This window comes from Silene latifolia, chromosome 1, assembly GCF_048544455.1.
Source record: "Silene latifolia isolate original U9 population chromosome 1, ASM4854445v1, whole genome shotgun sequence".
Lineage (NCBI taxonomy): Eukaryota > Viridiplantae > Streptophyta > Magnoliopsida > Caryophyllales > Caryophyllaceae > Silene > Silene latifolia.
The window spans coordinates 10,275,666-10,347,754 of record NC_133526.1 but is presented as its reverse complement, the minus strand read 5'-3'; the positions used below and the strand labels follow the sequence as shown (position 1 = coordinate 10,347,754).

At 37.2% G+C, this 72,089-nt stretch overlaps 4 protein-coding genes across 6 annotated transcripts in view; 1 reads left to right on the top strand and 3 right to left on the bottom strand.

Moving 5' to 3' along the window:
* The window catches only part of LOC141598087 (protein HUA2-LIKE 2), a 22,235-nt gene extending 12,426 nt beyond the window's left edge, over positions 1-9,809 (bottom strand). The window contains exons 1-3 of one of the 3 annotated variants that reach the window (XR_012523263.1): positions 9,096-9,605; positions 7,693-7,769; positions 197-2,278 (exon numbers count right to left, since the gene is read on the bottom strand). Coding sequence is in view for 2 of the 3 variants with exons in the window: in XM_074418064.1 (XP_074274165.1) it covers positions 197-2,278; positions 7,693-7,769; positions 9,096-9,215 (2,279 nt within the window). In the remaining variant the exon portion in view is untranslated. Of the gene's footprint in view, positions 1-196; positions 2,279-7,692; positions 7,770-9,095 lie in introns of all 3 variants that reach the window. The other 2 variants (XM_074418065.1, XM_074418064.1) reach the window with 2 other exon arrangements.
* Positions 9,810-30,490: 20,681 nt separating this feature from the next.
* On the bottom strand, positions 30,491-42,501 carry LOC141635852 (uncharacterized). Its single transcript, XM_074446726.1, has 6 exons — positions 41,665-42,501; positions 41,459-41,563; positions 41,111-41,347; positions 32,192-32,350; positions 31,133-32,080; positions 30,491-31,024 (listed from the first exon to the last, which is right to left on the bottom strand). The coding sequence occupies exons 1-6, from the start codon at positions 42,499-42,501 to the stop codon at positions 30,491-30,493; spliced, it is 2,820 nt and encodes a 939-aa protein (XP_074302827.1).
* Positions 42,502-43,790: 1,289 nt separating this feature from the next.
* LOC141649831 (EID1-like F-box protein 3) lies at positions 43,791-44,923 on the bottom strand. The gene has a single exon (XM_074458527.1). It carries the CDS (start codon positions 44,668-44,670, stop codon positions 43,825-43,827), a length of 846 nt encoding a protein of 281 aa, XP_074314628.1. The 5' UTR covers positions 44,671-44,923; the 3' UTR covers positions 43,791-43,824.
* Positions 44,924-50,319: 5,396 nt separating this feature from the next.
* Positions 50,320-59,865, top strand: LOC141598070 (CSC1-like protein At4g02900). Its single transcript, XM_074418063.1, has 12 exons — positions 50,320-50,516; positions 53,163-53,498; positions 54,151-54,300; positions 54,496-54,631; positions 55,396-55,497; positions 55,625-55,744; positions 56,054-56,134; positions 56,480-56,820; positions 57,568-57,813; positions 58,476-58,800; positions 58,897-59,130; positions 59,486-59,865. The coding sequence occupies exons 2-12, from the start codon at positions 53,185-53,187 to the stop codon at positions 59,702-59,704; spliced, it is 2,268 nt and encodes a 755-aa protein (XP_074274164.1). The 5' UTR covers positions 50,320-50,516; positions 53,163-53,184; the 3' UTR covers positions 59,705-59,865.
* The last annotated feature ends 12,224 nt before the right edge of the window (positions 59,866-72,089 follow it).

The window sequence follows — 72,089 nt, the reverse complement described above, 5'->3', positions numbered from 1 at the left end:
TAATAATAAGTAGTACTACTTGTGAAAAATTAAATATGATAATTAAATGTGCAAGACAAAGTAGCAACAGTAAAAATAACTATCCTATCCCACTTGTATCTTCCCATTTAGATCAAAGTGTCGTCTTGGACATTGCATAAAGTCAAATAGGAAGATACAAATGGGATAAAGGGAGTACAATAATAGCAATACTTACAAGCAACTAGCATTTATACATCCCTCCACCAAAGCACTTGGGGCATCATTAGCTGCACCACAAAGAAGCGTGGTACTATCATCGCGACAACCATCATTTACAGTAGCCGTTGGAGATACCTGGTCTGTGCCTCCCACAGAATGCAACTCAATCAGAGACTTGTCATTTTCCACAGCACCATCAACTAAATCATCATCTGCTTTGCCACATTCCTCTGAAGGTGACTCGATTATTTCAGCGGTCGATAATTCCAACATGGGCATGGACTCAACAACACTGGTCACTGGGTCCTGCAAAGCCAGAACCTTGGGAGCATCATGTGATATACCAATGGTGTCTGAGACACAGTGAACTTCGCTGTTTATACTAACAGCCATTTCCACAATATTATCTTCTGTACATGCCACGTCTCCAGAAGCCCTAATTACCACATTGGGTGTTGGTGAGCTACAAACGTTTGAAGCTTCAAGTTGTGAAGCATTATTACAATTAGACAAATCATTTTGCAACTCCAAGTTATTGCATGGTTCATCTTCTACAGCCACGTTGGAGCCAGACTCTATAGAAGGAAGATGGCATTTTTTATTAAAAGTTTTGGTGCAAGAATCTTCTACCACTGACGTTTTGGTCTCTTCCGCAGCATTAGCTGACATCGCCTCCAAGGCCCTATGAAGACGCTTTGATGGGGGCAATGCAGACTCGCAGTCAAATGTACAGCCTAATGGTTGGCTAGTCATAGCTTTTGAAGTTTGAGGCTTTGACTCTGAAGCCTGTGCACCACTGTCAGTGGGTGAGCATACCATAACCTCTGGGTAAGTGTTCTGAGGCTGAGACTTATTCTCTAGCTCCTGACTGTACTTACCTATAGGTGAAGATACAATTAGTTCATTTGATATTAACACACTCCCGTTAAGTTGAATATCTTTACATCTTAGGGTAGAGTCCTCCTCCCTTGCTACACAAATTGATGCAGACTCGGAAGATGTTTCCTCACTCCTTACAAGAGAATCAAGCTGTTGTTTCTCCTCGGAGAGCAATTTACCCATTCGAACCCTAGCACGTTTAACCAAAGGTAAGTGTTCGTCCCCTTCATTTTTAGTCTGATTATCAGACATAAGTACACATGACTCAGGCAATGGTATTGTGTCTTGCATAATCCCTATGTCTGTTTTAACTAGTCTATCACATCTTAATCCTAGACAATCACTTTGGACTCTTTTTCTTCCCGGATTCCTTTTTTTCCTTACAATAGAAGCCTTTGTTCTGAAATCGCTAGTACTCACCTCATGGTCCCCTTCACAACTACCATTGGCAATCTCTAATTGTTCACACTTATTTTCAGATTCAATGGCACTATCTTCATTATAGCTGAGGCCCTCAGAGTCCATAGCAACTCCAGACCCATTATCATCAAGTGTTCCATTTGAGTTGCACACTGGTGAACAGCCAACATTGGGGATAGAACCCTCGGGGGATCTTTTGCTTCTCTTAGCTTTTCTCAGAGGACCGTCCAAAAATCCATTTATACCACTATCAACAGAGTTTTTGCCACCATTACAATCTGAAACATCATTCCGAAGTCCATGTGACTCAAACTTTGATCCACTCCTAGACCTTTGAACTGGTCCTATCATTTGAATGGTACACCGCTGTGGCTGAAAGCTTCTAGCCTTTTTCCTTAAAGTGTAAGTGGTGGGTATGACCAACATGGATTCAACAGCATTATCAGCTGGCTCTTCCGAAGCCCTCCTTTGATCCAGAGACTCGACTTCAGTCACAGTCCTTGCCTCTTGCACAGCTAGACTTGGCTCATCTTTTGGTATAGGAGAATTTGAAGATCTGACTATGCAATCACGTATCATATCAGATTCTGTAGGATCAGATGCTCTTAGATCTCCAATAGCATTTTCATCAGGGAGTTCACCAGAGCTAACTTGATTCTTCTCCTTCAACTTATCATAACAATCAACGATCTCCTGCAAAGCACGAACAAAATCAGCACCCCTTCCCTTACGTTTGCCCAACAGAGAAACTTTTTTCTCTTCAGTGAATTCTTCAACATCAGCAGGATTGCAGAAGCCTCTGCATGTAACGAAGAACATAACTATTAATAATTTATCACTATGAGACACTAGCCTCGGGAACAGTATCAAAATAAGAGCTTAACCCTACAATACTACTGGTCAAAAACAGATCTCAACTTATTTATTTGAAAAAAGCAGTAACATAAAACTAACATAGCAGGAAAGGACAATCAATCAAAATAGATTATGTAAGGACCTTTTCTTACAAAGTGATCATATAGTCATATACATCTAATAGGATCTAGGGCAACAGACTCTTCAATGTCTCTCTCACGTGAACATGTTAACATCAAGACTTAAGATAGTGATTTGGACACTTGAAATTACGCATCAAAATTAGAAGTAAAAAAGCAAAAGCAGGCTCTGAACAGATATAGAAGACCACCCACTGGCATAGTTGACTTTTTACAAATGCTGTTAATTACATCAGACGAGTCTGGAAATCAGCCTAAGGGAGAATAGTATGGTGATTGATAACATGTGATACAATGATCGGGCGTTACAGAAAACATGAATATGGTGGTATTAGACAGGGATAAATCAGTATAAAAACTCAACAGAATGAGGTGAGCAAAACGAGTCTGACTGTATGATGCATTGGCTGGACATCGTAACCCTCACATAACAAGGTTCAAAGGCTAACTATCAAGGGCTCCCACATGACCCAGCGAATTACAATACATGTGAATACAAGTATACAACACACATTGCATACCCAATAGTGCATGCAAAACATAACTCCCATAGGCATGAACAAGGTTCAAAGGCTAACTATCAAGGGCTCCCACATGAGCCAGCGAATTACAATACATGTGAATACAAGTATACAACACACATTGCATACCCAATAGTGCATGCAAAACATAGCTCCCATAGGCATGAACAATATCAACACAAAAGATACAGCTATTCCAATTAGGGAAATTAGTTAAAATCACCTAGCCATTCCAACTTAGAAACAGTAAAAGGGATTTGGAATTGAAAAAGAGAAGTGCAAAGATATGTAATTATCTGTTAGAGAGAAATACAACGGTGAATGAAAAAATCTGTAACTTCAGTGTAGATATAGAAGTTCATCCTATCACGACTTAGAAATTTTATGGTTGTGCTTTTCGTAAGAGTTTTAATTATTGTGCCAAAAGCTCCTTCTCACCAGCAAAGGATAGACTCGTAAAAACACAGAAATCAGATTAGAGACATGAACTATATACAATTTTATCCGGAAAAACAAGAGAAGATGAAAGTGGTTCAACACGAGCTAGACTAAGCAAGAGATTAAGGCCTTGTTTGGATGTGGAAATTGGAGGCAGAGGGAGGGATGGAGACAATTTCCTCCTTCCCCACCCCTTCCCCTCCCCTCCCCTTCCCTCCCTTTCCATTCATTTTTGGCATACAAACAAGGCCTAAGGTATGAATGGATACAAAAATAGGAGGGAAGGAAGAATGGAGCATGGTGTTTTCCTTCCAAATCTTTTATAACTTAGAAAAAATTTAATCTGCCTGAAGTGCTGAACAAAGGGAAATTGGATTCATCCATCTCCCTCCACACAACTTACTATCCAAAAAGAAGAAAAACTCTAACGCATTTTCTTCCTTCCAACATGAGCCTAAGTGCCTAGCCAACAAACAGACAGGTGCTAAGCAACAATCACAATTTGTGGTAAAAAGGTTATTACAGTGTCTGTACAGCAGTAAGGACAGGAAAACAATCTCATGTATGTGAAATATACTCAAAGAGCGAGACAAAGAAAGAATCGTACAGCCAATAAACATTGGCTGTGTCAAATATATGTCCATGAAATCCCAAGTCCAAATAGGTGGAAGGTGCCATAATGGCCTGAACAAAATAAAATGATCTTTGGTTCAACTGCTATATTTTAAAGATACTTGAGCTGGAATCAAACTTATCGCAAGACCATAAAGCCATACAGAACTTCTATACATATCAGACTTATTGTGGGATCATATATTTAAATAGATGCCCACTGAGCACCCAAATGCAGGGTTCAAAATCTCGGCCGAGTTGTATCGTATTGGCTGAGTTGTATCGGATTTTCACTCTACCGATACGAGATATCGCCCGAGAAATCACCGAGATTCTCCGCGATCCGTCCGTGACGACCGATTAAGGACCGATTATACCGATACCGCGACTACGACCGATACCGAGATTTAAAACCATGCCCAAATGCTCAAATATTTTTACGAAGACTACTTCAAAACATCTAGGCTATCCCAATGCTCAAAATATAACTTAAAGCCATAAACACAAAAGTTGTGGAGTAAATATGGGTTTTTGAGAGGCAAATGGTATAATCTGGATAGTTAATGAATAAATTCCTGGTGGTTAAGTGTAGAAGATTACTTAGAGACACAAACTGAGTTAAATCCAAGTTCGAAATCTCCGTTAAAACACACACAAGACTAAAGTTCACATCAAGTGATGAAAAAAAATTTAGGATGGGAGAGCAAGGGTCACAATCTATTGAACCAAAGCCACAAACGATCTGAAACTGAAACAGTTACTTCACTCTTATATTTTAATTAAATCTTGAGAGCCCAGGCCTAGAACAGCACCTACAGCAAAATACTTGAGATAAAAGGCGCAATATTTTACTTAAAATCGAAGAATTATTTGTTCTTATTATTTCCACAGAATCATTCTGCGGGCCTTCAAAGTTCAAATACACCAGAGGAATAATTATATCGACAACAGTTTTAAGAATTCCCCTTGTTCACAGAATCACAGCTGTAACAAAAAACTTTCTACAAACCACAGGCTGCAGGTAGCCAGCGACACAATCTACAATCCACAACACATATCAGCTAGGTTCTTAAAATAATGGTCACTTGAATATGTGCTTCAGGAAATGAAGCTTAACTTTCATAACTCTTAGTATTATTAATGGAAGAACTGACACAGAGAGAAAATAGAGAAGCAAGAGACAGTAAAGTGCTAACCCAAAAAAGCCACTGAAAGAAAGAAAACAGGAAGTTTTAACTAAAAACTAAAAAGACAGTCACCTAACAAGGTCATAATATTACTATTTATGGATCATATGAGTCCTTGGTCATCAATTTTGCATGTGGTACAAATTTAAAACGACCCCTGAAAAAAACAAACAAGGTCCAATCTTCCGGGTCTATTGTCCAAACTTGATCTTAGAAAGACTTTGAACAATGTGTCTTGGGTTTTCCGAAACACTGGAAAGGATGGCTTTTCCTAGTATGGAGAATAAATTTTGTGTGTTTCCACTTTCCACCAGGTAGCTGCTAAAAGGGAACCTACTGGTATCTTTGCTAGTTCTAAAGGCCTTCATCAAGGTGACCCACTGTCGCCACTTCAGTTCATATTGGTTAGAGACTCCCTTAGTATTTGATAAGAAAGGCAGTGGGAATGGGGGTCTTAAGATGGTGTTAACACTGTCTATTTCCAGATTCTATCCTATCCTAATATCTTAAACTCGACAAAAGAAAATGGGGTGGTTAAATACGTGTTTTGGCCTTATTTGAAGCAATGTATAAGCGGTGTAAGATATTAATCTTATGAAGAACGATTATTCCAGCACGGACAGTTTAAGGTATTAACCAGTAAGCTGATTTATTTGGTTATGGACTCAATTATCTCTGTTCTTCGAATTCAACTGTCGTCTTGGTGCTTCCTATAGGAACAACATTTGTTTGGAATTCCGTCATTGTGAGGTACACGAAACTACTCTTGGAAGTGGATTGTCTAAGTGTGTCACTCTTCTAAAAAGCACTTTTGCAATCTGTACACTTTGTCTCTTTTCACTATCCCTTGAATTGGTACTTCAAAACACAAGAACTTAACGGAGATTTCGCGTAGGGTGAAAAAATCGCTCAAGGATTTCCATTAATTTACATTGTCCTAATTCCTAAGGCAATAGTCTTGGTATATGACATCTTTTAACATAATAATCCCACGCTTAAGGTTGAGTCAAAGTGGAGGTTCACCATTGAAGATGAGGCACTTGGAAACATGGAAGAATATCATTGATAATATGGGGTGCATATTCTAGGTTTATAGAGGAGCCTAATAGTTCTCAAGGAATTGGCCTTTAAATATCTACAACCTCTTCATGTTCCTCTGTGAGCTTTCAGCTAAAAGATGGAGCCAGAGAACTTCGACAAAGTAGCTTCTAGATCTTGTGTTATCCGAATTGTATGAAAACTTAACGCTTGATAGATACTGACAAATATGCTTTTAGTTGAATTTGCTCAATAGGTTTATTAGCCCTATCCAGCATATTTTCATAACTTACTTATAACCCTAAAAACATACTATATGTCATGAACCATTACAACTCCCATTTATTTTCATCAATGTACAATTTTTCCACAAATTACTAACACTGCCTCCTTCCCGAACAAATTGACGACTTTTAAATTTTATTTTGTCCTAAGATGATTGACTTCACTTCTTTGTTAATTTGATATTGAAACAATCTAAAAACTACTCTCAATCAAAAGAGGAAATTTGAATGGGGTCAAAAATGAATAAAAACATACAGGTCAAATACGTACATCTTGTATATTTTCATAAAATAGAACCTTGATTGAGATAATCAAAGGGATAAGGCTGTAAAGCAATGTTGTATCACTCTATGGCACTGAATGTTAGGCTAAAACGGTATTGGTGGAAATGGTACACTATGGTCAGGGGCGGCCCAAAGGGCGTGCAATTTGATTCTTGAATCGGGGCCCAAGAAGACAAAGGGCCCTAAATTTTCAATATCCACTATGTTCCATTTCATCAGAGACCAAAGAAAGCTACAAATCCACTAAGCAGTTTACTAATTAATGCGGCCCATCCACACAGCACAAGACTAACAATATGTAATTCCATTTAGATTTCAAATACATTGCATTAACTGTCAGTCAAAAACCTTTTCATTTTCTTCAAACTTTCATATATTCATCACGCCTGCTTTTGAAAATATGAATCAATTCCAGATTTCTCACACAATACAATCTTCGGTCAATTAGTTTAGAAGTAATTGCATATAAATTTTTGTCTTCTTGTATTAATTTTTTGCCGACCCCAAATCATTTTGGGATTAAGGCTCTGATGTTGATGTTGTTGTTGTTGTTGCTTGTATTAATTTTTTATTTAATTTTTCATTTTTATTTTTATGTAAATTTAGTCTTGCATCACCCTAATCCCCCAAATCAATTCATTTGAGAAAATTAGAGGTTGATTTTGGATGTGAAGGAATTTCTGAACCTTACTGTTATGTGGGTTGAAAATTTCAATTTTGGATGCGACTAGGTTCTCATGGGCGCACATCATTCAATTGCGATTTAAAACGCACATTAAAGAGGTTTATTTTCCACCGAAAGAAAAGCAGCAAACACCAATAAGCATTAGACCTTGTAATGAAAATAACTTACATTTGTTGAGTTCCGAAGAAATGAACAAATACTTTCTTCCAATCTGTCGAATAACCCCATTTTTCTGGTTCACTTACCTAAAATCAAGAAGGAAAACAAATGGTCAGGATTGAAAAACAGGTGGAAAGAGAGCAACAAGAGTGAAACTGCAGTGTCTATGCTGAGGCAAGCAAAAGAGAATAGCAAAAAGAAAGGTGGGGGTTGAAGAGTTTATGAAGAACATAAGGAGGTGAACCCATATCCATAATAACATAATAAAGAAGAACACAAATACTCACGGATGGTCACAAATACTAAAAGGTAATGCCGGGAACATCAACCCTCATATCAGATACTACACCCATTCTTACGGCTATATCCCCACCTACTTCGATTAAGTAGCCTTACAAAAGTGACACGCGTGCATCACCAAGTGTATAAACAAGTGCTATTCATATGAAAAAAAGTTTTTTATTTTGCTTACAATGAACTATGCAAGTGTCATACCAATCTCCGATTGTGCAAGACATCTCTACGTGAGGTTACATGTAAGAGTTAGGATAATATAGCCCCCGCTCACACATTGCCTCTTCATGAATAAAAACAATCTAAAAGCGATCCATTCAAAATATTACTCCGTGGGCATTGTATTTTCCCTCCGTTTCTTTTCTAGCCTCTTTGCTACCCAATGAAGGGATTTTGTGTCAATCCCCTCCCTTTACATCCTACCCCCTATCCAAAGAAGGACTAAGTTCTTTTTTCTAAACAACACACAAACATCCGCAATCAAATATGAAAACAGCATTACCTCCGCGCCTCAATGGCTCCCGCAAAGCACGGGGTAAGAGTAAGAGGGATAGGATGTACACAGCCTTACACCTTCACCCTTGTATAGTTGTGTTAAGTGTTAACAACACAAATAGGCTGTTGGCAAAGCCCGGTTTTGTCCCACCAGCTTGCAAATTCATGTCTACGACTCTTAACTTCAACAAATCCATAGCAATAATCTTATCTACCACTATAGAATATGCTCAGTAAATCCGGTAATACAACCCATCACAACTAGAGTCTTTTAAAATCCGATGAAAACCTCAACCTTTACCCCACGATGCCGAACCCCTATAACCTTTATAGCTTTACCCACTCTATTAAACTATATGCCTCTACATATATGCACATACATAACCTTTCACGAAACAAAAGCGATACCAAAAATACATTTTACAGTAAAATCTGTTCATCTAAAGGTACTACAGCAGATCCATAGACAAACAAATATCATACAAAAACACTCAAAACAAACCCTTAACAAACAAGACAAGACAAGAGTAATAGTTCGTCCTTTTGCCCAAATCATCTGTTTCCGTTTGATTAAAAAAGGTAAACAAATGATTGAGACGAGACGAGGGGAGTAAAGAACATACCGTAGCGGGCCAGGCCGGAAAACCTTTGACCTTAGCAAGAACAAGATCACCGACTTTCCACTGCCGTCGCGCAGCGGCGGCGGCAGCTGCTTTACTACCCTTCCTTTTACTGGACCCCATCAAACACCACCGCACCAATCACCACCCCCTCTTTATTACCGTTATCCGAACCAAAAAGACACGAAAAAATAAACAAACCCTAAATCGTGAAAACCCCCAAATTGAAAAGTGAGCGCAAACACAAAAATCGACGAATCCCTAATTTGTGACCATCAAGAGATACGCTAGGGTTTGGAATCGAAATCAGAAACATTGAAATTGGAGAGAGAAAGAGTGAAATTTGAAATTGAGAGGGTTAAAGTGTGATAATATTAACCCTAAAAAGAGGAGAGAGAAAGGAGGAAGGAGGAAAGGGGGGAAGAAGAGGGTGGGGGAATGCTAACGTGCGCTCTCAAAGGGTGGAGTTGGGTTGTTTTATTTTTTATTTTTTTATTTTTGGTTTTTAATTTTGAATTTTAATGCGGTGAATGGATGGGAATTGGGATTCATGAGGGGCATTATGGACTTTTACAACAAGGTTAACTAAGGTAACATACAGTAGTACCACTCTACCTGTCTTACTGGACTCCGGAGTTTCAACACTTTGCGTGTGTTTTTTTTCGTGTTTAGGAGGACGGTGAGAGTAGATAGCGATTAGTTGAGAAAATGGGTTTTGAGTTTGTGTTTCTGAAAAATCGGATTTATTTTTTGGTTTTATTAAATGTAGAAAATCAAATTTAACAACTTTTTAGTGACAAATTCAGAAATCTCCTATTCTACCAATTATTGGTGCTGTTTGACCAAGCTTAAAAAGTACTTTTGTAATTGAAAAAGTAGTAGCTTGGTCAAACATGTAAATTAAAAAGTTTTAAAAGTGCTTCTGAGAAGTCAAAAAATGATTATTTACCCCCAAAAGGAGAAGTAGATATTTACTACTTCTACTTCTACTTTTTACATAAAGAACCAAATAAGCAAACAAAAGTTGTATTAAAGTAGTTAGGCCAAACATATAAATTTTGTGAAAAACCACTTTTACAAAAGTATGGCCAAACAACTAAATTTTTTCCGAAAAGTAACTTGTGAATAAACTCCTTTTAAAAAGGAAAAGTCATTTTGCATAAGCAAGGCCAAACAGCACCATTGTGTACTACCATTCATTCATTTTATATGTGATGTATTGTATTATATACGGACAACTACTACGGAGTATACATTTAATTAATACTCCATATTATCAAATTTTAACCATAAATGTATTTAATATTTAAGAATCGTAGACTACGACATTAAATTTAAAAAGTTACTCTAATTTTTAACTCTTAATAGAATCATTAATTTTTACCTCTCTTTTTACCTCTTAATACAACACAAAAATGGAAATTAATGTAATTTTTATCTCTTAATACTAACCATTTATAATGTAAACTATTATAATAATTAGTGTGTACTTAAAATAAAAAGAATATATATTTTAGTGAATATAATAACTAATAAAAAAATTACACATGTAAATTTTTTTCGATCTACTTATACTCAGGGGCGGACCCACATGCAACTGAGGTGTAGCAGTTGCTACACCAAACGTGAAAAACTCCTTGAGAAAAGCTTTGATTGCTTCACCGTTAATTGTTAATTGTGTCATTAATACAAACTTCTTTCCTATCTTCAAATGGCGATACAACATACCATGCACTTTTTTTGATTTTGTATTAGATGAGGCATTTCTTTTCATTGTCTTTTTTTAATTCCCAAGTTGCACCATTTAATGAATTAAAATGAAGTTATGGAAGAGTCTTTAATTCTTAAAAGTAAAATAAAAAAAAAATAACCGGAAGTATTAAGACTTACTCCTCCGTCCCGGTCATTTGTTGTTCTTTTCCATTTTCGGGTGTCATAGTCAATTATTGTTCTTTTTATTTTAGGATTGCATTTGATGAGCAATTTGTTCCTTCACACTCAATTTGGTCCACTAGTCATCTTATAATTGGTCATCTCCCCTTTCCTTGTTCTTTGTGCCAAAACTAAAGGACGGCAAATGACCGGAACGAAGTGAGTATTATTTCTCCTTAGTATTTTTTTTCTCATGTCAAAAACCTCTCTTTTGAATTCCAAAAGTATAAAACTTTGGGATAAATTGATGAATAAGTATTCACATTATTTAGCAAAAAAAATTGATGAATTTGGGATAAATTATCATGATAACTTCTAAAACATTGAAAATAATTTCCTATAAAAAAAACTTTGGGAATAAGTGAGGTAAAAACTAACGCAAACATAAGTATGAATGTTTTAAACATACTTTTTATAGTTTGTAATTTTTACAAGCGGTGTTATTTTTACCGACCTATATATACATACATATATGTATTTGTATGTGGAATATCGGAAAAAACAGTGTATTAATTTGCTAAACCATACAAAAACTTATGGGTTCGCCCCTGCTTATACTAACAAATAATCTAACAATGGAACGTAATTAAATGAGCAGAAGGCGGAATTGAAGACAACGTAACATGATGGTCAAAACAAAGGGAGTAATTTTATTAAAATTTTAGCTATATTTGTTGTAAATTAGTGTGAATTTATTATAAATATTTGTCAAGACATTCAATATTACTCTCGTAAGTTTAAGGATCCAAATACCAATACAACATTATTACGAAGTATACTGGATTAAACTCCACAAAAACAACACTTGCTTTTAAAGATAAAAGTGTGTTTCTCTCATGGTGAGACGTTGAGATTGAATACAAAAATCTCGAAAATTAAACATGAATTGCCAATACTTAATAGTTGTTTTATGTATTTATAACTTATTATGTACATGGCAATTGATTATGCGGTGAGTATTATGTTGTGTAAAGGGTTGACAAGGTCCGCCGTGTCATTTGAAAACGCTCAATAATGCCCAAATCAACTACGATACAAGCGAGAATGAGCTAATAGCTATCGTGTATGTGTTAGAGAAATTTGGGATTTATGTCATTGGGTCCAAACTCCAAAGTTATCAACTTACCATATACAAGGATCATGCTGTTTTGACTACTTATTGGCTAAGCAGGAAGCGCTAAGGTTGATTAAATTAAATAGATATTATTGCTCCAAGAATTCAATTAGGAAATTCGAGACAAGAAAGGTCGGGCAAAAAAAATAGTAGATGACTACTTATTTAGACTGAGGTTTAATGATGAATGGATTATTCTTTCTAACAATTAATTCACTTTAAATTAAACTGCATTCAGCCGAATTATTTATAGAGTAAATTATAAATTACTCCCTTTTAAGTTGCACTTTTCTAAACTTACTCCCTTATATGTTTTTTTTTTTTAAAATTACTCCCTTAAGTTGACCTCAGACCAAATATTGCTACCATTTTCCAAGTCCGATGAGTATTTCCGTCCCTTTTTGAATTTTCCCTCCATTTCTCTAAATTCATGACAAAAATACCCCTGCCAGCTTATGTTAAAATCGGTCATCGTCCTCCTTTATCTCCCCAAGACCCCGACTACCCCACCAGCCGCCATCCCCTCCTTCCTCTCCAACACCCCATCATCTGTTGTGCTCCTTCCTCAAGAGAACCTCTTCAACTGCACTTATCTCTTCTTTCTCGCCCCATTTGTGTTTTTTGCCGATATCGACCACCTCCGGCAAACGACGTTCCCGGTGACCACCACCACGAAAAATGTCGACGGAACCAGTACTGGGCTCTAATTTTGCCGATAGCGTAGCCAGAAATATTATCTTTTTGAATTTTTGCATCGGTTTTTGTACATCTAGCTTTTTCGATTTATGTCGACGGACGGTGGGGCCAGTTGAAATAGTTGTCGGTGTGTTAGGTGGGGAAGGGAGTGAGGTGTTGGTTGTCGTCGGCAAATTCAGATGGTTGTGTGGTGGCGCGTGTGGTGGGGCATTGCCATACATCAGGTAGTGGGAAAGAGGTTGGGGCGACATTGGTGGAGGTTGTGTGGTGGGCCTGGTGGCTGGCAGCAGAAGGGTGGATCTAAGAGATGAGGAAGAAGAGAGTAATTTGGTTGAAGGGCAATTTCGCCAATTTACTTATTTTTTCACCTGAGAACTAGCTTTGGTAGTAACTTTTGGTCTGGGGTCAACTTAAGGGAGTAATTTAAAAAAAAAAACATATAAGGGAGCAAGTTTAGAAAAGTGCAACTTAAAAGGGAGTAATTTATAATTTACTCTTATTTATAATAAGTTATTTTATATGGAGTATTACGTTGTCGAGATTTGATACTGATATTTGCATTTGATTTTGTAGGTGACAAGTCACAAATCGATGCACGAAGGAGGTCGAAAAGGCATAACGGGTCAAATACAAGTCTCGCATTGATCAAATACTCAAATAGCAAGGTCAATTACTCACTCGATTTCAATTGTGTGTGTATCCAGTACTCTCCAGCTACTCCTTGCCATTGATCAAATACCCAAAAACAATCCACCAATCACGACACCTCTACTCCCCTTTGAAGAGTCACGGACGAGGGCACCTAAGAGGGGGAGGGGGTGAATTAGGTGTCTATTTAAAATTTAAGCTTAATGAAAGCTTCTTTTAAAACTCTTAAACACTTTAAACAATGCTTAGATGAAAGGAGAAGTCGATACTTAGAACTATAGAGTTAGAAGTATTCAACAACGATTTGAAGCGAAGTTCTGATGCACTCAACAGTTGATTCTGTAGATAAAAACGTGAGTAGAGTGTGCAGCGGAAATAAAACAAAATAGACAAGACTAACGATGTTTTTAAAACTGGTTCGGTCACTACTCCGCGACCTACGTCCAGCGCTATTTTATTAAACGCCTCAGAAGTAAACTCATACAAACTAAGACCACCCCGAATAATAAAACAACTCCCCAACCTACTCCGGTTGCTAATGCTTAAAAGCCACTCCGCTTCCAAGACTTTTGCTTTGGGCTACTCCGCCGAAAGACTCCTTGCTTAAAGCTACTCCGCAATAAGACTTTTGCTTTGGGCTACTCCGCCGAAAGACTTCATGCTCAAAAGCTACTCCGCTTCGAAGACTTCATGCTTAAGGATAACTTTATCCTAAGACTTTTTGGTTCTACCCGTTTGTTACAAGACCACTTATCTCAATGTTGTTCACTCAATTGAACGGAGGAGATAAAGTTTAAGTACAAAACACGGGATCCTTGAACACGACTAAAACGACTAGGTGCAACAACAAACTCAAGTAAAAGACTCAAAAGATAAATAAACAAACTTGCAAAAGATTCAAAGATTTTGAAATGATAAACGGTTTTGCAAAGTTAATTTACTCGATTGAAAGCTTAAGTCTTTTTCAGTTTAAAACTCGTTTGTTGCACACTTGTAAAAATGAATTAAGCAAGCTATTTATAATGTTCAAGTAGTATACTTTACATTAAAATATCTTACACTCATAAGCACAAGTGATTGAAATCATATATTATATTAAAGCAACAACCGCAAGCCTATTAAGTCGACACGTGTCATCAGCTATTAGTATGCCACATCATCTACGGAAATCTGACTCGGCATAATAAAATAAAAATAAATAAAAGAGTTAAATAAATTATTATATAAAATCAATAAATATCAATCAGATTCGCTATATTAATCATGGTATCTTAATTAATTATGGAAAAGATATTTCAAAACCTAAAAATGTGGCAATCATGTAAAATCATCATTGATTAGTTGAAGAATCATTAAAATTAAAACAATATCTTTTGATTGATTTAAGAATCATATATTATATTAAAGGTGAAATCATCTGTCACGTGTCATCAACAGATGGCTTCAGTCACGTGTCATTTACACCTTAATTATTCCATATATAACATTTCACTAATTTATTTTCCATTAATTCATGTTTAATTAATCACTAATTTATGGAAAGGTAATGTTTTTAAATCCCGTCAAATCAATATATTTCCGTATTCAAAAAATTTGAGACGATTTCCTAAAACAAAATAAGCTATTTATTGAAAATCTCCCATTTTAAATTGATTATCATAATATGACACATATTACTTTCCTAAAATTTAAGACAAGGCTAAACGAAACTTATTTCATATAACGAGTCAAAAGGAATCATTATCAAGATCATGTGCTAATATTGTCACATAATTTGGCTAAATCCTATAATTTTTATTTTATTTTCCTCTTTATTTAGTGAACTAATATTAAAATTTATTTGCATTAGAAGATATTGAGCTCAAGAAATTCTCATTTTGTAATGTTTTTCAATATTGCACCTAATTTTAACCTTAAATTGATATGAAAACAATTCAATTTTTTGAATAACAATTAAACTTCACGGCATATTAGTTTTGATTTTAAAATCATAAATTATAGAATAAAACGGTCCTTTTGTGTATAAAATCAATCTATCACCATTAATAATGAGTGTCTTTTTTGTAATGGGACCGTCTTACAATGTAAAACCGTCTTATAAGTAACATCACTATTTGTGAGATAATGACTTATGAGGCGGTCCTATAAATTGTCACCATCAATAGATGACTGCTTTTTTATTAAGCGCGCTATCTTACTATATGAGATTGTCTCACACTATTACTCACCAATTCATTATTCGGTCTATTTTTCCTGAATATTTTACGAGTTTGAGTTGAGTTACGGTCATTATATAACGAAGCTATAAGGTTAGATAATTTTAAATATTTTATAAAAGTAGTTCATAATTTCTATTTGTTTTGGTCTTTATAGGCTCAACTTAGTATTATTTTTAATTTATATAAGACGGAGTGGCTTTTAAAACTTATCTAATAACTAATTCATATTATGACTCTAAAAGGTAATTAGTAAATAAGATGTTAGCAAAAAATACTTTATCCACTTTAATTTTATTGTTCAATCTCTCATTTTAAATTACCTCAAATTAACTGTATTGCATGACAAAATCATTTACATTATTGAGAGGGAAGTGTTAATTAACATGAGTTAATAAACAAAAGAAAAAAAATTAGTATTTGGCGACTTGAAAGACGAATGAATGGGCGATGTTGATGGTGGGAGGTCGTGATAGGGGACGGGTCGCGATGGGTGGGTAATGATGTGGTGGAGAGTCGCATATGGGTACGAGAAGGGTTAGGGGTCGTGCATGAGTGGGGCTGGGATGATGGTTATGCTGAAGGTACAGGAGGTAAGGGATGGTGGATGCAAGAGGAGGTAGAGTAGTTGGAGGACGTAGATACGGATTGCAAGGTGGTGGTTAGTCGTGGGAACTGTTAAGATAAGGGTTGAGATGAAGGTCTGGTCCGAGGTATTGGGTGTGGTCACCATTGCGGTGGATGATTTGTTGGTGGGTCTTGAGATAGTCGTCATATATGGCGAACGCTACTTCCAGGACAGACGATGGTGGGTGAGAGACGAATGAGAGAAACGGTAGAGAATTGAGAGAAGAATAGACAAATGTTTAATATGGTAAAAAGTTTACAACAATGGGTAAAGTTAAATGTATATTGTGTAATAAACAAGTTATGAAATCTTACAATAATTTTATATCCACTTTTCAGGTGTCACCTCTTATAAGTTAAGACATCGAGCTAAAAAAAAAAGTAGAATACTTCGAATAAAATTAAGCAATATAAACTTATCAAAAGTGTACGGGTAGACAAAGTAAAATTTTATAAAATTTAGTTATTTACTAAATCACTAAATACTTAAGTTTTTACTTTTAATAATACTTTTCGTTACCACCCGTGCATTGCACGGGTTCAAAAACTAGTAATGTAAGTAGTTTGCTTGGGCAACATGCAAAGCCAACCGAATTCTTCACCAAGCAACCGAGTATTCTTCCTCAAGAAATCGGTGCCTAAGATTACAAGAAATCAGATTGTGCACACACACAAAAATAGGTTGGGTTTTTCAACAAGAAACAAGCATAAATGGTTATGTTTATGGGAACCATAAACATTTCCATAAATGTAAAAGCAAACAACCCATTTATAGTAAGTGTCTTATTGTGCAAACAAACTCTTTAGCAAGTCATTGAAAGCTCTATATTCTTTAAAAGAGTTCAAAGTATTTCCAGAAAACATTTGTGAAAGTTGAAAGCACTTTAACAAAGATTCAAATATTTTCGAAATATTTCTTTCAAAGACGAGCCTTAATTAACTGTTGACTCAACTGTTGTTTTTGCACCTAAACGTAATTTCGTGTTAAAAGATCACCTTACAACACATGACATTAGCACTAATGACAATCTTCATCTTTGATCTTCATGATGACATTCTTGATAACCTTGAATTGACAATTGGAGCTTTATGCTACATGGTTAAACTTAAGAGGCACACAATTAAATAACAATGAGATTAATTTGTCTTAAGGCATCATCAACACTATCTTAATCAAATTGGGTTTCTTCAATTTCCCCCTTTGATGATGGCAAGATAAATAAAATTCAGTGTGCAATTCCCCCTTAATCCATGGTCAAGGTTAACAAGTCAAAACATGATCAAAATAAGATGCATAAATACATGGTCATTGAAAATTAGTCAAATTTTTCGTTAGCCTAGGTAGAACATTTAATCGCCAAGTTAACATAGTTACGGTGAACGCAAGCCTAAGAGTCATTGAATCACCACCTGCAATTTTAAACAACTTCCCCCTCTTGACATCATCAAGTAGGAAGAACACAAGTCTAAATAAGGATTAAAGTTATACAAAACAAATTGTTCAACAACTAACAACATAACCAATATTAGTAAATTATCACAAACACAAAGCCAAGGTAAAAAGGGATAGAAAGGCTTTTGTTTTGATTAGGCATTAGGCATGGTTATGGCAAAAGGCTTGGTACGACATACGGCATAGGCTAGGCACGACATAGAGCAAGAGATCAATCATCGGCTTCTTCGGTTTCATTTTATCCAACCAACCCGTGAACCATCTCCATAAGCTCTTCATTTTGACCCTTAACCTCCTTGAGTTCCTTACGCAAACCCGACACTTCCAAACGAAGACCCACAATCTCACCCATTTGAGCATGTTGGAGATCCAACAAGGCTTTAACATCCTTAGTGAGACGTGTCATAGAAGACGATTGCATAGAGGAGGAGGCGACATCCGTAGCCTTCATACCCGACCAAATACGAGCAAGTTTATCACCATCAATTTTCAAGTACATTTGTGATAAAACTCCCGAGGTCATAGTGTCACACATATGATCCACACCGAAACTAGTAGAATCCACAATGTCCATTTTCTCAAAAATGACCGTTAACCACATCCCATATGCTAACACGGTGGAACTATCAACCTTACGCTTTTCAACAATCTTAGCAAGATGATCAATGTGAAAGAACATCAAAGCGGGTAGGTTAATTTGAAGGTGTTTAGCAAGATAATAAATCAACCACATGTCTAGCACACCACACACACCACGTCTCTCATTACATGGAATCAAGGTTCGATAAATGAAATTGAAAAAGAACCGGTGGTTTATTTTGATTTCTCTCGGTTTTAGTGTGATAGGGGACGTAGCTTTGGGACTTAAAAACTTTGTGACGGTCAAGGAACTTATACCATCAATAGTCCGCCCACCACCCTTGGGAAATGAGGACAACCCGGTTGTAGGAATACCGAGTAATTTCCCGACAATTTCGACATTGAGACACAAGGGTTTGTTATTGATAACGGCGGTAAGACTACCCGATTGGACATCGACTTTGACCATAGTATAAAATTGAACAATCTCCGCTAAATAAACTCGGTTATAGAGATTAAGAAGACTCTCCCACTTTTGTGCATGAATTGCATCTTTAAAGAATTTAAAAGCGGGGGACAAATCATACGATTCGAGTTCATAGCGACGGCCTGATTTAAAGTTCCCTTGGATGACATGCTTGCAACAATCAAAGATTTCCTTTGGAAAGTGATACCCGTGAAGAATCTCGAGTGCCTTGGACTTGTTCTCATCAAGAGGTTGCTCAATAGCAATCATAGCACTATTCAATTCATCGACTTCCTTTGCCATTTCCTCCACTTTCCTTTTCCTTGAGATAACCCGAGTGGACACTCTCTTTGCTTTGCCTTTCGGTTTGGGAACGGTTTCCTCCTTGAATAACTCGTCATCATTGAAGACGGCATTCAATTTCTCCGTGTCAATTTCCGTTTCCACAACCGTTGCCTCACTCACGGTTTTGCCTTTCCTTTTTCTCCTTTTATTACCAACCATATCTTTCAACATTTCATCACTACCAACACTTCCCTTCGATTTCGATTTTGATTTCGATTTCGATTTCCCATTGCTCTTTTCAACCGATTCCTCCACACTTTTCTCAACACTCTTTTCTTTTTCCTCACTTTTCTCAATTGATTTTTCAACATTCTTTTCTTTTTCTTTTTCAATGTTTTCCTCATTCTCCTCTTCACTTTCATTTTTCTTTTCCTCACTGTTTTTCTCTCCTTCCTTCTCGGCATCCTCATCAACAATCTCCTCATCTTGTTTACTTTCCTTACCAACACCAACATCAACTTCCTCAATTTCTTGAATGATTGGATTTCCATCATCATCAACTTCACCAACAACCCGTGAGCTTCCTTCTTCACCCTCGGTTTCGGTTGCATGCGGCATATTCAAATCGAATTTTTGATTGAACACCCGACTTGAGAATCTCCTAGCCTCGGCAGCTATTTTAGGACGATTAGCAACTAATTTCTTTCTTGTCATTGGGGCGTTTGGCACAAAAACTCTAGGTTTCTTTGGTGGTTTTTGATTTTGGGCAGTTTTTGATCCAAGACTTTCGATTTGTGGCTTAACCGAGGTAGTTTTCGGCTTGTAGGAGTCTCAGATTGCATTCAAGATTTTCTTAGTTGATTTTGGAGGCATGATTCTTATAGTGAAAGTAAAAGTGACAGTTGGTAGAGGGATGTGTAGGACGGTTTTGAAGAATATTTGGGGAAGATGTAATTTTTTGAATATTTTGAAAGTGAGTAAGGAGGTCATCATTTAAGAGTTGAAAAATCATATAGGTAGTAAATGAGGTGAGTGAATAGTGTTTTAGGCTTTTTTATTTGATTGGTTGAGAGGAAGGTGGATGTAGCCGGCTAGGTGTGGGTTTAGGCGGCTAGGACATGGGTAATGGGGAAAGTGAGATTTGATGGTTATATGATGGTTTAGTGGCTCCATGTGAATAATTACTTTACCCATTGGATTTACATGCAAATTAATCATTTAATTCATTGAGTAAAAACAACACATAATCACTTATAAAAACAAATGTAACATCTACTCTAGTCAATCATCGAGGGCAAGTCGTCATAAAATTTTACGCGGAATCCAACAAACCAATTTCCAACCGAAGTTTTACGAATTGTTCTCTTTCAAGCGGTTTTGTAAAAATGTCGGCTATTTGATCTTCCGTTCTACAAAATTTAAGACGAATTTGACCTTTTTCCACATGATCACGTAAAAAATGATGTCTTATGTCAATATGCTTAGTCCTTGAGTGTTGTATAGGGTTCTTTGAAATGTTAATGGCACTAGTATTATCACAAAAGATAGGAGTTGAATCAAAGATAATACCATAGTCCCTTAGTTGTTGTCGAACCCAAAGAATTTGCGCGCAACACAATGCGGCACTTACGTACTCGCTTTCAGCGGTGGAAAGAGCAACGATGTTTTGTTTCTTAGACGCCCATGAGATCAAACACGGACCTAAGAAAGTAGCCATCCCGGATGTACTCTTTCGATCAACAACGCTTCCGGCATAATCTGCATCCGAGTATCCTAAAAGCTCAAAAGGACAATGTGAGGGATACCAAAGATACAAATTAGACGTTCCAACTAATTAAATACCTAATAATACGTTTAACGGCAATGAAATGCGATTCTCTAGGACTAGCTTGGAAACGAGCACATAGACATACACTATATAAAATATCCGGTCGACTAGCGGTCAAATAAAGTAATGAACCGATCATACCTTGATACATCGTTTCATCAACTTTCTTACCATTCTCATCTTTGTCAAGCTTTGTTGACGAAACCATAGGTGTAGAGAAAGGTTTAGAATTAGTCATACCGAACTTACATAGCATCTCCTTTATGTACTTTTGTTGATGAATCATCACACCATCTTGAGTTTGCTTGATTTGAAGCCCAAGGAAGAAACTTAGTTCTCCCATCATACTCATCTCAAACTCAGATTTCATTAGTTCCGAAAAGTACAAATAAAGGAGTTCATTCGTTGCACCAAATGTTATGTCATCGACATAAATCTGTACAATCAACAGTTCACCACACTGTGACTTTATGAACAATGTCTTATCAACCGATCCACGCACAAAACCATTTTCCAAAAGAAATTTTGACAAGCGATCATACCAAGCTCTTGGAGCCTGTTTTAAACCATAAAGCGCCTTGTCCAATTTAAAAACATGGTTTGGAGATTCATTGTTCATAAAACCCGATGGTTGCTCCACAAAGACCTCTTCTTCTAAATAACCATTTAGAAAAGCCGTTTTGACATCCATTTGAAACAGTTTGATGCCTTTGTGAGCTGCAAAAGCTATGAGCATACGTATGGCTTCAAGCCTAGCTACTGGTGCGAAGGTTTCATTATAATCAATGCCTTCTTGTTGTTTAAATCCTTGCACCACTAGTCTAGCTTTATTCCTTACGATATTGCCCGAATCATCTAACTTATTGCGAAAGACCCATTTGGTACCAATCACGGTACAACCAGTAGGTCTAGGGACAAGATGCCATACCTCATTCCTTTTGAATTGATTAAGTACCTCTTGCATTTCCATCACCCAACTCGGATCTTCAAGTGCCATGGTGATGTTCGTTGGTTCAATTTGTGAGAGGAACGCATGAGATGCAAATAAATCATTGAGGGATGATCTTGTTTTCCTTCCCGAATTCAAGTCACTGGTCAAGTTATAAAGGGGGTGAGATTTTTGGTGTTTCCACTTCTTTGGTACGATTAAGAATGGTGAGGCTTCTTGGGGTTCTGACTCAACAGTTCGCTGTTGTTGGTTTACGGTTCATTTTGTGTTTGAGGGTTTGTTTCTGTTTGTTCATTTTGTTCAAATGTACCCTCATTCCCCCTGGATGTCGTAGCCTCATTTTGTGGTTCAAGTGGTTCTGTTCCCTCTGTCTCTTGGCCAGTTCCTTCAATCAACAGTTGATCCGACTGTTGATTCGGCTCCTCTTGTTCGTTCTCCTCGTGTAAATCATCCATGTCATATCAGATCATTCCAATCTCATAGTCCTCATCATCTTCATCATCCTCTTCCTGTGTGTTAGAATGAAAAAGACTAGACTCATCAAATATGACATGCACACTTTCTTCCATTTTCATGGTTCGTTTATTATACACTTTATAAGCCTTGCTACGATCCGAATAACCGACAAATACGGCCTCATCACTACGAGCATCGAATTGTTGTGAACAAAACATTTGCTTCCAAAGCATTTCAAATAGGATAAATTAGGCTTTCTTCCTTTAAGCAACTCGTAGGGTGTTTTGTTAAGCATTTTTTGGATCATAACACGGTTATAAATGTGACATGATGTGTTGACGGCTTCGGCCCAAAAATTCTTTGGCAACTTACTACTAATGAGCATAGTCCTAGCCATGTTTTCAAGTGTACGGTTCATACGCTCTACAACCCCGTTTTGTTAAGGTGTAGCACGCGCGGAAAAGTTATGGCTAATACCGTGCTCGTCACAATAAGTAATAAATGAGGAATTTTCAAATTCGGTTCCATGGTCGGATCTCAAAGATATGAGCTTTTTATCAAACTTGTTTTGGACCTTTTTCAACCAAATTAAAAATTCATCAAATACTTCATCTTTAGAACTCAAATAGAGAAGCCAAACAAATCGTGAAAAATCGTCAACAATCACACATAAGAAACGACTACCTCCTTTACTTCTAACACGCATTGGACCACATAGATCAATATGAAGTAACTCAAGAGGTTTAGATGTACTAACGAACTTTTTGGATTTAAAGGAGCTTCTTACTTGCTTCCCCTTAGCACAATCATCACACAAGCTATTAAAATCAAATTTCATATTAGGAATGTCGTCGACTAAGTCAAGTTGCTTAAGGGTGTTCAATGTTCTAGCATTTACGTGACCTAATCTCTTATGCCAAAGTCATGGGTCGTTCTTTTTCAAAGCACTCATACAAGACATGGTACGACTAGACAATGCAAAAAGATTAGTCAAGTAAACATCTTTAACACGTTTTCCTTCTAGAACAACTTCCCTTGTATTACCATCTAACACACGACATTCACTAGCACAAAATTCAACAATATTACCATTATCACACAATTGAGATATGCTAAGGAGATTATGCTTCAAACCTTTGACAAACAACACTTTGTCGACACATTGTGACGATGACTTACCAACCTTTCCGATTGCAATAATTTCACCTTTCTTATTGTCACCAAACGTCACGGTCCCACCATTGTAGGCTTCTAGTGAGAGAAATTGGCTTCTACTTCCCGTCATATGACGTGAACATCCACTGTCCAAGTACCAATTGCTGCTGCCTCTCACTAATGCCTATAAGAAATCAAGAGGTTAGTTTAGGAATCCAAACGAATTTGGATCCCTTTTTGTGAGTTGCATTGTTAATCAAATCTTTGCGAACCCACTCCTTTTTAGCAACCTTGATGTTCTTATTTAAGTCGTTTAGTCGGTTAGGACAACCATTAAAGTCATGACCGGTCTTACCACAAAAGTTGCAAACAATATACTCAGGAAGGCCTGCATATTTTCTCCTTCGAAAATCAGTCTTGCTTGGTTCCTGGTTTCTAAAGTTACAGTTCACTGAACCGTTACTTTGGAAACCAAGTCCAGCTTTCTCTTCAGATTTTTAGGACTGATTTATGAGGGAGTCTAAAATGTTTTGGCTACCTTCCCATTTCTTGTAAAACTCTTTAGCATCATGCAACTCTTTGGTCAATGTTTCAATTTTAGCAAGATGGTCAAGATTTAGTTTGCCTACTTTATCGAAAGCGGATTTAGCATGACTACATTCATCACTAAGCAACATAGCAATTTCTTCAAGTTGCTTATTATCATGTCGACACGAGGTAAGGTCAGCTAGCAGTGAGTCTCGTTCTTTAATCAAAATATCAACTTGAATAATTAAAGACTCATTTTCTTTTTCAACATCAGAAACAACAGTTGAGGCAACTGTTGATTTTGACGTGCTAGCAATATTCGTGAGAACAAGGTTTTCTTTCCTCAATTTTTTAATTTCTTTTCTGAGTGATGGAATGATGTTACTTTCTTTTATCTCGTCTAGACACTCTCTAAGACCAACATTTTCTTCAGCAATTTCCTCAATTTGAGTTTGCAAGCCGTAGAGTTTATCATTTTTAGCAAGACTCTTGTCAAGTACATCATCAAACATCAAACAAAGCTTATCCTTAGAAAGAGTTCTCACCTTGTTCTTGAGATTCATTACCTCGGTGCCGGAGTCATCGCTGGAGTCGTCGGAGTGCACCATAAGATAGAGTGCGGATTCTTTCTTTGAAGACTTGGGTCTGTCAAGATCAAGACGAGTTGTCATACAAACTTTGGCATCTAATTCTTCCTCAAGGATTTCATCCTCATCGGAATCAGATACACCCCATATTGCAGACATGACTTTATGCTTAAAATCTTTCTTTGCAAAATCTCGTTTTTCTCTAGATTTGAACCCATTCCACTTGGGGAAATCTTTGATAAGGTGACCTTTCTCACCACATTTGAAATAAGCCACCGTGGAATAAGATCTCTTATTTTGAAAACGTTTTTTGTTAGTGTTCCGGGTGTAATTCCGGAGCAGGATTGTGACCACTTGAGCTTGTAGAATGATGTCGTTGCTCGTCTCTTCCTTTCACTCTTTCCTGTAAAGATGAACAAACTGAGGGCTCGGCTTGGGGCCGAGCGTACTCACTCCGACGCTCAAGTCAGTAAACTTAGATAGATAAGTTGTGTGTTTAACTTGGCAAAGTATATTGTAGAGAGATAAGGGAGTTTATACCAGATTTTCCAGTTAGTTTCTCAATGAGAGATGTGGAGTATTTATAGACTTTCACCTTTTGTCACGTAGTGGCCAAGTGGCGTAGCAGGTGGAAAGACTGTCTTACCCTCGTCCGAGGGACCCATGACAGGCCGGCAGGCCTGGTTGACTCCATGCCGAGGGGACTGGATGTGAGTATGCGGATATGCCTCTCGGCCGGCTAGTTGCCGAGCCGAGACCCAAGTGACAGGCCGACAGGCTTTGTCGGTTAGGCCGTTTTCTTTTGACTTGTTGTCTTTTAGCTTTGACCTTGGTCAATATGTTGACTCGGTCAGCGGGTGCAGAATATGCCCCATCACTTAGCATTGTTGAACTTCCTAGGATTGTGACTATTGATCATATCCGCCATGTTACGTAAGTACATGGCTTGCTCGTCATCTCCATCTTCTTCTGCATCACTTGAGGTTGATTTGAGAGCGAAACCTCTAGCTTTGGAACTTTCACCCGAGCGCTTTGCGAGACTTAACTCGTGTGCCATGAGTGAGCCCATTAGCTCATTGAGGGACAACTTGGACATATCTTTAGCCTCCTCAATAGCCGTCACCTTCGGTTGCCATTTATCACTTAGGCTACTGATAAATAGTATTTTAGTCGCTTTTTACCCCGCATTTATACCTTATTCCGACTCGATTTTACGTGCTTAATTGTTTTAATAGCTCATTTCATTTACTAATTTTTAATAATTAGTCGTCTTGGTTATATGTAATAATTAGTCGGGTTTTTAGTATAATATTCGTATTACTACTATTATTAATTTAATTTAATTTGTAGGCGAGACGGGATTGCGAGACGAAATTAACAAGTCAAAGAATTGAGATGATTGAAAGTCAAAGTCGAGTTGATCTTGACCAAGACCATAATCATCCTCCTCCTTTCCCCTGCCATCTTCAAATCAACAGCTCACCATTTCATTACCATTAGCATTCATCTGTTCCACCTTCGCATAACTCCGTCAAATTCAATTGAACCCAACCTGGAATCGTGCTCCTTCGACAATCAGCAATCCCGAACCCATCTCCAATGCTCATCCTACCATTACCACAGTCCTGCAATTCGATGAACAAGAGACCACAATCGACAACCACCTTACATCACCACCACGATATCAATTCTCATCAGCAACGAGCAGCCTATCAGTTGAGTCACCATGGCTCGTATGGAAACCCGACATCACCAAATCAACACCATTAAAAACCTCCTTCACCTCCATTTCACGTCTGTTCCTTCACCGAGCAACCACAACCAGCAGCAACCCGACGCGGCACCGGAATCAATCAACCACGCCAGCAACTCCTCCATCACACCCTCGACAGCAACACCACCGTTGTTCCTCGCCGCGGCCGTGCATCACCAGAATCTCCGACGAGCACCGCTACCGCGCCACCGAATCATCGCCTTAATCTCTTGACGCTCAACGGTTTGATTTTGGGTTATCGTGGTTAACTTGATTTATCGAAAGGTGAATTTGTGATGACTGAAGAATATGAAGAAACGAAATGACGAGGCCTGCCCTTGATTTCATTGTCTTTTTTGGAGTTTAAATGAGGGGTAGGTTAGTCTTTCTATATTATTAGTTGAGCGCCTTATTTAAAGGACCAATTTTCATAACAAAGGGTAGCCTGGAACAACAATTTAGACGCAGCCTTCAGTTTGAGAAATAGAAAATAGGCAGAAACAGTAGCTTAGCATTAGGAGTAGTTGGTAGATATAGAAAATCCATCTTATTTTTCCTCTCAATTTCTCCCTAATTAAATTTGTAATCTTTCTTTGTTCTTAGTATTCAAATTTCTCTCCTTTCATTAGTTTACAATTACTTTTGGGTTGTAATTTTGGAAGACAAGAAGACATTCATCCTCCATTTTTCAATCCAAGTTTGCTCCTTTAATTTAAGTTGGTATATTTCTTATCTTAATTTCACTCTATTTCAATTGTTTACATGTTTTTCATTTCATCTTATATTGTTTGTTTAATCTTGTTGCTAACCATGTTTGGCATGGTTAGTATTGGTGTATGTGTATTGCTTGTGTTAACTATGTTTGAGTAGAATTAGTCTAGGGTTAAAGGGGGAGTTTGGGTAAACATGAGGGATGATAATGAGTTGTTTACATTTGAATATGGGTTAAAATCGAGTCTTTACATACTTGCATTGAAGGTGTTCGATGAAATGGGTGAATGAAAGTTCTTACCTTTCTTTGAATTTTGCTTAACATTTCTTTACATGAGAGTGAATAAGAGTGTTTGATAGCATGTATGTGATGAGTTTGACATAATACGAAAGTTTTATGGTAAGCTTAAGGTGACTAGGAAACTAGCTTCGACTCCTTGACCGAAACCGTGACCCAATTCTCGTAGACTTTTGCATCTCCCTCTCCCTACCTAAATGAACCCGAAACCCTAGCATTTACTCTCTTTGTCTTCGTGCTTGTTTGTTTGTTTAATTGATATTCTTAGATTATTTTGTTAGCATAGTATTCATTCACATGTTTTGCATCCGACTAAACTAAAACTAAACAATAGACTTGTAGCCTAACCCCACCATCCTTGTGGTTCGACCCCGATTTATACTACTTAAATTGGGTTACTTTACAAATAGTTTTTGGTACCGGAAGTGACGGCAAAAACCGGTTATCAGCTACGAAGGATCTTTCGGACTATATCCTCGGATTCAAACTCTCTACCTAGACCTTTAAGTTCATTGACAATACTAGAAAAGCGAGAAGAAAGACAATTGATTGACTCATCTTTCATCATATTGAACATCTCATATTGTTGCATGAGAAGGTCGATACGATGCTTCTTGACTTGGGACGTTCCTTCATAAGCAAGATTTAACGTGTCCCAAATCTCTTTAGCCGAGGTACATCCCGAGATGCGATTGATATCTTGTTCACAGATGCCATATTGAAGAATGGACATGGCTTTAGAATTTTTCTCGACTTTACGATAGTCAGCCTCGACATAACTTTCTTCACTTTTTACGGCACAGTTCTCATCAGAGTCAGTAACCGTTATAGCAAGGGGACCCTTTTGTATAATGACCCAACACTCATAATCCGTACTTTTGACGTAGTGTTCCATACGGTGCTTCCACCATGAGTAGTTATCCCCTTTGAAGATAGGGTACTTAATATGTTTCCCGTCCATGACTATAGGATCAACTCACTGGTAGTTAACCAGTTATCAAGAGCATAAGGCTCTGATACCAATTGAAGAGTCACGGACGAGGGCACCTAAGAGGGGGAGGGGGTGAATTAGGTGTCTATCTAAAACTTAAGCTTAATGAAAGCTTCTTTTAAAACTCTTAAACACTTTAAACAATGCTTAGATGAAAGGAGAAGTCGATACTTAGAACTATAGAGTTAGAAGTATTCAACAACGATTCAAAGAAGCGAAGTTACTGATGCACTCAACAGTTGATTCTGTAGATAAAAACGTGAGTAGAGTGTGCAGCGGAAATAAAACAAAATAGACACGACTAACGATGTTTTTAAAACTGGTTCGGTCACTACTCCGCGACCTACGTCCAACGCTATTTTATTAAACGTCTCAGAAGTAAACTCATACAAACTAAGACCACCCCGAATAATAAAACAACTCCCCAACCTTCTCCGGTTGCTAATGCTTAAAAGCTACTCCGCTTCCAAGACTTTTGCTTTGGGCTACTCCGCCGAAAGACTCCTTGCTTTAAGCTACTCCGCAATAAGACTTTTGCTTTGGGCTACTCCGCCGAAAGACTTCATGCTCAAAAGCTACTCCGCTTTGAAGACTTCATGCTTAAGGATAACTCTATCCTAAGACTTTTTGGTTCTACCCGTTTGTTACAAGACCACTTATCTCAATGTTGTTCACTCAATTGAACGGAGGAGATAAAGTTTAAGTACAAAACACGGGATCCTTGAACACGACTAAAACGACTAGGTGCAACAACAAACTCAAGTAAAAGACTCAAAAGATAAATAAACAAACTTGCAAAAGATTCAAAGATTTTGAAATGATAAACGGTTTTGCAAAGTTAATTTACTCGATTGAAAGCTTAAGTCTTTTTCAGTTTAAAACTCGTTTGTTGCACACTTGTAAAAATGAATTAAGCAAGCTATTTATAATGTTCAAGTAGTATACTTTACATTAAAATATCTTACACTCATAAGCACAAGTGATTAAAATCATATATTATATTAAAGCAACAACCGCAAGCCAACCGAATTCTTCACCAAGCAACCGAGTATTCTTCCTCAAGAAATCGGTGCCTAAGATTACAAGAAATCAGATTGTGCACACACACAAAAATAGGTTGGGTTTTTCAACAAGAAACAAGCATAAATGGTTATGTTTATGGGAACCATAAACATTTGCATAAATGTAAAAGCAAACAACCCATTTATAGTAAGTGTCTTATTGTGCAAGCAAACTCCTTAGCAAGTCATTGAAAGCTCTATATTCTTTAAAAGAGTTCAAAGTATTTCCAGAAAACATTTGTGAAAGTTGAAACCACTTTAACAAAGATTCAAATATTTTCGAAATATTTCTTTCAAAGACGAGCCTTAATTAACTGTTGACTCAACTGTTGTTTTCGCACCTAAACGTAATTTCGTGTTAAAAGATCACCTTACAACACATGACATTAGCACTAATGACAATCTTCATCTTTGATCTTCATGATGACATTCTTGATAACCTTGAATTGACAATTGGAGCTTCATGCTACATGGTTAAACTTAAGAGGCACACAATTAAATAACAATGAGATTAATTTGTCTTAAGGCATCATCAACACTATCTCAATCAAATTGGGTTTCTTCACCTTTGGCGCCACCACCTTGCTTCTGCTAAAAAATAGTTCAAATTTACTCATAATTGAGCACCGTCACGGCACCAAATAATCAAATAACCACCAGCTGCCTACCCGAATCCGAGCACCACCATAGGCTCATAGCTGCCACCACGATGCACGCTGAACTATTTGCAGCCCATAACCCGCGTCTAGCACAAATTCGCATCAACAACAAGCAGTGACCGTAACCACTAATAGAACCACTCCATTGCTAGTGTAACCCGTCCACCAGAGCTGGCCACTTAAGCAGAATCGGGTTCACCAATGTTTGAATCCGTTTTAGCGGCGCGCGAATATATTGAAGTTAGCTCTTACGGAGTATTATTATTAAGTGGTAGTATTTGAATCCGTAATACTCCGTAGCGATGAGCGAATATATTGAAATTGAAGAGTTTCTAAATTCTAATTGTAGAAACAATGTTAAAGTAATTTTTTTTTTTTTTTTTTGACAGTTGTAAAGAAAGATACCCTATATAATCATAGCCTTATAATCAAGGCCATGAGCAAGCAAATTAAAACATCTAGGAATAAAACTAAATGATAAACAATGGAAAAAAGAGCAAAGAGAGCGAATATCATCAAAGGTTCCGGAAGCCAAGTGGTGAGCTTGTTCAATCCCTGCAAGATGACCAATAATCGGAAGACAATCTGAAGAAACTTCCAAATGCCAGTATCCGGAGCTCTTTGCCCACAAAAGAACCTCTTTGACACTCAAAGCCTTAGCCTGAGTAGCAGACTCTGCCACAATAACCTTACTAGCCTCAAAGAATCTACTCCCGGTATCCGTAAACGCGACCCATCCAATACCTGCCTGAAGAACAGATTTCCAGCTCGCATCAACCATAATTCTAATGTGTTCACAAGAGGATGGCGTCCCCACAACATGGATTGGGTTACTATCTCGGATCCACGCAATGCCATTTTCACCCACGTCATTCTCGTTTATACCAGAATCATCCTTTGCCTTAGTCACCCAATCCATAGCTTGGTCAGCCGTCCGCACCTGTAAATTCCATGAGTTAAAGAACATAATGGGGTAGAAAGGCCCCCCCTTAAACAAAATCCTATTTCTGGTACACCACAAGCACCACAATGTAGCAAGGAACCGCACCAAACGAGGACCCGCATCGCTCAATTTATCGATATAGCAAATCCAATTAACGACCCAATTTGCTAGTCGAATAGAAGCGCTTCCCAGCGTACGTATTCCAAGATCAGAACACGTCCAGATTCTACTAGCCACCTCACAATCACGAAACAGGTGTTCCATCGTTTCAACGACATCTCCAGCATGATTACACAGCTTGCAGCCATGACCGAGATCCATATTCCTTTTGGCAAAGTTTACACCGACCGAGAGAGTGTCCGTAAGGATTCGCCACACAAGAATTTTCCAGACTGTCGGACCCGGTAATCGCCACAATCTCGTCTTACAAAAAGTAAGACCCTTCTTATCCAACCGGGTCTTGTCTTTAAGACTTCCTCTTCGCTCCATATAATCTCTATGTAAGATACCATACCCACTTTTGACACTATACTCACTCTTACTTGTGTGTGTCCATACAACTTCATCATTAGTCCTTGAGCTACAAATGGGCATAGCCAAAATTTTATTCACACACTCTTCAGAGAAGAGTTGTCTAATCATCTCTTCATTCCAGCACTGGTCCTCTCCATTACTACCCCGACTTTGGAGATCTTTGATCGCAATATTACGTAAATCAACATAGTCTAAAGAAATCAGCTCAGTCCGGGGTTCCGGATACTCGCCATCAACCCATTTCTTTGTCCAAACGTTCATAGTAGAACCAATACCTGGTTTCCAGGCAATATGTAGATCAACAAAATCCAATCCATACAGAATAGTCCTAGTTCCCCAGGATAAGTTATTACCATTCCCGGCTCCCCTCTTTAGAGTGCCATCAGCCATATTGAGCAATTTCCTTCGGAAAACACGACAAAGCAAAGAATCATTTCCAGTCACAATTCTCCAAGCATGTTTCACGAGCATAGCTTGATTCAGACATTCAATATTACGGATGCCAAGCCCGCCATCCGTCTTTGGGAGACTTAAGAAATTTTTGCTACACCAGTGTAAAGATTTCCCTTCTTTACATCCCGCTCACCAAAATTGTGCCAGGAGAGCATTAATCTTCCTAGACACACTTACCGGAATTTTAAAGACCGATAGGAAGTAATCGGAGAGGTTTGATAGAACAGAAGAAATTAGGGTCAGCCTTCCAGCAGGTGAAAGAAAAATTCCATTCCATGATGAGATACGTTTCATAACAAGATCAATAAGGCCCTTAAACAATTCCCTCTTGGACCCCTGCATATCCGTGGGTAGACCAAGGTACTTACCTAAACCATTGTTACCTTTGATCCGAAGCCTTCTAAGGCTTATTCGGGCATTTGCCAACCCCGTACTTGGGCTAAAGATGTAACACCCCCATACTCCAAGTGCCTTACCAGGACAACCCAGGTATAAGGACGTTACCATCTCGGTTACCCGAGTCAATGATAATCAAATAAACAATGAAGAAACAACATTTAAATAGCAATGCTTTAGTGAAAGGTTACAATCCAAAAACCAAACCAAATACTAATACATGTTCTCAAAAAAGGCTGTCTACTGATCTAACTGAAATGTCTATGAAAACTACTAAGCTACAGCGGAAGACTTCTATCATCAGATCGTGGCAATCCCAGCTATTCCAGTACTCATGTCATACGTGCTCAATATCTGCTCACCATCCCCGAATGGATCACCGCAGGTTTTAAAAACATTAACCGGGGTCAGTACTATATACACAAGTGATATAATCAACAATATAGCAACCAACACAACTCAACCAATCATACACAATCAAGCACTCCACTCCATCTCCGTCTCCGACTGTCCACTGGACCAGCCCTGCCAGTGGGGGACCGCAGCCGTACCCACCAAATCCCCGCTCATCATACCGAGCGATAACCCTGTCCCATTAATGTGCACATCCCCTTCCGTGGCGGGTTCCACGAAGGGCGAAACTAGGGCGTGAAGCCACTCCCGCAAGTGACTCCACTCAGCCGAGAACGCATCTCGAGAACCACAGACAAACAATCACAATCACAATCACAATCGTCTGAATCAACCAATTACACTAATTACAGCACAACACCACACATCATGTAAATAATACTGAGTAGGGAAGCCCTACCTGGAAAGCACAATAGTCAGACGATCTCACAGCTGAAGTCAAAAAGCTTCCTCTACGAATCCTCCTCCTAATTATACAAGCACATAATTACTACTATGCACATGACACAACAAAATCCCCAATTCCCAAAATTAGGGTTTAAGTAACTTTGACGAAATATAATAAAAACGGTATAAAGGTCTTACCCTCGACGCAAGGATTACAACGATGTAAAGAAAGGTGAAATCCGACCTTCCAAGCTCCAGGATTTGTTAACAATGCGATTAAGGTGATGAACGTAGTTTGCTTTTCTCTTCTCACAGTGATTAGGTTTTGGGAAAAGTGATTAGAATGAATGACGAAAAGATTATATACCTTAATCGCATAATTAACAAAACCCGAGAAAATAACCCCGTAAACCTAAATTTTACTCGATCGAGTAGCCTGTACTCGATCGAGTACCCCCTACTCGATCGAGTATCTTAGTTACTCGATCGAGTACCCAACAGGTCAGAAACTAATTATAAGCGCAACTCACCCTTACTCGGCAGAGTAAGGCCTACTCGATAGAGTACCCCAAGACTCATAAATACGGAGTATTACAGTCTTCCCTCCTTAAAAAGAACTTCGTCCCCGAAGTTCAAACCAACACCAAACAAAGACTCACACTACAACACTCCCGACTCAACAATCAAAACCAACTCAACATAAAAACTTGTTACTAAGTCAAACTCAACCCGACTCAACGACAACAACTATACCGACACAACATAAAAAAAAGTATAAAAACTCATAAAAACTCTTTGCGATCATCTCCTACCCCCCTAAAAGAAACAAGGTTACGTCCTCGTAACCAAACATACCTGATAAAAAAAGAAAGGGTAGCGTTCTCTCATGTTATCCTCTGCCTCCCATGTAGCTTCCTCTGTCTCGTGATTAGACCAAAGGATCTTAAGCAAAACTGTCTCACCATTCCTAGTCTTCCTACCCTTCCGGTCAAGGATCTGCTTAGGTGCCTCAAGATATGATAAAGACTCATCTAGCTCTATGCTCTCTGCCTCTAACACATGTGACGGGTCACTCACATACTTCCGCAGCTGCGATACATGAAACACATTATGCATTCTCTCTAATGCAGCAGGTAAAGCCAGACGATAAGCAACCTCCCCAACTCGCTCTAAGATCTCATAAGGACCGATGAACTTCTGACTCAACTTGCCTTTCTTCCCAAATCTCATAACCCCACGCATAGGAGACACTTTCAGAAGAACCTTATCCCCAACCTGTAACTCTATATCCCGACGATGTAGATCTGCATAACTCTTTTGCCTATCCGAGTTTGCTCTCATCCGTTCCCGATCATCTTAATCTGTTCAACCATCTCATGTACCATATCGGTCCTAGAACCTTTGCCTCAAGACAAGATCGTCCCAACAAATCGGACTCCTGCACCTCCTCCCGTACAAAGCCTCAAACGGTGCCATGCCAATACTAGTGTGATAGCTGTTGTTGTAAGAAAACTCTATCAAATCCAATCTCTGTTCCCAGCTACCACCAAAGCCCATCACACAAGCTCGTAACATATCCTCAAGAGTTTTGATTGTTCTCTCGGTCGGCCCGACTGCTGTCGCAGGATGTTTGTACTCATCTTCAAAGTTGTTCCCAAAGATTCCTGCAACTCCTTCCAAAACCGTGATATAAACCTCGCATCTCTGTCAGACACTATGTCCTTAGGGACTCCATAAAACTTTAGCACATTCTTTCGATAAGCCATAGCCAATTGTGCTTTAGTCCATGTATATTTCATTGGAACAAAGTGAGCTGACTTGGTCAGTCGATCCACTATCACCCATATCATGTTATTACCCTGTTGACTCTTTGGTAAACCCACGATAAAATCCATAGAAATGGAATCCCACTTCCACTCAGGTACCTCTAAAGACTGAATCTTACCTTGTGGTCGTCGTTGTTCCCCTTTAACTCTCTGGCATGTCAAACAACGGGCCACAAACTCAGCTGTTTCTTTCTTCATCCTAGGCCACTAAAACGTGTTCTTCAAATCCTTGTATAGTTTGTCACCACCTGGATGTACTGAATACGGTGTACAATGTGCCTCTGTCATGATTGTCTTTTTCAGCTCCACATCATTAGGGACACACCACCTACCATCGAACCTCAAACTACCATCTGTATGAATAGAAAATCGGGACACTGTCCCTTTCTCTACTCCAGCTCTCCACTCAACTATCTTAGGATCTAAAGCCTGTTTACCTCGAATATCATCATAAAGATCAGGCTGCACTGTCAAATCTGCCACGGCATCTCCTCTCTGAATCATATGTATCCCGAACTTCCCCACCTCATCTCTCAACCGCATCAAAGATAGAGTTGTACACAAAGAATGTACACTCTTCCTACTCAAAGCATCTGCAACAACATTGGCTTTCCCTTCATGGTAGATAATATCCATGTCATAATCGCCAATCAACTCCATCCACCTCCTATGTCTCATATTCAACTCCTTTTGAGTGAAGATGTACTTGAGACTCTTGTGATCTGAAAATACCTTAAAGGTCGCCCCATAAAGGTAATGTCTCCAAATCTTGAGACCAAACACCACTGCACCCAACTCTAGATCATGTGTAGGGTAGTTCTCCTCATACGGCTTCAATTGTCTAGAAGCATAGGCAATCACTTTACCGTTCTGCATCAACACACATCCCAACCCATTCTTTGAGGCATCTGTATAAACCTCAAAGTTCTCAATCCCTTCAGGCAATGCTAAGATAGGAGCTGTGGTCAAACGCTCCTTTAATGTTTGGAACGCCTTCTCACAACTCTCATCCCAACGAAACCTGTTCTCTTTCCTCATCAAAGCTGTCATAGGTCTAGCTATCTTGGAGAAATCTTTCACGAACCGTCTGTAGTATCCAGCTAAACCCAAGAAACTCCTAATCGCAGCAACATTCTTTGGTGCTTCCCACTTTGTCACTGCCTCAATCTTTGCCGGATCCACAGCTACTCCCTCCTTAGAGATCACATGCCCCAGAAAAGCAACTTTGTCTAACCAGAACTCACACTTGGACAGCTTAGTATACAACTCATGCTCCCTCAAAGTCTGCAACACGATCCTAAGATGCTCCTCATGCTCCTCCTTAGTCTTAGAGTAGACTAAGATGTCATCTATAAACACCACCACGAACTTGTCCAGAAACTATCTCAAGATTTTGTTCATCAAATTCATAAACACTGCCGGTGCATTAGATAACCCAAACGGCATCACTACATACTCATAATGACCATACCTCGACGTGAAAGCTGTCTTTGGTATGTCCACCTCTCTAATCTTCACCTGATGGTACCCCGATCTCAAATCAATCTTATAAAAGACTGATGCACCGATCAACTGATCAAACATGTCATCTATCCTTGGCAAAGGATACTTGTTCTTCACCGTCACTCGGTTCATCTCTCTGTAATCTATGCATAACCTCAAACTCCCATCTTTCTTCTTCACAAAAAGAACTGGTGCTCCCCACGGCGATACACTAAGTCTAATGTATCCCTTCTCTATCAGATCATCTAACTGTTTTCTGAGCTCCTCCATCTCTTTAGGACCCATCCGGTACGGTGCTTTAGAGATTGGCCCCGTCCCCGGTTTCAACTCAACTGTGAAATCTATCTCCCTCTTCGGTGGCAACCCCGGAATCTCATCAGGAAAAACATCGGCAAACTCCCCCACCACTGGTATCTCACCAACTGTCGGACTCTCTATCCGGTCATCTCTCACATGGCACAAGATCAAAGGACATCCCTTCCTCATATAAGACTTCAAAGTGACAGCTGCAATCAACTTAACCTTGGGTTTGACTAAAAACCCACGATAAGACACACTAACACCCTTATGCCCTCTCAAAGACACTTTCTTTTGATGACAATCTATCTTAGCCTTATACTTTCCCAGCCAATCCATCCCGACTATCATCTCAAAACCGTTAAAAGGAAACTCGAGCAAGTCTACAGGTAAATCAACTTGCCCAACTATCATAGACACATCCCTAAACAACCTCCCACAAGATACAGACTCTCCCGAAGGTATAAAAACTTTCTCACTCACAGACTCATACACTCTCAAACCCAACCTTTTAACATGACTCGACGATACAAACGACTGGGAAGCCCCCGAATCAAACAAAACAAAGGTATGAATACCGTTAACAAGAAAGGTACTAGTGATAACATGCGCATCCTCCTCAGCTGCTTTCTTGTCCATCATGAACAGCTTTCCATCGGTCTTCCGTCCACCTCCCGGACAAGATCTTGGCCTGATGTGGTCGGCTTAGCACCGGACCCCTGGTTGTTGTTGTTGTTCGTAGCTGGTTTCTGATAAGAATTACCGCCATTCCGGTTACCTCCACCCTGATAGCTCTGACTTCTCCGGTTAGACCATGACCCACTTGGTCTGTTGCTCGCATAACTCTGTGCAGGTCCCTGAGAATAGCTCCCCCGAGCTGACCCCTGAAAAGCTCCAGGCATACTCGTGCACTCATGTCTCTTGCGGCCTACGCCGCCACAGCCATAGCAAGTCATCCCCCAACTACCACTACTACTCATACGACCACGCCCATAGGAAGCCCCAACACTGAATCCTGACCCAGAAGAAAACCCCTTAGCTTGATTGTGGTTGCCTTTCTTATGACTAGATTGACCACCACCCTCACTCTCAGCCTTTCTTTTCTCAACACCTGACCTCTCCTGAGCCATCTCCACTAACCTCTCAGTCCTCCCATCTCTCTCATAAGCTTCCTTAACATCAGTAAGGACTCCTACCGGTAGCTTATCCATGATCTTAGTGGTCAACCCCCTCTCAAACCTCAGCGCCAGGTTCTCATAACTCAAACCCATGTCCTCTGCATACCTAGACTTCTCATTAAACTGTTTGTAGTACTCAGCCACAGACATGTCAGATGTCATCTTAAACCCGTCAAACTCCTCTCTCAGCTTACTCCTCACATGTTCCGGTACAAACTCTTTCCTCATAGCCCTACGAAACTCATCCCAAGGTATAGCAGGTAAGCCCTGGTTAGCATACAACTCTCTAGCACTCACCTTCACCTTATCCCACCACTCACCAGCTGCTTCCCTCAGGTAGAACGCAGCTTGCTCTACTCTCATCTCGTCAGGACAGTGAACCAGGTCTAGTATATTCTCCATCTCACGATGCCAGTTGTCAAGAAGGTTTGGTTCCCCGGTCCCCTTGTACTCCTTTGGGTTGAACCTAGCTATGTAAAGGCTGATCTTAGAGTGATCAACCTCCTTATCCTTATTCACTTTCTTTAGGGCCTCAGTAAGAGCATCTTGGTGCTCCAACATCTTAACAATATCATCCATATTCATGGTCTCAGCTCTCGCATAGTAAGCGTTTCTCTTAGGCGGCATCTTGAAGCTATATATAAGAAAGGGTAGACATAAACACATGTACTAAACCTCAAAACACGAAAACAGGCTGCCCAGGTGACACTCGATCGAGTGCCCTAACCTACTCGATCGAGTAAGAGGCTACTCGATCGAGTGCCCCACATACTCGATCGAGTGCCTCGACTCCAGAACACAAACAGACCTTCTGACCTCTAACATACTCGACCGAGCCCCCTACTCGATCGAGTACCCCTTGTTACTCGATCGAGTACCCTAAAACTCGATTCTGGTCGTAAAAACGTCAAATACCCACCCGATCAAGTCAGTCCCACTCGATCGAGTCATACTAACTCGAATATGCTACCCGCATGCTATAACATATTCTAATATGTAAAACAACTTATAAACACGATATCATTTCATAATTAAGCATACTATGCCACTCAACTGTTCATGCGATTAACAAACAATTATCTCATGTTATTAATGCCACATAGTAATCACTCAACATACTTCTCATTCCAACACGGTTCTATATTTATATATCTCATCAATCTTTTATTCATATTCTCAACTTCTACTTCAAACATCCCACATTTTCGGCACACTTCATCACATTCACACACAAGCTAACAAACAACACATACGACTTAACAGATATTTCCCCCCATGTGACCGGTTCAAAATTGTAGGGCGAGTTCGCGACTTTAGGACGTCTCCCAAGCCTTTGCATTAGCTCCTACAACCTTTACCCCGGGTTCATTTTAGTTGACTCCCTATATTCATTGGGTTCATTGGTTACAGGTTTCAGGATCGTCGCTCTGATACCATTTTGTAACACCCCCATACTCCAAGTGCCTTACCAAGACCACCCAGGTATAAGGACGTTACCATCTCGGTTACCCGAGGCAATGATAATCAAATAAACAATGAAGAAACAACATTTAAATAGCAATGCTTTAGTGAAAGGTTACAATCCAAAAACCAAACCAAATACTAATACATGTTCTCAAAAAAGGTTGTCTACTGATCTAACTGAAATGTCTATGAAAACTACTAAGCTACAACGGAAGACTTCTATCATCTGATCGTGGCAATCCCAGCTATCCCAGTACTCATGTCATACCTGCTCAATATCTGCTCACCATCCCCGAATGGATCACCGCGGGTTTTAAAAACATTAACCGGGGTCAGTACTATATACACAAGTGATATAATCAACAATATAGCAACCAACACAACTCAACCAATCATACACAATCAAGCACTCCACTTCATCTCCGTCTCCGACTGTCCACTGGACCAGCCCTGCCAGTGGGGGACCGCAGCCGTACCCACCAAATCCCCGCTCATCATACCGAGCGATAACCCTGTCCCATTAATGTGCACATCCCCTTCCGTGGCGGGTTCCACGAAGGGCGAAACTAGGACGTGAAGCCACTCCCGCAAGTGACTCCACTCAGCCGAGAACGCATCTCGAGAACCACGGACAAACAATCACAATCACAATCGTCTGAATCAACCAATTACACTAATTACAGCATAACACCACACATCATGTAAATAATACTGAGTAGGGAAACCCTACCTGGAAAGCACAATAGTCAGACGATCTCACAGCTGAAGTCAAAAAGCTTCCTCTACGAATCCTCCTCCTAATTATACAAGCACATAATTACTACTATGCACATGACACAACAAAATCCCCAATTCCTAAAATTAGGGTTTAACTAACTTTGACGAAATATAATAAAAACGGTATAAAGGTCTTACCCTCGACGCAAGGATTACAACGATGTAAAGAAAGGTGAAATCCGACCTTCCAAGCTCCAGGATTTGTTAACAATGCGATTAAGGTGATGAACGTAGTTTGTTTTTCTCTTCTCACAGTGATTAGGTTTTGGGAAAAGTGATTTGAATGAATGACGAAAAGATTATATACCTTAATCGCATAATTAACAAAACCCGAGAAAACAACCCCCGTAAACCGGCTACTCGATCGAGTAGCCCAGGTACTCGATCGAGTACCCCCCTACTCGATCGAGTATCTTAGTTACTCGATCGAGTACCCAACTGGTCAGAAACTAATTATAAGCGCAACTCACCCTTACTCGACAGAGTAAGGCCTACTCGATAGAGTACCCCAAGACTCATAAATACGAAGTATTACAAAAGAGAACACCCGACTTTTCCTCATTAATAACTTGTCCCGATGCGCTACAAAAACGATCAAGAATAGTCCGCAAGTTACTTGCCGAACCATCCGTGTCCTGAAGGAAAAAGATCGCATCATCCGCGAAAAATAAATGCGAGAGCGCATCACTTCCGTGACCAAGGCTAATACCTTTCACGATGCCCATATTCTTACTTCGCACCATAGTGCATGACAAAGCCTCCATGCATAAGATAAATAAGAAGGGCGAAAGTGGGTCACCCTGCCTGAGTCCACAGCAAGGACGGAAGATCTCCAAAGGTGCTCCATTGAAGAGGACCTGATACGACACACTAGTTACACAATTCATTATCAAGGTAACTAACTTATCCGGGAATCCCACCTTAATCAATACAGCCATGAGGAACCCCCACTTCACCCTATCATACGCCTTGCTCATGTCGGCCTTAAAGGCAAATCTACCATTCTTTCCTTTTTTATGCGAATTAATCCTATGAATAGCTTCATTAGCCAGTAAGATATTATCAGAGATTAGCCGCCCTGGGATAAAAGCATTCTGAAAGTCCCCCACTAAATATCTCATCACTTTTGTCAGGCGATTTGAGATACATTTTGACACAATACGCATAAAAACGTTGCATAAACTAATAGGACGATAGTCACTTACCCTTTCCGGATTGTCTGACTTTGGAACCAGGGTAATAAAAGTCCTATTGAGTTCCGTTAAAACCACCCCTGAATTAAGAACAAATAGGACAACTTTAGTAACATCCTGCTTGATAAAGTACCAACATTTCTGATAAAACACAGCCGGAACACCATCAGGTCCCGGAGATTTAAGAGCGCTCCCATTTGAAAAACCGCCTTCCGTACCTCCTTCGCAGTGAAGGGCCGATTTAACCCATCCTCATCATCATACGTGACTTTCCTTGTCATATCCTGAAGGCAGTCCTGGATCCCCCTCAGGTCCTCCTCAATAGTGGCATTCGATCTAGCGGAAAAAAGTTCAATAAAAGTATCTTGGAACATCTGACTCACTCGGTCCGGCTCATGAATCCATGTACCATCCTCAGCTTTAATACCGAGAATCAGATTCCTGCCTGCACGACCTTTGACCCAATTGAAAAAATATTTAGTGCAAGTGTCTCCGTCAACCATCCATTTTAATTTTGCTCGTTGTCTCCAAAAAACCGCAGCTGCTTTAGAGAATTCTTTCACCTTCTCATTTGTTTTTTCGTAATGTGTTTCATTGCCTTCCTCAATCGCCAACTCCATACCCTTCTCTAACTCAAAATCAAAAGTATCCCATTGTTGTTTCCATTCCTGTCTTCTATCTAGTGCCCAACATTTCACATGCGTTCGTACCCGAGCCAATTTCCTTGTGAGCTGAAATGCCGGAGAGCCCACAATTCGACACATCCAAATCTTCTTAATACCATTAATGCACTCCTCATGTTCCAATGCCCAAGCATCGATTTTATAAGGTTTCTTACAAGTATTACGCGTGAGGTTTAGGTCCAATTCAATAGGGCCGGGGCATGGTCCGAAATTTGAATTGGCGGTAATGCCGAATACCAGAATTTGGAAACAAGAATAACCATTGTTTCGAACCGAGAGCACGATCAATTCTCTCATACACCCGTTTATCACCACGACGATTATTACACCATGTGAATCTCGGGCCCTTATACGGGATATCAACCAGTTCATTACGCACTCTCCACAAGTTGAAATCGTGTGCACCCTCAATAGGCCTTGTGTTTTTACTCAACTTATCGCTTCCAAATTCTACTTGGTTAAAATCACCCATAATTATGTAAGGATGCGCTAAAGAGTTGACGTAATTCTCCAACTCTTCCAAAACCGAATTCCTCCTTTGAGTACAAGGGTCACCATAAAACAAAACGAGATACCACAACCGATCCAAGTACTTTTCCACTAGTAGAATAATGAAATTTTTACAAGAGAAAACATGGCTTATCTTAGCCTCCTTTCGCCACCCTACCCACAAACCACCCGAAGTTCCCACGGCATCCACGCCTACATAGTTACCAAAACCAAAAGATCGGAACAACGGAAATACACTACTACTACTACACTTAGTCTCGATAAGAAAACAAAAGTCATATATCTTATTATTAAACAACGCTCTTAGTTTGGGAATTGTAGGGGCGAGCGTGTTCTTAAGACCCCTACAATTCCAAGTAAGGCCAATCATGGTTCACTAGGAGGTTGGTATGGCCCAACCTCCGCAAAGCCTTCCTCCTTGTCACCAGCCGAGGAATCAGTAGACTCCTCAATCTCCATATCATCCACATGCATAAAAAACCCAGCAGAAGAGCTCTCCCCATGTCCATCTTTACCACCTTGTCCCACGCACCTCCTTTTAGCCAATTGTTGTAAATAAGTCTTTGCTTTTGAAATAGAAACCATAGCAGCCACATGCACAATTCCTTCCTCCACTTCAGAACAGCATTTTCTTTTACGTGCAGCAGCAACAGCATCCCCAAACTCCACAGTAGAGTTTGGACCATGATAACAATCCGCAAGACCCATCAAGCTATCAGAATGACTTGCAATCTTTCCATTCCCATCCATGTTTGCAATCAATTTAGATAAACACGATAAAAACAGTAATTATCTGTGAGAGAGGATGAGATGGTTACAGCGGTAAGACGGTCTATTTATATAAAAACAAAGCGTCTTGTTTGTGACGGCAACTATCCGTCACAAGCTTGTGACGGATAGTGACTCTCTCACAATATGCAAGTGGGAGGGCAAGTGGGGGCTCCATATTCGTCCCACTTGCCCTCCCACTTGCAATTGTGTGAGAGGGTCACTATCCGTCACAAGCTTGTCACAGATAGTGTCCATCACGAATGAGAAATTGTCATATAAAAATAACTCTTTTAAAAACTAACGTTCTTGTAATGTGACACCGTCTTATTTTAAATTTGTGCTATAAAAAAAGGTCAAAATAGGACTAATAAATACTCCTCTAAAAAATTCATATTTCAGCAACAATGCAATACATTATGAAGTCCTAGTGCTATAACGAGCCGAGCCTTGTCCAAAATCATGATCATCATGCGGATCGTCATCACCATCCGATGACAAACGTACAAGCCAACATGCACCATATAAATGACCATTTATACATACAAAATAATCTAGACCATCTTTATGACTCCCTAATCTTACAACCGCACTTTTAGGCACCATTTTAGCACTAGCCATACTCCACACGCGAGCTCCACAATACGGACACCGTACGCGCTCTTCTAGCTTTACTTGTCTATTAATCAAACACGCTCTTGTTTTCGACCTAAAAAATCCCCTAAATACCCCTCTAAACAAACCCAAATCGTCCTCTCCTCCTTTTATCGCATGCTCACATGGATCGTTGACGTATAACAAATCCTCGCGACATGATTTTATTAAAAAGCTTTGACCTGACGTCTTAGAAAATCTAACCGCCTTCACAATGTGACCTGGTTTTGGATCTTGGATTTGAATGTTCGGGGTTGGTTGACATCCGCAACAGTAAAACAAGAGTTTCCCCAGCGAGTGCCAACCACCCCCGAATTGTGAATTATGGGACCCGTGCATCAATGCTCCTATAATCGTAGGCGCTCTATTAATGCACAACTCCCTCCAAAGTACCCGTTGGGATACCGCCCTGAGTTTTCGACAAACTTGCCCTATGGTACATAACGTCGGTAGATCCCACTTTATAAACTCGAAAACTAATAGCAAAATCTTCTCATTCACAATGCCGGACTCGGGTTCAGGCATAAAACCCGAGTCCGACTTTTCACAAAGCAAGCTCGACTTGCTTCGTTTAGTGGTATTATTATCGTTCATTTGGTACGGTGGCATTATTTTTGTTACCGATGTTTTGTTTGTAAATGCGACATTTATAGTCTAACCGATCGAACATTATATATTTGTTGGGTAAGAATCTGTTAGACGGAACACGTGGCAGGTGTTGACTGGATTATAAGTAGTCTTAGGTTAGGAAGATATTTAAAGGTAGTACGTGTCAAATTATTATTTGACGGGAAGACGCATGGTATATTTTAATCACAAAACGACGGATAATGGTGTGGGACACGTGGCTAATTGTGTCCTAAGATTCTGAATTTTGGTAACCTTTTTAGAGTATGTGGCAAAAATGTTTGGGTGTGTTACGTGGAGAAGTGTGAGGCATTTGCGATCTAAGTTAACCAAGATTCTGATTTCTATATTCTAGTAAACTAATATAACAGTTGACACGTGGGTAAATGAAAAGGATGCACGACTATATTGGATTATGATAGATGTCAATTTTTATTGGTGTACATTCTTCTAGAGTTTTACTTGCTAAGGATTACTTTTGTACCCACTCAAACTTGTAACAATATCCATTGGTATGGTATATATAGGAGGTGGTAAGTCGGATTCGATCTGAGTGACACGATTTGAAACCGAGCAAATTTGATTTGGATTTGAAAATGTTTCAAAGCGAAACAAAATCTGACCAAACACGAATTGAGTTGTACCCTAAACTGACTTGTTACATGCTACTCAACTCGACCTGAAAGCTTACCCGACCCGAAAGATAACCCAAAATTGACAGAAAGTTAAACCGAAAATAATTGACCTGATCGGAAAGATAATCCGACATTAATTAGTTCAAAATATATCTCTGACATAAACGAAAAGTCAAGTCAATAAAGATTAAAATAATTCGACATTGTGAAAGACATTTATAAAGTATATATTTTAAATTAACTAACCTTATCACTTCACTAAATAATGACCATACCTCAACTCAAAATGGTAAAATTAGAAAAATAATCGGAAAAACTCGACCGAGAAATAAATTGGTGAGCTAACTAAGCAAAACCCAACCCAAACCCGACTAATCCTCAAAATTACCCGACCCGACAATAATCCAACCCATATATGAGCTGATAATGACCCCCGACTTGACTCGACCAAAGCCTGACCCATCCCGACAAATCTATCTAAATGACCCGTCTTAATAATAACCCGAATCCGACCCACTGAAACGCGTACTAAGAATTAACCTGACTAACTCAACTCATAAGCAACCCGAACCTGACCCGGGCGTAGTCATGATCCGATATAGCCCGAACCCTGACATGACATGATGACCTGACCCTACGGAACTCGAACTCGAACCCGAACTTGACTCAAACGACACGATTGATTGTGTAATACTACGGTTTTATGTGTCTCTGGGTACTCTATCGAGTGGGTCTTACTCTGTCGAGTAAGGGTGTTTTGGTTTTTAGAAAAGTATTTTGCCTGTAGGATACTCGATCGAGCATCCTGGGTACTCGATCGAGTAAGTGGCACTCGATCGAGTACGTCAGCTACTCGATCGAGTAGCTCGGTTTACGGGTAATGTTTTGTCGGGTTTTGTTAATAATGCGAATTAGTATATAAATCTTTCTGTCACTTTCATAATACACTTTTATCAAACCTAATTACTTCAAAAGAGATTTCAACCTACGTACTTCGCATCTTTCGCATTATTGACAAATCCCGGAGCTTGAGAGGTCGGAATTCATCATCCTTTACTTTCTTGTGATCCTTGCGTCGAGGGTAAGATCTACGTATCGATTTTATAGTGTTTTATTAAGGTTGTTTAAACCCTAATTTGGGGGCTTGGGGTTTTTGTTTTCTTTTGTGATTGTTAGTAATTGTATGATCATATGTTAGGAGGAGGATTCGTGAAGAGGAGTTTTGATAACAGCTGTTGAGACCGTCTGATTGTTGAGTTTTATCGTACGAGTATTGTGACAGTTGTTGGGTTTGATTGCTGATTAGTAGTTGTGATTGATTGTATCTGTCTGTGTTCTTCGGGGTGCGTCCCTGGCTGAGTGGAGTCACTTGCGGGAGTGGCTTCACGCCCAAGATTCGCCTTCTGTGGAACCCGCCACAGAAGGGATGTGCACATTAATGGATTTAAGCTTATCGCTCGATGGAGATGAGCGGAGCTTAGGTGGGAACGGCTGCGGTCCCCCACTGGCGGCGAGGAGTAACCTGTTGCGATGGGTACTCTGGCAGGGCTACACACTTTAGTGTGTAGTCAGTATTGTGGAGTTGGTGATGGAGTTCGGAGTATATCGGGTGACGATTGAGCTGTGTTGTGTGTTATTTTGTTGATTTATGTAAATTGTGTGATTAGTACTGACCCCGTTTTATTGTTTTAAAAACTGTGGTGATCCATTCGAGGATGGTGAGCAGTTGTTGAGCAGGTATGAGTCGAGACATATGGGCTATAGCTGGGATGTGTCACCTTCAGATGTTAGAGTCTTCCACTGTAGTTTTGAGTAGTTGTTTTGAGAACATGTAATCCGCATTTTGGCAGTTTTGGTTTTTAGATTGTATTCACTTAAATTTTATAATATTTAAATGTTGTTTCTTTATTGTCTTTTGATTGTCATTGCCTCGGGAAACCGAGATGGTGACAGCTTTATACCTGAGTGGTCCTGGTAAGGCACTTGGAGTATGGGGGTGTCACAGATTGCACCACTAGCTATATATGGAGCCAAGTAAAATCGAGTATCTGACCTCATTTTTATAACCAGGTCGAGTATTCATTTTTCAAAAACATATTTTTTTTCAAAAAAAATGTATCTAGTTTTAGACTGTTATTTGGGTTTTAATCGATTTCAAAATCATATTCGAAAATCAGTTACTCAAATCACATGGAGTTAAGTAAAATTACATACTTTTAACTAAAAATTTCCAACTTTTATTCATTGAGTTTTAAAGTAAATTATCTTCTTTTTTCTCAATTCTATTAGGCTTTGTTCTTTCTGACTTTATTTTAGCTCACTTCAATTAAGCTCGTCTTAGTCAGTTAGCCCCATTCAGTTCAATTCAGCTTATTTCTTCACAAATTAACTGTTAGGCACTGTTTTTTTCGGTTGTAAATTGGAAGGAGTCGAACTGCACTGAATTGAATTAAATAGAGTTGCTAAACTAAACGGAAGCAGAAGTTATTTTGTGAATAGATGAGCTAAACTGAACTGAATAGGACTCAGCTGAATTAAAATGATCTGAAATTATGCTAGAAAAAACAGAACTTTACTTTAACTCCATTCAGTTTAGCTCCTATCAACTGAAAAGAACAGGACCTTAGTGACACCACTAACGTAATTACGTAAACATTGACAACTATTGTTGAATGATTTGTTGCCAATTACTCCCTCCAATTTCCTATTATCTTCCCTCTTTCCTTTTTCACACAAGTTTGATTATCTTCCCTCTTTCCTTTTTTTTGGTAAATTTCATTCATTTTTTTTTATTATTTTCTCTCTTCTAAAAATCAACAACTCCCACTACTTTATTCATTATTTTATTCATTATTCATTCTTTATTATTTTCTCTCTCACATAAACTTTACAATTTACAATATTTACCAATACTTTATTCCTCTTTCTTCCCCTTTCTTATTTTTTTTGCGCAAAAGAAAGGGGAAGATATTAGGAAATTGGAGGGAGTATCTTTTAAATGTGTAGAGTAACGGCGGAACATGGTTGAATGTTAGATTTTAATCCTTTTCATCTAATTCTAATCTATTTGAAATTGATAAAAAAAAAACCAATAAAAGGCTAACACTCCCCAAACACCCATAATTTCGTGTCGGGCCGTGCAAGAGCTGTTGTGCAGTGCCAAAGCATGATTCTTCTTACACTTTTGCATCATAGCCAACCCTCTAAGTCTAGGTGTCGTGCTGGCCCTGAATCGTGGTGCACTGTTCACTGAGGCCAAGCTGTGCAGTGTTAGGCCAACAAACATGCTACCGACTCATTTATGTTCGTTGTTCGTTATTTATTGATGGGTAATTGAGATATCACATGCGTAGATTACTAATTTCGGCATTCTTGAGTTATTTATTAGTTAGGGTTTTCTTTCAATTTTTGCATGTTTACTAATTGGGTATTGCTCTTTCACATACAAGTTTTACTTTATCACATACGCAATTTCCAATTTTAACCATCGCATTTACTACTCCACATTTTCTCATTTCTCATTTCTCTTTCAATACTCAAAAGCTTAAAAAATAAATGGAAATTGAAAAGCACCCCGCTACCCCATCCTTTGTCGGACAACCATTTTTGGCTGATCGACAACCATCATCCCCTGCCAAACATGTTGTCAACCCATATCGGACTTCCTATAACGCCGCCCAAACATCCACCCCTACCGGACTACCCCCTTGTTGTGTGGATCGGCCACCCTTCTTGACTTTTATCACCTTACCAGTTACCACCACCTATAATTGGGGGAAAACCTAAATTATAAACAAACCCTAATTTGAAAAATAATAATTAATTCAATGTAAAAATAGCCGATGTGATTTTAATGATTAGAAAGGAGTAATTACTTGTTTAATATGCAATTTAGGTAACCGAACTCTAAAAGCGAGCACCATGAATAACCTCCTAATCAAATCAATGAAAGAAATGCGTTGGTGGCCTTATATTTGTAAACCATATTCAATGGAATTGTTAGCAATTGGCATGCCAATCATATCGTTTATGTTGTTAAATAGATCTAATTACACTATTACAGTCACTTTTAGGCTTTAACCCTTATTAAGGTTGATAACTGCATCTGTCTCTACCTCCATTTAAGGTGAAAAAAATTTAGTTGAGTTTTGAGAGGAGAGAAAAGAGAGTTTTGGATTGTTTGGTGAAGGGTAGTGTATGAAAAATTAATGAAAAAATGTATGTGATTGAGTAAAATCCGTATATGAAAGAGTAACACCGTACTAGTTTGTCTACTTAATTATCTTGTTCAACAACTTAGCAAATTATATATTAGGAAATACCGCGCATATGAGAAACAGTGATTTATTGAATTAGTTGTTTGTTTATGTCGATGATTATAACATAAGTGAACTTAGTTGTTTAATCTATTGAATAATTGTCGTAACACCTTCACAAATTATGTTAGTGACTATATCGGGGAGCGAGTTCGTGGTGATCGGACAAATGGCACCGTAACAGAGTGCATCAAAGCAAGGAAGGTATGTGTTTTTAACTCGATTCGAGCTAGTTGGCAAATTCCGTGGGAAATTTCTAGTATTATCAAGGATGTGAAATTAGACCTTCATTTTTTCGATGAAGTGATAATTAAACTCGCTTTAAAGTCAACAAGGTTCTTTGACTTCATGGTTTCAGTTGGACATTCATGTCCAACTCTTTCGAGGTGGTTTGATAGCCGGTGGCTTCAACTTACCTCCCTCATTCGAAAGGATGAGATAAGTTGGTCCTACCCTAGAAGATCAACCTAGTTTTCTTACTTAAAAAAAAAAAAAAATCGTAAAAAGTCTACACCGTCTTTAAAAAGGGGTACCCCATAAGGCCATAAGTCCATAACTCAATAAAAGCCCATAATATAGGTTTAAAGTTCCCAACGTGAGAATCCACTTAAGTTAAAATCTCACGTGACATGTGGGGTAATCCTACAACGGTAACCCAACTCATATAATCTGCTCTACTCGGTTTCTACGCACTTTTTTTTCTCCCTTTAAATAAATATAAATAATATATATACTTTCTTCATTTGGCACTTTTGATTTGATATTACTTCGTAAACACAGCAAGCGTCAGGCCTTCAATCAAACTCTTACTCCCTATTTATTTATCTAATCTAATTCATTATTTAATTAATTTTCCGCACTTTGATTCGTTTCCCAGGTATTCTTCTTCATTCATAAATTTATAATAATTATTATTCATATTGTTATTGCATGCAATTTTTCCAGTTACTATATTATATTTCTTGATTAATTTTTTTGGGTTTATTGTTAAAGAGTGTAATTTTATGACTTTTTTACGTAATTTTTTCAATTTTTGGCAAAATTTGAGGGAATAAAAAGTTGGGTTTGTTATTTTTCAGCATTTTATGATGTGGGTTCTTCAATCCGACATAGATTAACTTGAACTTATACGAGTATTTGCGAATTTATTAATTTATCCGATATGTTTTTGGGATTTTGATGATTCTGGCAAGTTATATACAGTTGCGGAATGGCGGAACTAGGATTTGTAGTTAAGGGACAAAAAAGAATTCAGGAGGCGAACTAGGAATTAGGATTTGTAGTTAGGGGGCGAAAAAGAATTCAGGGAGCGAACTAGGAATGCAGTAAGGTATACAAATATTCTTGTTTATAATTACAACCGTTGTAAACCAGAATAATTTACAACGAGAGTGTAAAACCAGCCAAACCATTAGGACTTAGGCCACAAATACTATCCTACAACTAGTTGTATAATAGCTGTGTACAACCGTGTCAAAGTTATCGAGCTCTTACGCAAAGTTGTTGAGTTATTTTACAAGTTATTGAGTTATTTTACGAAGTTATTGAGCTTAATAATTATTCTGTTAAGCTCAACAATTTTGTATCATAACTCGATAATTTTGTTAATAGAGCTCGACAACTTTGTAACAAAGCTCCACAACACTGAATAAGTTGTATATACAACTGGTTGTATAATACATTAACTGGGACTTAGGGTGGCGACTGGCGATTGCCCTGGTCGCTCCCTAGTCCTACGACTGGTTATAAAGTGTCCATATTGAGGTTCACTACAATAGTACAATCATGCATTTAGTAATATCTCGACTATAGGGTTAAATTTGTACAATCCATTAAATTATGCTGAAATATTAAGCTTTCTAGGGTCATATTTTTGACTCTTTCATTTTGTATTTGTTGTTTCACTGTCAATATGTCAAAGCTGATTGGTTAGTGATTAGTGCAACTCAGTATGTGTTGACACTTGTATTGTTATTTAATTAAACTATTAGGATAGATTAATTAATGAATTACATGTTGTCATGGACTAAATCTTAATGGATTACCTGTTGTCATGGACTAAATCTTTGATCCAGATGAATGATCAAAGTGGCATATCTCTGATTGCAGAAATACTTAAATAGGACTGTTCTACATTGTCTAACGACCTTATGTTATGTTTTACACCTTATTTGATGATGAGAATAATAGCTATGTTGTAGCGTACACCGATATTTCACAAGACCGACTTGTACTGATTGTTGGGAAATTTAAAATTCTAGGAGTGTTTACAGTTTTAACAACTGATCTAAGCAATATGTTTCTGGTTGACGGGAAGTTCAAACTTTGAATTGAAGGCATAGGAAAATGTTTGTTTCCGGTAAAAATTGCTGGCTAAAAGGAATAATTGGATTGCCGTACTCAATCGATTTTTGTTACTGGTTGACTGCAACCTTTTTGTTTGCATTGGGGAATGGAGAAGTATATTAAAGGTGTTATCTCCGCACTACGCGAGTATTAGGTCTTGTAACATGCTAGTGGTGGGGGATTGGGGTTGGATGTACGTAGCCTCACCCATAATGAAAAAATGAGCTAAAAATTGATTCTTCTGACTGCTATTTCACAATACGAGAAACTTATACAGTTGTGTATCAGCTCGAACCTGCAATAAAAGAAAAATTTCTTATGATGTGTATGGTTTTCTGCCCTAATGATCAAAAGATCATATGCTATCCTGTATTGTTCTGGACCCGGGTGTATAGTATAGTGTATAAAAGGTTCTTAATATTATAAGAAATCAAGTGTACCTAGGTTAGGGCCACGTATAATATCATTTGGTTCACCACCTAGACTTCAACTTTTCCTCAACGCTGGAGGAAATTGTCGTCTATTTATTTTTAGCATATCTGGTGTAAGTTTAAGATCAGAGTCTAGCTTACAACCTGATCTTAAAATCCCAGTACCCTTCCTTAGAATGTATAGTGATTTTGGAATATCCTCTGTATGTACCAGTGAATGTCTCCTGTAGGGGTATGAACAGATGATCATTCATCTGTGTAAAATATTAAAATCAAGTATTAGGAGCTGTGGCAGTTAATGCTTGTCATGTTCTCCGAACTGTACAGTTCATGTGACTATTTGAGATATAACGAAGATGCCCCAGTGGTTAATCACCATTTCCCATTAGTTCGTTCTACCACCTTTGGTTGGTGAACATATTCGTGATCTTATAAGAGAATGAAGAAGACATTCTTCTATGTAAGGTGAAAATAGTTTACGCGAGGAATACAAATTCAAGTTGAGGATTAAAAAATTTGATATAAAAGTTAATCTTTTTGGAAGGTGATCTTACAAGACGAGTGTCCATAGCAAGCATTTGATACAAGATTTCACTTTGAGTCTCTTTTCTCAGGAGTTTTTGTCCTGGAGTGGAATTTTTTTTCTCTTTCTCAACACCCGTGCTTCTAATGAAATTAACTATTTTGTTAACATCTCTTCTGTTTCTCTATTGACTTATTATTTTAATAACTGCCTTCGTTCACAGGTTGTTAATATCTCTAAAGGAAATGGCCGATTTGGATGATATTGGCATTTCTGCAGCAATAAATCTTTTAACTGCATTGGCATTTCTTATTGCATTTGCCATATTTCGGCTTCAGCCTATAAATGATAGGGTTTACTTCCCAAAATGGTATCTGAAAGGACTACGATCTAGTCCAACTCGTCCAAAAGGAGCTGTAAACAAGTTTGTGAACTTGGATATTAGAACGTATTTGCGGTTTCTAAAGTGGATGCCAGAGGCACTGAGAATGCCAGAACCAGAACTCATAGAACACGCCGGACTTGATTCTGTGGTGTATATTAGAATTTACCTTTTGGGGTAAGTTTCAAATTTGTTATATTTTTAAGTATTATATGCTATTTTCTGACTGGAAATGTGATTGTGTCAAATTGGCTTGATCATAAGTCTAACTATTGATGAAGCTGTCTCTGTAAGTCTGAAAACAAACTGTTGCATGTGCACTCACACACAAACTAAAACACACACAGTCAAACACAAACACACAAATGTACATCAATTTATATCTCTGATCTGTTGTAATGGTTGACAAGTTTATTGGCACTCCTCTTTTCACCTTCTCATTTACTTTATTTGAGGCCACGATTGTGGCATGTGATGCGTGATGTTACTACTTTCTTTGCATTCTCGTCTGTAAACGCAGGTCAACATTTGCTATAATTACATCTACCTTGTATTCAAATACTCTTCAATCACTTTAGCTCAATAGCACCTTTATGTTTTCCTCCTCTTTCACCTACTTACATGTTGGAGCTATGATTTATGGTGTTAATGTTAATTATTTCTTCTTGGCACACATAACTCTGCAATTGATGACGTTTGACAGGAATTTTAGATTACCCTTTGCATCTCTATATCGGCTTTAAGTGCTTGACGTTGCTGTTTGGAAAGGAGTTTGTTGACATGATGTTCTGTTTGTTTTTTCCCTGATGCAAAAAAAACCTTTGTGCAGCTTGAAAATATTTGTTCCAATTATGGCGCTAGCGTTTGCTGTTCTTCTGCCTGTTAATTGGACCGGAAAGATGTTGGACACTGCCCATGATCTGACATTCAGCACAATCGACAAATTTTCAATTTCAAATGTACCACCAGGATCAAATAGGTGAGAACACTTTTTGACTGGTGTACAAAACCAAAATTATACGAGCTAGTACATTTCCAAGTTATGGATTCCATGATAATCAGGAACCAAAGTCTTGGGCTCCAAAATGAAAATTCAGCCCATAATTGTTACAGTACTTTGTAGCATGTTAATAACTTGATACAAGTTCTGTTGACCTCATGCCTGTTTATACAGATTTTGGGCGCATCTCTGCGTGGCGTATGCTTCTACATTTTGGACCTGTTACATGCTTTACAGTGAATATAAGATAGTAACAACCATGAGGTTGGAATTTCTTTCTTCAGCAGATCGGCGCCCGGATCAATTTACAGTAAGTTTTTTTTTTTGAACTATAAACAATCATTCCCTGTTCATAGTCCCTTCTTTTCCCCTCTCAATTTCCCCCAAAAATGATTCATATTCTGTATATGGAGAACGTTGTTCATTTTTATGAAAATGTCTAATTGTCTATTAAGCTTCTTCTGGTGGTTGGATCTTGGCCTGTTGCTACTTGCTACGCTCTATTTAATTCTACCGTACTGTTTTGTCTTTTTTCCTTACATACCAGCTACAGTAGCATCAATGCTCCCACCAATAGCAAATCATGCTTTTCCTTGGTAGCAAATCCTTTTTTTTTTTTTTCTCCCGTTTGTCTTTTTCTTTTAGTGTATTAATAATGTTCAAATAAAATGGTGATCTGTATCTTCAATATATTTTTTTCCAGCCTAAGAGGTAATATCTTACCTAGCAAATTATTCCACTGTCATTTCCGTGCTATACTTAGTTGTTAAATATATGTGAAACCGAAGGCGCTTACTTAGAAGGCACAGGCTGATTTATTCAAGGCTTCCTGATTTCTCTCAGTGTTCCTTAGAACTTAAAAGTAATGTTTGTGTTTGTTGCTCCTTTTTTACACTACAACTGTACAAGTTCTATGTGTACCGTGTGAGTTATTTGCATGTGACCTTATGCTAGTTTGGGTAGATGGCTTTTCATGAGTTAAGCTTGTTCGCTAGTGTTATACTTGTAAGTTGTAACAGAAACATGGCTTTGGGTGTTGTCCTTTTTTAATGCGACAGCTTTTTTTTTCTTCAGGTTCTTGTAAGAAATGTACCTCCAGATCCCGATGAATCTGTCAGTGAGCATGTAGAGCATTTCTTTTGTGTGAACCATTCTGATCATTATCTACTACATCAGGTAGGCTGTATGTTAGTATCTTTGATTGGAAAAGACGCTTAAAGATGTTTTAAATTTGTTGATCCTGCAACCTCTTTCGAATCCTGCTTATTGATGTTTGCCATTTTGTTGTGTGCTAATATTATAGGTGGTATACAACGCCAATAAACTAGCAGATTTGGTAGACAAGAAAAAGAGTTTGAAAAATTGGCTTATCTACTATCAAAATAAGTATGAGAAAAAACCTTCAAGAAAGCCCACAATTAAGGTATTCTCCAGCTACCTTCATTCCCTTTGAGCGACATGTTATATAAAATCATTTTTTGTCAAAGTATGCTTGCAATGTTTCATGCTATGTAATACTCCATTCATATTGCCTACCTGTCTTGGGCATGTTTTCAATACCTAAAAGTTGACTGTTACTGGAAAATGATGAAAAATTAATTATGCTGGACAATACTTGTGTTGAATACTTTTAACGAGTCATTGGTTCACTTCTGAAGTTTTCCTGGCTGAGACTGAGCGTCAGGCTTGACTATATATGTTGAGATGTAATACTACTAATATCAGCTTATAGACAGGTTTTTGGGGTCTTTGCGGAAATCGTGTGGATGCAATTGATTATTACACCACGGAGATTGAGAAACTTAGCGAAGAGGTAAGTGATTCTTCTACTTGAGCTTATACTTTTTTTTAATAGATTTTATACACTCATATGAATTACGGTGGTGCACGCAAGTTCTTCAAAGTATATTTATCACTCTCTGTGATCCCTATGTCTGACAGTCTGAGGTGCACTATTCTCTGATACATTATATTACTGCTGGTGAATCCCAAATTGTCAGACATGCACTATTTACTATTTAGTACTATGATTCTCAAAGTGATGACTGTAATTATTGGAAAAATGAAATAACTGAAGTCTTACGAAAACAATTATACATTGAGGGACATATTTTTTGTTCTTGTTTTTTCTATGCATTAAATGGTTGATTTAATATAGGAAGCGGCTGAAAGGGAAAAGGTTATAAGTGACCCAGACGTTATATTACCAGCAGCATTTGTGTCCTTCAAAAGTCGTTGGGGTGCTGCTGTTTGTGCTCAAACTCAGCAATCGAGTAATCCTACAATATGGTTGACAGAATGGGCTCCTGAACCAAGTGATGTTTACTGGAATAATCTCGCAATACCTTATGTTTCGCTGAATATTCGAAGGTTACTCATGGCTGTTGCCCTATTCTTCCTCATTTTCTTTTTTATGGTCCCTATTACGTTTGTGCAATCAGTGGCCAACATCGATGGGATTGAGAAGGTTTTCCCATTTCTGAAGAAAGTAATTGAAAGGCAAGTCATCTGTAATTGTTGTTTATGTTTTTCAACATGAGTTTTGTCCCAATTTTTTTGAATTCTGTTCATTAGAATTCAAGTTATTTAGCATCATCATAATAGAATTCCCTATTAGTGGTGGTCACTTTTATATTTTTTGAGAGTATGTAAGAAGTCCAGCTCCCTTTTTCCTCCTACTCCGTTTCAATTTTACTAATTTCGGTGTTTCTAAAATGTGCCCTAATTATTTTAAATTTTCCATGATATTTATCATTAAACTTTTCATTTAAGTACTCTTTAACATGTGCCCTTAGGGCACATTTTAGAAAAACCGAACTAAGTTTGATGATATTATCTACTGATTTAATCATTATGCTATGTAGACTATTATGGTTTACGACCATACATACATTTACCAATTTGCATTTCTATCTACATCTTAGTTTGTTCCTTAGGTTGTGTTAAACAAACTCTAAAGTTTATTTATAGATAGATGAAGTATTGAGTTTCCCACCTTCTATCTAAGAATTCATAAACAAAAGGCCAAACTGATATACTCTTACCTTTTTCTTTTTTTCTTTTTTCTCGTATCATTTTTTTGTTCTTTTATTATTATGCTCGTAGTTTTGTCAGTGCTACTCAGTTAGTGTTCAAATTTACTGTCGCAAGTATTTACAGAGTGTACTCATATGAATCAGCCACGTTCTATTGTTGTTTGTAAAGTCACAAAGGCTCCAAACTAATATTGAAATGGACATGTCTCAGGGATTCCGTGAAGTCTTTCATACAAGGATATGTGCCTGGAATTATATTGAAGATATTTCTTCTCCTCATCCCGATGGTTATCATGCTAATGTCTAAGATAGAAGGTTTCACCTCATTCTCATATTTGGAGAGAAGATCTGCATCAAAATATCATTTGTTTATTCTAGTGAATGTGTTTCTTGGAAGCATTATTGCTGGAACAGCTTTTCAGCAGCTCCATAAGTTTTTAAATCAGTCCCCAACTGAGTAAGTATCGTTTCATCTTATAACACTACCTATGGAATCTTGCAGGGCGTTATTTGTTGTGTGGGTTACTGATGATTTTGTAAAGCAAGTCACAATGAGGAATTGAGGATAATGATTTAGATGAAAACTCAACTATATGTTTTCTACTTCTCTATGATTTTTTTATTGGCCAAAAACTCTTTTCAAGTCCCTATGATATCACGCTGATAATTATGATGTATTAACAATGCTATTTTTTTCCGCCTCAAACGCATTGCCAAGTCTATACGAATACGCCACTTCCATATGCAAAAATGCAATATGCTGTTAATAGTGTCTCATATATAGATTATTAAGCAGAATTTAAAATATTCACGTTCTTAACGATATATGCCGAGTAATTTTTATGTATACTCCCTCTGTCATTTTCCATTTTGGGGCGTCTCAGTCAATTATTGTCCTTTCTATTTTGAGAATGAACTTGATGAGCAATTTGATCACTCACACTCAATTTGGTCCACTTGTCATTTAGTAATTGCCCCCTCCTCTTTCCTTGGTCTTTGTGCCAAAACCAAAGGACAACAATTGACCGGGACGGAGGGAGTAATTTAAATTGAGAAACACGTTTTTCTGATGTTCTGATGTCCTGCGAATTATAATCATCATGTTGTGTATCCCTGCAGAATTCCTAGAACCATTGGGGTGTCAATACCAATGAAAGCTACTTTCTTCATTACTTATGTTATGGTTGATGGTTGGGCTAGTGTTGCCGCTGAAGTCCTCAGATTAGTTCCTCTAATATTGTTCCATATTAAGAATACTGTATTGGTTAAAACTGAGCAAGACCGGGATGAAGCAATGGATCCTGGTTTCCTGGACTTCCCTACATACGAGCCTCGGATTCAACTTTACTTTCTACTTGGACTTGTCTATTGTGTTATCACACCGATACTTCTTCCTTTCATCATTGTCTTCTTTGCGTTTGCTTACTTGGTTTTTCGTCATCAGGTACAATCTTCTCAAATATTGTTTCTTTTAAATGATTCCAGGCACTGTTCAATATTTTATTAACGGGTCGGGTACTCTATGCTTTGTTCTCCCTAGATTATCAATGTCTACGACCGAAAATATGAAAGTGGAGCTGCCTTCTGGCCAGATGTACATCAACGCATAATTATCGGTCTTGTAATATCACACCTTTTATTGCTGGGATTGCTGAGTACAAAAGATGTAAAGACTTCTACACCCTTGCTGGTTGCCCTCCCAGTATTGACGATCTGGTTCCATATAGTCTGTAAAGGTCGCTTTCAATCAGCTTTTACCAGGTTCCCCTTAGAGGTTAGTCTTTCTCATCTCTATTTTCTTTGCTGTTTAAGCATAATATAATCCAACTTCATTAGCTCATGGAAATTAGGTATTTGTTAGGCTCGTAACCAAATATACAAGCCCATATCTGAAACCGGAACTGGCCTGATCCGATCTTAGTACGGCGGCATTTTGCTAACTCGAATGGACCCTTATCTCTATATGACTCGGTAATAGCACCCAGAACATCAAACCGAAATGATCTGGCCTGTATCCGACTAAAAGACATGTTTGTTAGGTTAATCAAAATAACCCGATAATATTATACTCCATTGTGGTAACTGGTAAATACCGAGTTGTTTAACCGGCAAGTGTTCTCTTGTTACAGGAAGCCATGAAAAAGGATACCTTGGAAAGGGCAACTGACCCGACTTTAAACATAAGATCATATCTATGTGATGCTTATCTTCATCCAGTTTTCAAAGGAGGCCAAATATACGTGCGACCACCAAGTGACGAGGAGGAAGGTCTTCCCCTCGTTGCAACAAAGCGGTCTCAAAGAAGTAGCAAAGTAACTTCCCTTGCTAGTTCTGAAGTTAGTGTATAGTCTGTAAATAACATTAGTAAACAATCTCTAGTTTGGAGGCAAATTTTTGTTCATAATATTTACTCTTGTCCCAATTATTTTTTTGCCCTTTTTATCCTTTGTAAGGAGTATTTTAACGAAGGCAAATTTTTGTTCATAATATTAGGGACCTGATTTCATACTTCTTCGTTTTTCTTTATCCTTGTTTCTTGATTTACTGAAATCAATGGTGTTTTTCTTACGGCGGATTTTGGTATTTTCCACTCATTTTCTTTGTAAGACACATTGGTAAACAGGCTTCATTAGCAATTTGCTATATTTATAAATTCTCATTGAAGAATGGCATATCCGTCACATTTGTGCGTGCTGTTATTAAGAAGTTCTTTTTATTGTTGAAGAGTTTATTTTAGTGTTTTTGTGAAAAAAAAATTGGTTGCTGGGTGGCTTGATGCTATGTCATTAAAACGTCATTGGATACATCTTATTGAGATACAGTTCATTTTGGAGTTAACCCAAAGAGAAGGACCTATACTATCGATTTTTTTCCAGATAAGGACCTCAACTTTTAAACTTTACAGTTAAGGAACTCTAACCTAACACTGTTACCTTCTCTGTTAGCATTGAACATTAAGGGGGAAAAAACCTGGAATATGCAGTATTAAACTATTTGATCAGATTTGTTAGGTTTGTAAAATCAAAATACGCCATTCTTGCTGATCATCTCTCTACATCTTATTCTCTCCTTTACTATCAAGTAAGTATATCAACTATATAGCAAACTCAGTGATTTATGAAGCACAAATGGGCTCAGATATTCATGTACAATACGCCATTCTTGCTGATCATCTTGGCCAAATTTGCATAAAAACCCGATGACGGAATTCACAAAAGTTTCTGAAATTTCTATACGTTTGCCCCCTGTTATAGCTAATATATTCATGTACTATAACACCCTCTCACTATCCATCATACTCAATATTTCCCTCTCACTTGAAAAATAACTTTTCGGAAGCAAAACACTGGCCTAGAATTCGGATCTCTTCTGAGGACTTACAACCACCTTTTTGCTCTATAACTTAAGGTATACTAACTTGCGGTTCATCGTTTATTATGATCTCAAAAAGAATTTGCTGCTTCAAATAAATTATGCTATTCATCGAACACATGGTATGCGAACAAACCGTACCTTTATACCAGAATTTGCAGGTTTTAAATTTCAATCCAAAATTTGAAAATCATCGTCTACTTCGACATCACAATCACTTTGTTTAGACAATAGTGGTGATAGAATAGTTTAGATAACTTCAAATCATAGAGATATAGCTTGCTATGCTTATTCCATAGTTCTCAAAGTATAGATGCGAAAGAGAAAAAATAAGCCTATTATTTTATTTTGCTGCAATTAGTTTTAACGGCAAATTTAACGGAAGTTGGATGAGAGTTCCTTAACTGGAAAATTTTGAAGTACAGTCCCTTAACCGGAAAAAATAGGAAAGTTTAAGTCCTTGTCTTCTGGTTAACTCGTTCATTTTGAATATGTTCGTTTGGAAAGACGAAAAAATTAATTAAAAAACATACGACAATATCAAAGAAAATGTATAGTTCTAGATATTAGATGTCAGTGTTTTTACATTACAACTTGACTAGATCGATGTGCGTATTAAATTTCGTTTCAGTTAGTCGTGTGATTCTCGGTTATGGTGCTAAAATAAAATCGTTACTGAATCAAAATACACGCGTATCTAGACCTTACAACAGGATACCTCTAAAGAAATCAAATTAAGTTGCATGGTGGTGACTATTGACTAAGACGAAGCTAGAACGTAAAGAAAAAGGGGCTTGTTTTATTAATACTTGAATAACATTATAAGAACCATATAAAATACTTCGTATGCTATTTTATTATTTTATTAGTTCCCTAATTAAGACATCCTAATCTCAAAGACAGTCTCTTTCTGAAATCCTTCTCTTTTTTTTTGGCAGCATTTCACGCTAGTAACTGTTTACTAAAAAAGAAAAAAAAAATGAAAAAAAAAGACATCAACAACAATAACAATAATCGTCACAAATACTATCCTACAACTGGTTGTATAATACCTATGTACAACTGCGTCATAGTTATCGAGCTCTCACACAAAGTTGTTGAGTTATTTTACAAGTTATTGAGCTATTTTACGAAGTTATTGAGGTATTTTACGAAGTTATTGAGCTTAATAATTATTCTGTTAAGCTCAACAACTTTGTATCATAGCTCGATAATTTTGTTAATAGAGAGCTCGGCAACTTTGTAACAAAGCTCTACAACACTGAATAAGTTGTATATACAACCGGTTGTATAATACATGATAAGTGCATATTTTATACATTTTAACCCCCTATATTAGCTTGATTTTACTTGTCTTTGACACTTATCTTAAGTGTTTTATAGCTAATATTTGCATTTCTAGTTGTTTTGGATACTTTGACATATTTTGTAGGGAATAAGCTTTTTGGAGCTAAAATAACTACAAAGTACTAGAAATTGCAAGCTAAGAGGAAAGAAGACCAAATGGACTAAGGATTGGATGTTGCATGGACTTTGTGCCTGAAGTTGCATGAATTTTTGCATGAGAATTTGTTGGATCAATTAGCAAAATACAAATGAGATCAAACATCCAAGTCAAGCCCAAATTACAAGTCCAAAGTCAAGGGGAAAGCATGGGATTCCAAAAGATCTTAAGATGCCAAATGCAAGCATTAACCGGGTGATTAATCGCACATTTAATCACCCACATAGGATTCTCCAAGGAATTAAGAGAGGAATTAAGGCAAAATACCGAGGAACACACGGCCCCGATCGGGGTTGGCGGCCCCGATCGGGGTTGCATGCCCTTTGGTATCTTACGTTTTCTTCTCCTCTCCTATAAATAAGAGAGGTATTCATAGGTTTTAGGCATCTCATTTTACGTCCAAGTTTACTACAATAAGCCTCAAGCATTATAAGTTTTGAGTAGGTCTCCTGAGAGACGGTCTCTTGATAAGCTTTATTGAGAGACCATTGTACAATTTTAAGAAAAGGTGGTACTAAAGGTAATAAAATAAGTACAAATCATGATTAATGATAAAATGGGTAAATTTATTATGTAAATATGTACGAAATTACTATGTCACGATCAACAATAAAAAGGGTACGAAATACAAATAAAAGGATACGAAAGATTGGTCTCTCAATAACTTAGTGAGAGACCGTCTCTCCCAAGTTTTAGTGATAAGTTTTCTCTCATTAGTTTTCATTTTAATTTATAAGTTGTTAAGCATTCCTTAGTTAATCTTTCAATACTTTGTACTTCAAGATATTCTCAAGCATTTGATATTCAAGCTTTTGGTTATTTGTTATTTGTTCTTCCATACAAGTCCTCATTTATAAGGTATTTCTTATTACGAGTTTTTAATTTACATTGTTAATTTAGTTACGACATAGTTATTTTAATTAAGCATTTCATTCTACATTAGCTTTAATCCTTTCACATGTTATATCATCTAGTTTACATAAATCAAATAATCATGTTTAACATTTCTCATAATTTAGTTTACATTTTACATCCTAGTATGAGTAGCTAAATCTCCTAGTCTAAAGGCTAGGGGAGCCATGCAAAATCAAACATATAATATGATTAAATAAAGTTCATAATAATTTTGATCAATTGTTTCCATCACATGTTTGCTTTGTCACGCTTAAATCTTTGATTATCGGCCGTAGTCGTAGATTAAATTTGTTCATTCGTTCTAAAGTCGAGAGGCACGGAATTGAATTAGACTAAGCATGTGTGGTAGGACGACCTAGTCATGGACGAGAGTTTTTCTAGGACCCGGTCTATGGTTGATACTAATGCCGTAAGGTGGGTATCTTTAAGCCTAAGCAATTGACAAGATTATTAGTATCAAGTTTATCATGTTCATATGTTTACCCTTGCATGAGTGACCCGAACCCTTTAGACTATCTTTTATCATATTATTTACATTGCATTTTTATTAATCATCAATCAAACAAACCAAACCCAAATCGTAATCGACCTTGATAAAAATCCACCCATAGCAATTCACGACGTAATTATATTCCCGTTTCCTTGTGTTCGACCCCTATTACTACATTAATTTGTGTCTAGGGAAATTATCTTTGCATAGGTACGCGATAAACCTATCAATACATTAACTGCAATAATCGTGGCGTAACACTAATTAACATAGCAATAATTGAGACAAAATATTAATAACTGTGGTAAAATTTTAATAAATTGTGTTACATAACATAAATATATTGTGACGAAATGTGTATAGATAATGATTTTTACGGGTCCCTTATGTTTTTGGAGCCCAGTGTGACCGTGTGATCGCATTTGCTGCACTGGATTAGATTCGGCTTTGCTTGCATATGGCGTTCGGTACGTACTACCTTCGGCGTACTATATAACTACTTTTTGTCTATTTTTTTTAGGGTTATGCTAAATCCAACACATGATTTTACTCTTTCCAACACATTTATCCATCTTATTCCCATTCTACCCCTCTCACTTTTTACACCCAAATTGAGAGAACATGAATCTCAGAAAGAAAACGAAGAAAAAAAAACACCATCCCAAATATGCTCTGACCCATCTGCCTCGACGTTGTCCAACTCGACTCAATTAGGAACGATGTAGAAGTTCATTAAATTATATTATTCATTTCTGACGCAAATTAAATTCCATTTTTGGAACAAAAATCAATCGTACGTTTGTATTGCTAATTTCAAAATACCCTAGTTCTACCAAAATCAATTGCACTTATCAGACCTTGGCATGTTTGCATTTCTTGTATATGAGCATAACCGAGAAACTAGAAGGAGGTGCAAACATATGAATCATTCACTAAAGATGATTTTGGTGTTCATCGTGCATAATCGTAATGAAACTGATGCTAAATCTAATTGTAAAAACCCTTTCTAAAAAAATCAATTCAGTCGATTAAAAGACAACGTTTATTAATAAAATTGTTGATAAAACGGAGAAATTACATATGATACGTACGTGCGAATTAAAATCCATAATTGTTGAGTATTGACAAATTGATCATGTATGACAGTATGGTCGTACGGATTAGGTTTTGAGACAGAAAGAGGGCAAAAGCTTTTTTAAATTTCTTTAAGATGAAGGGTAGTTTAGGAATAATAGGGCAAATTGTGTAGGATGTAGTAAATTCATGTGCGGGATTTAACAATTACGTTTTTTTATTGTTTCAATTCCAGGTTTTTTTTTTCTTTTTACTATTTTGTATTCATTTTATTTTTCTGTTTAGGTTTATCCGTTTATATTTTGGTTTATTTTATTTTTTTATTATTTATTTTTTCATTTTTTTAGTTTAAATACTATTTACGACCTTATGTTATGTTCTACACCTTATTTGATGATGAGAATAATAGCTATATTTTAGCGTACAACGATATTTCACTGATTGACTGCAACCTTATGTTATGTTCTACACCTTATTGTTGAGAAATTTAAAATTCTAGGGGTGCTTACAGTTTTAACAATTGATCTAAGCAATATGTTTCTGGTTGACGGGAAGTTCAAACTTTGGTTTGAAGCCATAGGAAAATGTTTGTTTACGGTAAAAATTGTTGGCTAAAAGGAAAAAGAATTGGATTGCCATATTCAATCGATTTTTGTTACTGATTGATTGCAACCTTTTGTTTGCATTGGGGATTGGAGAAGTATATTAAAGGTTTTATGTCCGCACTACACGAGTATCTTGTAACATGCTAGTGGTGGGGATTAGGATTGGATGTACATAGTCTTACCCATAATGAAAAAATACGTCAAAAATTGAAGGCATAGGAAAATGTTTGTTTACGGTAAAAATTGCTGGCTAAAAAGAAAGAATTGAATTGGCGTACTTAATCGATTTTTGTTACTGATTGACTGCAACCTTTTTGTTTGCATTGGGGAATGGAGAAGTATATTAAAGGTGTATTATGAATCAATCAATCTATATAACTAAAGGAGACTTTTTTTTCTAATTATACTATTAGCATTAGAATTAGGAGATAATTAATTATTTACAATTTTTCTATTATAATTAGGAATATAATTTTCCTATTAGAATTTTCCTATTAGAAATAGGAAGCTTTTTTTTTCTAATTATAATATCAGCATTAGAATTAGGATATAATTAATTATTTACAATTTTCTATTATAATTAGGAATATAATTTTCCTATTAGAATTTTCCTATTAGAAATAGGAAATAAATTAACAATTTATTAAAGCTTTTTTTTCCTAATTATACTATTAAAATTAGGAGATAATAATTATTTCAAACTTTTCTATTATAATTAGGAATATGATTTCCCTATTAGAAATGAGAATCAATTAATTATTTTATAATTTTATTATTAGAAACAGAAAATAAATTAATTATCTATAATTTATTAATATTAAAAAATTATTCATTAGTATTTGTTGACTTTTTATTAAATTAGAAGGAAAAAAAAACCTTTGATATATTTATAATATCCAATTTTATAACAACTTCTAATTAAAAAAATGAGGTATTATGAGGCTAAAAGGCAGTTCATAGACTATATATCTGAGGTAGTACCTCTTATTGCTTATTTTCTGAGTTTTATTTTAAAGTTTTTGAGTTCTGCTTTTGTATAAAGTTTTTGAGCACATTTACTAAAATATTACACTAAAAAAATATAATATTGCTCAAAAACTATATTTATAAATGGTAATATGCTCAGAAAAAATGTGAATATGCTCAAAAACTACAAGGTCTGAGGTATTACCTCAGATGCGTAATCCTTTTTCTCGGCTAAAAGGCCCTATGCCGAACTGGGTTGTGACAAATGTGCATGCATAATACGTACTACATGGAATTTACTCATGTAAAGAGTAAAATGAGCGCTGAAATATGCCCCTACGTCTTTTGTTATTGCTAATGTCATATTTAATTATACATAATACGAAGTTTATTTTTCAAATGTCATAAGTATTTCTCCTACTAATTTTAAAGTTATTTCCCTCACAATACACTTCACCTTCTATTGATAATTTATTATTATATTATTCACATTCATTTGTCATTATATAAAAGTATATTAATCAAAATTTAAATAAGACGATATTCACAAATTATTGATAAGTACAAAGTTTGATATCTATTTTTCAAGGAGTATTAAAAAATAAATAATGTTGCTGCTAATTTGCGAATCGAAATATCATATTATGACAAATGAGTAAATGGTTTGAAAAACTTTATTGTGCGATTGTTTTACAATTTAAAGTAAAAATGGTACCACGAGTAATATAATAGATTTGAATGAGGCCTAAAGGTAAACACAAAATCTCCCTTATGACGGAGGGTATCCGTCGCAAACTTGCGACGGATACCATATCGTCTCACAAAAAACCCATAAGGGTGAGAGACAAACCACATGGGGTGGGTACCCACCTTGTCCCCTCTACCCATTTCCACTCACATATTACCCGTCGCAATATCCGACCCGTCGCAAGGGAGACCTACTGAAAGGTAAATTAGATACACTTATTATAGAAATATGTATAAGGTTAAGATTCAATTCAAGCAACAATCAACATTAAAAAAAAAGTCATGAAAAACACATAAAAGGGTAAGAGTAGTTTTTTCCTAACATAGTGAAGACCGTCTCTCTCAAGCTTTTCTTCTGACAAATTTACATGCATAAAAAATGGTACTATTCAATTATATGGAGCAAAATAATTATTGTTGATGCTATAATTTTTTTGTGTGTGTGTGTAAATTGAGCACATCATCACTATAATTTAGGGAGAGATACAAATTGGGGAAGGGTGAGACATATTCGTCATGCGTAATAGTTAATACGATGCTTTAACCACCTTTAGACAAAAATACAAAAATAAAAGAATAAATTTAAACCTAAAAGGAGGTCACGTACTTGCCAACTCTTCTATAGTTCTCTACCTCATTAATATTCTATTGAAGTTTATGACATTTATTTCATACTAATAAAAAAAATGATTATACTGCTTCGTATGATTTGTGATTTATAACTTTTAGCTATCTTATTTGAACTTGCTTAAATTTATATATTTTAAGTGAATAACATTAGTTATAAATATGATAAAGTTTGATCTTTAATTTCCTCAGAGATAAAAAAAAACTCAATTTTTATTTTCCTATAATATACTAATTAAATATCATAATGTAAAATAGGAAATTACACCACAATCTACTATTTCAATATGTCGATGAACAACACTCAAAATAGCACATTTGTTATTTAAATAGTGTAAAAACTCTCAAAATGCTAATAAAAATGTCCAATCCTGGTTATCAAATAAAACCTAAGTTTCTGCATTTTTTTTTTGTCATGTTCAACTTAATTTTTACGGGATGTAAAAATGATGAAGTTCAGAAAGTTGCAATTAGTTTTCTGAGTTAGATGGACTTTTCAAGAGAGTGATGAAAGCTTTGCATTTTAGACCGTTTTATGTGTGAACCGAAGGGATTAAGTAGTGGGCTAGAGGTTGTTTTGAGTGGGAACGAGGTTAATTGCGACGAGTTGGTTGACTAAAGTTTTTCCTTACTAGATCGAGAAAGGAGATAATAATTATGAGATAATAAAATTTAAAGAAAAAAGGACAATAAAAATGATATGGAGATGGTAAGATTTATTTATGCAAAATGAAATAAATAGCAAAGTTCTCATATTACTCCAAACTATATTTTAACTCAAAATAAACCCAACCTTTGGACCTTCTCCCTCAAAATAGAATTAGATGACCGATTACCTGCTAAGCCGGTCATTATCATCTTAAATATTTTTAATAACAATATTAATAATAAAAAAAGAATTATTTAACACCTTCTCTGGTCAAATTCAATCACCAAAATCATTTATCCCCCTTCCCCCTCAAACACACAATTATTCTACTGTTAAATTATTTTTGATAACATAAATACGTCTCACGCCACCAACGTGCCTAACTGTCAAGCTTCGGCCTGCTTTCAGATGCGATACCACCATTAACCAGTCACCACCATAATTAATAATATCCGCACTCCCTTACGCGGACCACTGCTCCTCAAGCCGCCGAAGCACCAAGTGGTGGTGGCGTTCTAGAAGGGGGGAGATAAGGATTGACGGTGGAGGGAATTGGGGATTAGATAATCAGATTTGAAGAAATCAATTATTGTTTGTTGGGGGGATTGGAGAAGAGGGGTGGGATTTGAAGAAAGTAATGGAGTTTATGGGAATAGATCAGATTGTGGTTGTATGTAAGGCTTGAGTTATTGTGGATCATCAGTTACCCCTGTAATGCCGCCGAATTGCGTAACTAATTAAGAATTAGAAGACGGGTAATTAGAGATAAGTACCTAAAATTGTGGGATTAGATTAAAATTAGGGTAGGTTGCGCAAGAATTTTGCTGCAGATTTGTGGGAGAATTAAATGAAGATTGAAATCAGGGGTAAAAAAAGGGGAGGAAATTGAAGGTTGAACAAGATGAAGGTAACAATGGAGAAAATTGTAAGGAGAGATGAGAAAAATAAAATAAAGGGCATAGAAAAGTATAAAGTTGTAATTCACGTGATATATGGAAGAGGAACAAGATGAAGGAAAAAAAAGAAAAAAAAAAGTGGGACCCGTACAAAAAATATAACCTGTTGTTTCAAGTCAATAAAAACGCAATTCTATTATAAGATAACGGGAGTAATAGTTCGGTATAATGCTAGTTAAATTAAAGTATGGAGTAATTTGAGAAGGGCTCTGATAGTTTAGAGTATTGACATTAAATAACCCTATATAATATTCATACTTATTCAGTTTACAAATATAGTACCCAAACACTTTGTTTGAATATCTGGAATGGAGGAAGGGGAGGGGACGAGAAAAAGACTAAGAAGGGAAAGAGAGAGAAAGATAAGAGGGAAGATTGCTTCTTAAATTTTTATTTGTTGAAGGAGAAATAAATTGACTTTGATAAGGGAGACGGGGATCCATATCATCTAGAGTAAAGAATGGTGTTTCATGGAGATGAATGTGATTTATGACTTCTTAGATGTAAAACGTGGCAGAAAGGTAGTGATAGTGGATTGGAGGTTATTTCAAGTAGTAAGAAATAATCACAGTGGCTGATGTTTTATTTTGCGGGTAAATTAGTGGGATGGAGGGATGGTGCATTTATGGAGGGTGATGAGTTTACCGAGGATAGTGATAATAAATAAGGTTATTTATCAGCAAAATATCGCTTGCATTAAAACATATATGTATCATGAATAATAACAAGAAACCTCAAAAGATCATACTGATAAACTTAATCTTGACCCCATCAATCCAAATTAAAGTAAAATCTTAATTCTAACAACATTGTCAAGAGCAAGGGTTAGTTTCCATTGGATTGTGGATTTTTTTTAAAAGGAGGGGTTTAGTTTTTCACTTGGTTGGATAAATTTGAGAGAAGTTTCGAAGATAAGGATCGATCTTTCAAGCGATGAGATTGTTTTAGATAATGTGTGTAAATAGGGAAGAAAAATAGGGGTCTGGGTGAAGGATTGTGTTTTAAATGGGAAGATGAAGGGCAAGACTATTGTTATACGGGGGTGTCATAAGCAGCCTCAACCATGTAGTATTGCGTTGGAATTTGGTTCACATTTAAAGGCACGTCTATAGTTTGATTGGAAGATATGACATTTACCTACCTGTAAATGTTTTTACGTAACTACCATTTGACCCAATAATGATTAAATTATGATTGTTATTCTAAAGAAGGAGATTTGTTCCATTATTGAGTTGATTGTGCAAAGTAAATATTATTGTTTTCCTTGACCAATTGAAAAACAAACAGGTATTAATGAACAAAATCTAAAAACTCTCAGTCCCAAGTATCACATATATAAACTTCATATTGGTTTTATTTTCCTAAAAAAACAACATTGTCGAGAGCAAGGGTTAGTTTCCATTGGATGGTGGATTTTTCTAGAAGTAGGGGGTTTAGTTTTTCACTTGGTTGGATAAATTTGAGATGTGTTTCGGAGACAAGGATCGATCTTTCAAGGGATGAGATTGTTTTAGATCATGTGTATAAATAGGGAAGAAAAATAGGGGTCTGCGTGAAAGATTTTGTTTCAAATGAGAATATGGGGGCCAAGACTATTGCTATAGAGAGAGGAGGGGGGGGGGGGAGGGGGGATCATAAGCAGCCCTAGCCATGTAGTATTGTGTCGGAATTTGGTTCACATTCAAACGTACTTTTATAGTTTGACCGGGAGATATAACATTCTAACTACTTCTAAATGTTTTTACATAATTACAATTTGATTTAACAATGATTAAATTATGGTTGTTATTCGAAAGAATGAGATTTGTTGCATCATTGAGTTCATTATGCAGAGTAGATATTATTGTTTTCCTTGACCAATTGAAAAACAAACAAGTATTAATGAACAAAATTCAAAAACTATCAGTCCAAGTATCATATACTCGTATATAAACTTCATATTTGTTTTATTTTCCTAAAAAAAACACTTTTATTCTTATGTCAATATTATGTTATCAGGAATTATTTGTTGGTCATACGACATACATAAAATCTTAGACATGAACGATGTACTATATGTCTATATTCCATTTTATTGTGAAATTTATCATACATTATTTTAGTATCCGTGCAACGCACGGGCAAGAAAACTAGTGATGTTCTATTATTTAAGATGTACTTAAATCTCTTTTTGTGTTTAGGGTGAGGTCAACTACATTATGGTGTTGTTTGGCCAAGCTTAAAAAGTGCTTTTGCAATTGAAAAAGTAGTAGCTTGGCCAAACATGGTAAATTAGAGGGTTTTAAAAGTGCTTTTGAAAAGTCAAAAACTGATTATTCACCCTCAAAAGGAGAATTAGATAATTACTACTTCTACTTCTACTTTTCACATAAAGAACCAAATAAGCAAACAAAAGTTGTATTAAAGTAGTTAGGCCAAACATATAAATTTTGTGAGAAACCACTTTTACAAAAGTATGGCCAAACAACTAAAACTTTTCCGAAAAGTAACTTATGAATAAACTCCTTTTGAAAAGGAAAAACCATTTTCCATAATCAAGGCCAAACAGCACCTATAAAGTATTTTTTGGGAATAAAAATTTTTAATTTCTCTTTCACTTATTTTAATATGAACTCCCGAAGAACTAAAGCTGAACTATAAAAATAGACATATTACGATCACATTATATGGAATTTTCATCTTACAAATCCATGTTTTGTGAGAAAAGTCAATTAAGTTTGATATTAGCGATCAATGGACGGGAATAAGGGATTGTTCAGAGATGTCATTTGTACAAATGACAAAAGTATTTTAGCTCATGATCCTATGTACATTTTTAAAAATTTGAG

Coding starts and splice junctions, on each gene's coding strand:
- LOC141635852 (XM_074446726.1), bottom strand. CDS start 42,501: ATGAACTGGTTGATATCCCGTATAAGGGCCCGAGATTCACATGGTGTA. Junction 32,351..41,110: donor TAACTAGTGTGTCGTATCAG/GTCCTCTTCAAT, acceptor ACGGATATGCAG/GGGTCCAAGAGGGAATTGTT. Junction 31,025..31,132: donor GCGATGCGGGTCCTCGTTTG/GTGCGGTTCCTT, acceptor TGGAATTTACAG/GTGCGGACGGCTGACCAAGC.
- LOC141649831 (XM_074458527.1), bottom strand. CDS start 44,670: ATGCCACCGTACCAAATGAACGATAATAATACCACTAAACGAAGCAAG.
- LOC141598070 (XM_074418063.1), top strand. CDS start 53,185: ATGGCCGATTTGGATGATATTGGCATTTCTGCAGCAATAAATCTTTTA. Junction 55,498..55,624: donor ATCATTATCTACTACATCAG/GTAGGCTGTATG, acceptor CTAATATTATAG/GTGGTATACAACGCCAATAA. Junction 56,135..56,479: donor TTGAGAAACTTAGCGAAGAG/GTAAGTGATTCT, acceptor GATTTAATATAG/GAAGCGGCTGAAAGGGAAAA.